General features: G+C 41.3%; 2 protein-coding genes, 1 long non-coding RNA gene and 2 other non-coding genes across 5 annotated transcripts; 2 read left to right on the top strand and 3 right to left on the bottom strand.

Moving 5' to 3' along the window:
* Positions 1–3,911: 3,911 nt before the first annotated feature.
* Positions 3,912–3,983, bottom strand: Trnap-agg (transfer RNA proline (anticodon AGG)). The gene has a single exon. It is a non-coding gene; the product is annotated as a tRNA-Pro (tRNA).
* Positions 3,984–9,457: 5,474 nt separating this feature from the next.
* Positions 9,458–50,258, bottom strand: LOC145447217 (uncharacterized). The gene is made up of 28 exons (XM_080325637.1): positions 50,098–50,258; positions 48,563–48,707; positions 46,540–46,786; positions 44,341–44,517; positions 43,340–43,527; positions 43,090–43,217; positions 42,830–42,966; positions 40,739–40,924; positions 39,845–39,973; positions 38,590–38,791; positions 38,327–38,382; positions 37,832–37,967; positions 36,469–36,620; positions 35,021–35,210; positions 34,020–34,140; positions 33,292–33,504; positions 31,196–31,330; positions 29,098–29,242; positions 27,962–28,143; positions 26,449–26,575; positions 25,285–25,484; positions 23,693–23,853; positions 20,437–20,533; positions 18,809–18,992; positions 12,204–12,377; positions 11,450–11,631; positions 10,972–11,232; positions 9,458–9,938 (listed from the first exon to the last, which is right to left on the bottom strand). Exons 1-28 carry the CDS (start codon positions 50,135–50,137, stop codon positions 9,725–9,727), a joined length of 4,509 nt encoding a protein of 1,502 aa, XP_080181763.1. The 5' UTR covers positions 50,138–50,258; the 3' UTR covers positions 9,458–9,724.
* Trnap-agg (transfer RNA proline (anticodon AGG)) lies at positions 12,674–12,745 on the top strand. Its single transcript has one exon. It is a non-coding gene; the product is annotated as a tRNA-Pro (tRNA).
* Positions 13,716–18,802, bottom strand: LOC145447226 (uncharacterized). Its single transcript, XR_013917497.1, has 2 exons — positions 17,668–18,802; positions 13,716–14,946 (listed from the first exon to the last, which is right to left on the bottom strand). It is a non-coding gene; the product is annotated as an uncharacterized LOC145447226 (long non-coding RNA).
* A 7,109-nt stretch (positions 50,259–57,367) lies between the features above and the next one.
* On the top strand, positions 57,368–63,490 carry LOC145447208 (uncharacterized). The gene is made up of 3 exons (XM_080325628.1): positions 57,368–58,000; positions 59,810–60,036; positions 61,667–63,490. Exons 1-3 carry the CDS (start codon positions 57,892–57,894, stop codon positions 61,769–61,771), a joined length of 441 nt encoding a protein of 146 aa, XP_080181754.1. The 5' UTR covers positions 57,368–57,891; the 3' UTR covers positions 61,772–63,490.
* The last annotated feature ends 3,469 nt before the right edge of the window (positions 63,491–66,959 follow it).

Genomic DNA, 66,959 nt, shown 5'->3' with positions numbered 1-66,959 from the left:
AAGTGTGCCGTGCTACAAGTCGGCGGTTACAGAATGAAAAATAAGAAATATCAGCCTGGTGTAATTGACCATTGTAGTCGACAAACACCATGATTACCACAAACGACATTAGCGTTGAGTACATCGCAAATGCCGATATTGCAAGTCTTCTCGCTTCGACGAACTTTAGCGTAAGCTCCACTCTAGCACGCTGCGCATATACGTATATAATAACATGCAGTCACTAAAATTTGACGTTGTAACCAAGTAGTGGGAATTCTCGGCAGACTAGGGCCGCGGGCCACATTATCATGTAAAACGGAAAACTGTCCGCGGGCCGGGCAAAATCCCTTCGCGGGCCGTATGTTGCCCACCCCTGCCCTAGACCAACGAGTCGATGGATACGGTGAGTCAATTATTTTTTCAACTTTTATTTGGAAATGATTCTCGAATTTATAGATTATCGGGGTTAATAAAAAAAAATATATAATCATGACACGGGCTCGTAGGGATTTAACCCGGGACCTGTCGCACCCTAAGCGAGAAACATACCCCTAGACCAGGGGCGGGTAACATACGGCCCTCGGGCCGGATCCGGCCCGCGGAGAGTTTTCCGTCTTACATGATAATGTGGCCCGCGGCCCCAGTCTGCCGAGCTTTCCCACTACTTGCTTACCAGGGCTGTGGAGTCGGAGTCGGAGTCTGGGTAATTTTCGCTTGATGGAGTCGGAGTCGGAGTCGTGAAAACTATAATAGCTGGAGTCGGAGTCGTGGGGAAAGTACTGACTGGAGTCGGAGTCGGAGTTTGTGGGAATGATCCTGACTTCGACTCCGACTCCGACTCCAACTTCTGTATCATGAAAACATTTGCTTTCAAAGAATTTTCAATAGAATTTTTATGTATCACCAATCACTGTTATTAATAACCATACAGATCAGGTGCGGCCAGCCCGTGGCACGCAGGCCAAATTTGACACACGAGAAGGCTAGGTGTGGCCTGCGAGTTAATTCTCGAAATTATTTATGACATCAGGTAAAATTGCAAGGTCAACCAAAATTTGATTAGCATGACTGCGAAATTAGATGATGACTAAAACAACAGTTCTGACGCATTGACGTATCCAGGGGTCAGCCACATTTATCGCAGATCTTCGTATATGACCATAAAGTAAAATATTTCACAGCGGATTTATTTGGCTTGAAATTTTTCTCGGTACTTCGCATGATTCATTGTCACTAGATTTCTTGCATTCAGTATTTGAGCCGCCTTCTGAAAATTATAAATACATATTATTCACAGTATTGAGTTCAACTATATTCGCAATTAGGAGATAACGTGTCGTCCAACATGCGGCTTCGCTTGTGCACTCGCAGCGAAATCGTCGACAAAGCATTTGCACAAAATGATAGAGGCATCTTCACTGATGCCGTCGATTTTGCTATGTCTAAACGTCGAATAATCCTGTCCTTGCCAAATGAGCACAGTGGTATACAGATGCGATCCCCAGTGTATGTTAGCAACATATTTATTGATATAATTCAGTCATCAGCTTGCAAAAAAATTCGCGCTTCGCGCGAGCAGGGACTCGTTGCCCACCGCACAGCTGCATGACATATTGTTATCAATTTTAGAGCGTATTAACATAAGTCTTGTTTGCAATGTTACCTAATTCGGTTCGCTCCTATCGGACGACTAAAAAAAGGTTATCAACATTCCAGTTGCCCGCGCAGTGGTTCGTAAATCTCATGTGTCCCTTTGGCCGACAAAGTTGCCCACCCCTGATATAGATAAAATTAGACATTATTTGCAAATTACAACTCAGTTGCACAGGGGAAGAAAATCGCAATATGCGTTTTCGCGATGCAGTCAAAATTGATGCAATTTTTGGAATTATACCATGATACTGTTACAGAGCGAATGCACCGGCTGGTTTTGTAAAATTGTAAAAATGATGTATATATGACCAAACGATCCTTTCCACTTGACAAAATTAAAAATATTTGTAGTGTAGCTTAGCTGTTTGGGTCGAACAAATGATTAGGAAAGACTACAAGTCCCAATCCTTGAATACTTGATTAAGTAGGCTACATGTAGACTAGACAAAAGACATAGGCTATGGTCTTTGACTACTTGACTGAATTCCATTTATGACCAATATCTATTTGTAGTAAGAGTGTGTGTGCTTGCAATCAGTGTGCAATGACAAAATTAGTAAGTTCAATCTCTTTATTAGTTGCTGACTCATACACAAGAGCTACACTTGGATTTTTATCTACATTTTTATTGTACAGGATTGGATATCTGCCGTATTTGAATGATTCATACATTTCAGGATATTAGTGGATATTAGTCCATGTTATAAAACCTTGAAAAAGGAAGGATATTTAGCAAATCTTTCTTTCATGTTAATTGCATAGTGGATAAATCGAGCTGTGCCACAATGAAACAATTTAGCATGCCACCTTTAATCATATGTTTGCATATGTTTAATGGTTGTATGATAGTCATTCAATCGACAATGTGGCATATAATTTTCGAAGTAAATTTGTAATAATGCTGGAGTCGGAGTCGGAGTCAGAGTCGGTACGTTTATAGACTCAGGAGTCGGAGTCGGAGTCGGAGTCGTTATATTGAAAATGTGTGGAGTCGGAGTCGGAGCCGGAGTCGGTGGTAAAATTTACCGACTCCACAGCCCTGTTGCTTACTACCTCCAATTTTAGTGACTGTATGTTCTGATATACTTGTATGCGCAGCATGCGAGAGTGGAGGTAACGCGTAAGTTTGCCGAAGCGAGAAGACTTTCATTATCGGCATTTACGATGTACTCAACCATAATGTCGTTTGTCGTAATCGTGGTGTTTGTCGACTACAATGGTAATTTACACCTGGCTGATACTTCTTATTTTTCATTCCGTAACCGCCGACTTTGTAGCACGGCACACTTTTAGGCTTTTGTAAGACGTAGGGTTACCATATTTTGGGAATCTGAAAAGAGGGCACTTTTTAAAAAATTTCAGACTTACAAAACCGGAGGAGAATTCTGAAAAATGGTAAATTTTTCCCACTTCGTGGTCGGTTGACTAAGAAAAGAAAGGTCAACGTTCTCGCTCAGCGCCCAAAATACAGTTTTTCCTTTCACATTATGAGTTGATTAACTAAAAAAAAGGTCAACTTTCCGGCTCATCTCGTGAAATAACCGCTGGAGCGTTACTTCAGTGCTAATTTACTGTATCTCAGTCGATTTTGCCATGTATTTAACCAAAATTCTCAAAGAGGAGGACAAAATCTCCAAAAAGCGGACATTTGGGCGTTCTACGAGGACACTTTCAAAAAAGTCAAAAAAGAGGACAAGAAGAGGACGTATGGTAACCCTAGTAATACACCGCTTATACAAGGGGTCGCCTACTCAAAACGGGTCGCAGGCCACTTTTCAAATTTCGTAGAGGACGCGGACCGCATGAATTCAATATCAAGATTAATCAGGCCACACAGTTGAACAACCTACTCCACCCTAAGGAATTGATATCTTGGTAAATTAGGCGTACCGGGGTTATCGAACGCCTTGAAATCTTAATTAGGGATTGCACCGTGTGTTGATTGATCAGATAGAAGCAGACATGGCGGCGCCTGACAATGCTATTCTCAAATCCACATTGTCTTCGTCATTATCGGCCAGTAATGGCTTTGAAGTGACATTGTTGTCGTTAAAATGCATTCATTTAATACGATTTATTCGTTGTATATGTGGATCCGGCCCGCCAAGTACCTAATTTTCCTATATCCGGCCCGCCGACTGGAGAAGTTGCCGGCCCCTGCCCTAGACCAACGAGCCGACGGGTGGACTGTCTTAACTATTTTTTAAACTTTTATTTGTAAATACCTCCTGAATTCATAGATATCGTGGTTGATTTAAAAAGTATAGTCTTGACATGGGCTCGTCCGGGATTTGAACCCGGGACCTCTCGCACCCTAAGCGAGAATCATACCCCTAGACCAACGAGCCGACGGATTCATCGTCTGAATTATTTTTAAAAGTTTTATTTGTAAATTACTCCTGAATTCATAGATATCGTGGTAGATTAAAAAACCATAAAATCGACTCCGGCTCGTCCGGGATTTAAACCCGGGACCTCTCGCACCCAAATGGTAGAATCATAATTTAAATTGGCTCCGCGGCGGCTTATAATGGTTAGAATTAAACCAAATTTGGTGTGCAGCGTTTTTAAGGGTTACCTGACAATTTAATCAGTGAATGGCCAGAATCCGGAAAAAAAAGTTATTTGTGAACAAACCTTACAGACCTTCATTTTCCATAGCCGCTTGATGTGAATTTAACCAGAGGCGTTCAAAGAAGTTGCCGTTGGTGCTAATGTAGGACTAGAACAGTGGGTTTAACCGGTGCTCCAAGGAATACAAGGGGTTGCGGGAGCCAGTGCCAGGGTTTCCTCGCAGGTCAAGTGACCCACTCCACTAATACAAATGACTTTTGATGATACGCCGGTCTTGGCCGTCATTGGTTGCAGGTGATTAGACCCGATCAGTAGTCGCATTGTGACTGTTGTGGTAGTAAATCGACTGCAGTGTCGTACGCTAAGGAGGTTATAGTTCGAAATCAAATTTCTGAAATGACCATTACATTCCCAATATTTATAGGCTCATTAGTATTTAAATAATTGGTGACACGCTGTTGCGTTTTGACCGAACATTACCTGCAATGACACTTTCCAAGGTGGAACCTCGAATTTCTGAGCTGGTATCCAAAAGGGAACAACAGAAGTCGCACTGATTTCCAATCGTTATGGCAGTTTCACTCATAAACGCGACGGAAACATATCCCCTGAGTCATTTCTACTTTATTCATTATATGCTTTCCTTTGTGTGAAAATTATATTTCAATGGTTTAGTTCTTTTAACGCTCTGTCGGTGCGCAGGTCATTTTGTGGACCAGTAACGTCTAGTAATTATTAGGTGCGTAGTTAGACGTGTATTCTGGTAGATGAGAAAAATTTGGGGTTCTACGAAGACTTGAACATTGGCGCAAGTGTTCCGCCTATTAACGCAGGTTATGAACCACGATCTAGAATTAACGTCGGATGCTTTCGGCAGTTGATCGAATTTTGGCTATTTTCTAAATTGCTGGGTTTATCTTCGCGACTGACGCAAAATGATAAAAGACACTGAAAGCTGTTGCAACTATTTAAAATATATTCAGTTTCTGGAAAACGCGGGATATTTCGCCCAATCGTTATGGCAGTTTCACTCATAAACGCGACGGAAACATATCCCCTAAGTCATTTCTACTTTATGAAACATAGAGTCTACAACGTAACTAGGTTTCACCAAAAACTTAAATGGAAGTATAGAAGAAGTTCATTACATCAAGAATCTAGCCGAGAATTATCAATGTTGCAACGTATTGGCAGCTCTGAACATATTTGCCGCGGTGCACTTTATACCCTTTTCGAAAACCGATATGTTCACAAGCTTGCCCGTGGAGGACGTTACCAAATATATATCGTTAGCGGAGGGCTGCCCAGAAGAAGAAATATGGGTCGCGACACAGCGATGGATCGAGCATGACACGGAGAACCGAGCGAAACACTTTCTAGACTTACTTGAAGCCTTACACCTTGAGAACCTTTCTGCCGACTTTATACACGAAACTGTCGGTAAATATCCTCTGGTGAAAGAATGCAGCGCTTGCACGAATCCGAATATCATTAAATTCAGCAACCTCCGTAGAATGGGTAAACAGATTGAAAAGCTGACACATCGTGTAGACAAGTTAGAGAACCGATAACCCGTCTGACACTCTGACTATAGATTACTAACCTACAGAGGTTGGTCATCTTATACTCTGACAGCCTGGATGTTTCGCTAGAGTAAATGTTGTGGATTGCGATGGTTATATCACAATTGTTGACTGCTTCGAACACTGTCAGAAAGGGCTTGCCATTATCAATATAATAAACTGGACACATCGACTAAGACAGAGGAAACGAAGTCACATGCCACCTCTTTTGTCGCCTGTCTTTTAACTTTCATTCGGTGTGCATTCCTTATTTTACATCGCCTAGGCCAGGTGTATGTCTAATATCTATAGTTTCAAAGACTACTCCAAGTCATTTCGACACCTTCCCATCTTTTCATTGTATCCCAGTCTTGTGGTGTATTGAAATGATGAAATTGTTAATAATAAATTGAATTGAATTGAATTGAACAACATGAACGATTCAATGAATAAGATTTATGCGCAAACCCGTTCCACCCGTAACAGTCTGTAGATTTCATTCGTTACTCCAGCAACCTGCCGTAAGCAGAAAGTCATATTCGCGTTATTCATAGAGGCATGTCTTCAAGTCTCGAATACTTGTAATACCTTTTTATCAGAGACATCATCATCTGGATATGGCACATATTGTATCTTGGCGAGTTGCCTTATGGTCGATTATATCGCTTTCGTCTGTGGGCCCGTTATTTCTTCGCGGCCCAATTGGACTTAGACCAGTGATTCCCAACCGCGGCCCCGAGGGCCGCATGCGGCCCGCAGATAGCTTTCTTGCGGCCCCACAAAATATTAAGAAATCGAGTATTGACAAAAAATAAAATTTTATATTTATAAAATGCACGTACTTGGCTTGGAGTCTGGAGTTTTTAATTAGGATTGCAGGAATGTCGCGAATAGACTGCTAACGTTACGTCGCTGCTGTTTCAATGCAATGTGCCCTAACTTTCCAGTTGAACGAGCAGTAGCTATAGATATAGGTATAGACAAGACCATAACTGCGGCACGCCACACTCTCCAATTGGGGAGGGGGGCGAGCTCGAAGGGGGCTCCAAATTATTTCGTGAATAAGCATAAATTATGGAGTATTTTTTTTTTAATTTGTGCATCTTTTTACACTGGGCGTGATTTCATGCTGCCAAATATCTTGGCTTTTGGGTACTTATCCCCCCAAACAAATATATTTATCGAAATGGGCATATCGGCGTTTGCCATTACCGCGCTACAACGCACCACGACATCTTAAGTTTTACGCCATGTAACATGCGACTCCAAGAAGTGCGTCAGAACGATTGGCAGCGAGAAAAACTTGACCGAAAAGGACTGCCCTTATGCTGACCGAAGCTTCGTTATATATACAAAATACTGTCTTGGCAATCTGAACCTCACAAGACACATATCATATCGCACGGACAAATTATATTTCAGTGAAGAAATACCAATTTGAAATTGCGTGCGTCTCTTAGTTTAGTAGCCAACGTTTGGGCTATTCTATATTTTTTGATATAGCAGACAGGAGGTCACGAAATAACATCATATTACGGGGTCATACCAACGGGTTCTACAATGTCCAAGACACCTTACTTAGCTCTACCGGTAAATATGATTACGTGAGCAGCGAGGAATAGAAATTGATAGCAATATATATGCAATTCCCAATAATATTGACCGATTCTATCATAAATTATCGAAAATTTCGCACTTGGCGCTGGCTCACTTAACGGTACAGCTAATTTCGCGGTAAAAGCGAACAAGGTGATAGGGGTAGGTTTTTCACCCTATGGGAGCCCAAGACCAAAGTTTTTTTTGGGGGGGGGGCTCACGAAGTGCTCTTTCGCTCCTGCCAACGGATATACGCCTGGAGATGTTTAATTAATATTGGGGGGTCCTACCTTTTCAAACACACCTCCCTCGGCTCTACTTGATTACGTGAGAAGAGAGAGGATAAAAATTGATAGCAATATATATGCGATTCCCGATCATATTGACCGATTCAATTATGAATTACAGAAAATTTTCGCGTTTCGCGCGTTTAGGCAATAAAAGCTGACTCACTAAACGGCCCCGAAAGCAGCATAATTGGTAATCCTACAGCTCACGACCCAAGCGTCCGAGTAATTTGAAAGCTACTGTCGCACTGATTCCAAAAATACGAATTGAAATCTCGCCAGGGCAATAAAATTGCTCCGAAATAGCCACCAAAGATTGATTGTTCTGAACAATGGGAGCGCAGCAACACAATAACCATAACGATGGCCAATGGCTTAGAGCGATTGATCGGAACGATGCCAATTTTCACATTTTAATTACTATTTTGGGTCCGTTTCATTGTCCTGGTATTCGTGCGGCCCCGACCATACTCTGAAATTCTAAATTTGGCCCCGACACCGAAAAAGGTTGGGAACCACTGACTTAGACTCTTTCCCCGTACAAAATTCCGCGGGTTTAGGAATTACACTTGATTGATTTTTCATAGCCATGCAACTTCAACCTTCAATTTCAATTTTCCGACATTTAGATTTGCGGTGTGTAATAGTTTTTATATCTCTGCGCAGAGAATTTGCACTGATGAATCTATTTATGCTAATAAATATAAGCATTGTGGCATGTTCGAGCGTTACATATCGGTAACTGCTAAATGTCAAAGGCATTTCAAGTTTCATCTTGTCTGGTAGGAGAATTGAATAATAGCCTATTTTGATACAGAGTCACCATTCAAAAGTATGCAACACTGGGGTTACCATGTCTTGGGAACCTGAAGATATGACACCTTGCCAAAATTTTCATACTTACAATACAATAAAATCCGAAGAAATGGTTAAGTTTTCCCGACTTAGTGCTAGGTTGACTAAAGAAAAAAACATGTCGGACCGTTACTTGGCCGCTGATTTCCTATATCTCATTCCAATTTCCCCGTACATTTACCAAAAACTCAAAAATAAAGAGGACAAATTCTTAAGAAAGAGGACATTTAGGCGTCCTCCGGGGACACTATCAAAAAAAACGACAAATCCTCTCCACACACACGTTATGTGTGCTATAAAAGGAGTTCGGTAGGTGCGCGCAAAGTTTGAATACTTCTGCAAGTCGAGTGGAGGTTCATACTTATAGTGGTCAAAATCACTTATAGAAATTCTTAAACAGCAATCAAGGTATATTCTCTTTGGTTGAAAAATGTGTGAATGACTGAGCGAACGAAGAGCTAAAGTACTAAGGCTGCATTTAAAACAAACGGTGTTTTAACGGTGTTTTAAAAAAGGCCGTCTTAAAAAAATTGTTTTTTTAAGTTGCAGAATTATGCGATAATTGAATAGTATATTCATATTGCAATGAACCCGAATATACCCGACGTCATGGCTTTAGAAGAAAAAAAACATAACAATCAGTAAAAAAAATGTTTTAAATTAGGGCCTTGTTCTAAACATGTTTGTTTTAAATATATTTCCGTTTTAAATGCAACCCTATAAAGGACGTTTCGTCTCTTAATATCCTAATGTTGTCCAAATAGATAGGTAGGTAGATATAGCTTCATTTATTTGTCCGCGATATAGAAAGAAAAGGCCTGGAACAGTTTTTTTAACAGTTACAGTTACCGTCGCCTTCTTGGTTGCCAAAGGCCTCATTCTCCTGATCAGCGCGAGATTGATAGCCTGTATCTTCAAAATTTCATCCCAAAACGATGTACTTCTGAATCGTGACGATAAATTGATTTTATTGCATGCATGCCATATATTCATCGGTACAACGTATATTTAAGTACAATACTGAAATAAAGAAGTTACACACTGCGGTATATCATACATCACACACATATTGCACGTAATAGTAATGAACAGAGAGTCTAGTTTAACTTGAGTACGGGTTTAGACGGATGTAGATATGGACTTGGATATGACATCAACCGAATTCTGGATTTGCTTGGAAAACTGTACACAGCTATACATCTCTGCTTTAAACATCTACATCTCGCACATAAGACCGGAGACGGCGTGGATAGACGAAAACCGCCTGTAAACCCTGGAAAATCCGGTCCAGTCTCCGGAAAAATCAGATCCGGCGACACCGGACGGAATGTAATACGTCGACGTCTGCATGGACTGACTCGCGGGTAGGTTGACTGCCCCGCTGTCCAAAGTGAAGGTCAGGAAATAGTCTCCACGACTCGGGTCGAATCTAAAAACAATTACTATAATATACAGGGGGTCACAGTAGTTATCGTTGGTAATCGAGTATAACTACCAGTAATGAATTTCTATACATGTTGGAAATACTACAAATGAAAGTATAAAATAAAGGTCTGAAATGTATTTAACTCAAGCAAGTAGTTGCAGAAATTTTCATATGTAGCAGTTAATCGCAAATGACTACTTTTTAATGTGCAGTATGCAATTTTACTACCTCGACAAAATGAATACTGACACTACAAATAGGTGCAATTTAAAAAACAAACAAATACAATTGCCTTGCTAATAGTGATATTTTGGCCAGTTGATGTAACCACTACCCAAAACCCCTTTTTACTCTACAAAATCCAAACCCGTGGTTCCCAAACTTTTTCGACTTTTTCGCCTCTTTATCCGAAAAATAGGACACATAAATGGAAAATTTATTCGCGTAACTCTGATTGCCGATGACTTGACTAAAAAATGCTATTCTTTCCGAGTAGGTGCTCTGAAAACCGGTTCCCGCGTCAACTTCCCGTCGAGTTGACCTTTTTTGGCGTCTTATGCAAAATAAACCGTCTTCACGTGCGTTATTTGGCCATGTTAATTAAATATATATATCAATAAACATTCTAACATTTTCGCCCCCTATATCGCCCACTTATTTCTCCAAATCTCAAAATGGGGAGGGGGCGATATCACCTACGTTGGAAACCACTGATATAAAGTGTTCAAGTACAGAGTTTTGACAAAATAAAACTGGTAAGTTTATTCCCTGAGAAATATAAACCTACTGATGATCGTTATATTTTACCGAACAACACACCCTACTTGGAGATAAATGCATGTAACTACGTACAGTGTATATTCAGACTATATTCTGTATACATATCCTTTCCAATCAATGGCTACTATGCGACATTGTATCAAAATTTCCCCCCACCATTGACCAGCTCCACGCGGACCTGCACTGGTTCGCGGATCACAAATTACTAACCACTGTAGTACCACTATAGTATGACAACACTGACTACAACACACACCTATACCGAATAGCGTCGGAATACAATCCACTTTCAGGCACCGCGAACTCGGTGCGTTCACCGGCCAGAACTCTCTCCGACGTGCCCGACACGACGTTGAGTGTGTTGCCGCGGCGCTGCGCGAGGTACGCGTCACGCACAACGTAGGCGCCGCCTCCAGAGCCGCGCCCTTGAAATCGAACGATGATTCTCTGTCCGCGCGGTGGTGCAGCGGCGTCGTTATCGATCAAAACGCGGAAGGTGCCGACCAGGTCGCTCCGTCTATAAGAAAATGAAGGTTGCTATTGTTGGCACTGTCGTTAATTTTGCCGTTCGTTGAGTTTCGACTACTATGGTGATACCGGTTATTGTATATAGTTATACCCCATTACATTTTTACGATTGTAAATTATTTCTTGAGGATTATAAGGGACTTGAGAGAATTTTGAACTTTTGTTACCGGGTCTTTGCTAACAGTAGCTTAGTAGCCCTGTCTCACATGTATTCGGTAGTTCCTCCCCGCGGTTCCCGTCGTAGAGTCCCATCGTTTACGCGCAGTTGCGTGTACGGCCACCAGATGTCCACTGCGTTGACGGTCGGCGCTTCAACCGTGTCGTTCATAATTTTGAAAGACTTGTGTGCGGCGTTTGGTATCATTCCGAACACTTCTGGGATATTCACCTGTAAACCGGCACAGCGGTGCGTTTTCATACATTTAACCACGAGACACGACAGTTAAGCCTGCGACACCAGAGCATGTGACTTTATGATGGTAGATTTACCGTAATAACATCTCTAATCCAATCCTGGTCCATAAATCTGGCCCGAATCTATTCCCAACCCTACCTTTAAACAACATGCCCAAGTGTCGCATACATGATTCGTGCATGTTCAGATCATATGTGTATGGACGACAGAGATCGTCAACCTAGTCGGTTTCGGTACTCAAGTAGACGCTTGAGTAATGACGTCACTGTCTAATACTTGTGAAAGTAGCCGTAGCCTGGACATAGGATATTTAACTTTTTGACTCAAATGCCCTACACAATGTAGGCCTACATAGAATGGATCCAGCGTATTAAAGTGAAGCCGATGGTTTCGATTCGAAGCATGATATTTTATTCCCGGACTGTGCAGGGTAAGCATGTCCACCAGAGACCACTTTTCTGCAGAGGCGTCGCTAAGAGCTAAAATGTTGCCATAAACTACAAGGTTTTTTATATGGTTTTTCAACACCAATTACCATTACTTACCCTTTCACTTCCGAGAGTTATCGGATTACAGAACGGGTAACCCATGTGTCGGGAGTCGGGATACCGCTGCCCTCTTGCGCCGCAGTAACTCATGCTTCCACAAGTGGTGCGGACATCAATACTATCCACACGGTTGTCGGTAGCAATGACGCAAAGCACATAGTCCTCTCCGGCCTGAATAAATATAGCATGCTCCAGATGGCAATTTGCGCAACAGTTGCGTGAGGTCTTGGGTCCGAATCGCGGAAGACCCCAGATGAGTCATGTAGTCCGTTTTGAAAATATGCTTATGGTTTGGATACCCATATGGAGTTTAAATCTGACTCATTGGTCGCTGGCAATGGATAAAGGCGATATATTAAAGACTTAGCGAGCCCGTGTCAAGTCTATAGTTTTTCTTTTTTTTAATTAACCACGATATCTATGAATTGAGGAGTTATTGCGAAAATAATTCCGGCCACGAGTCCGTCGGCTCGTTGGTCTAGGGGTATGATTCTCGCTTAGGGTGCGAGAGGTCCCGGGTTCAAATCCCGGACGAGCCCTTGTCAAGACTATACATTTTTACTTACCCCGTTCCGAGTCGCAAGTCCTTCTCTAATTTTAACGTTTGACTCATCTCGAGTCATTTTTATTTATTCACCCAGTCAATCCCAAATCGAGTAATTTTACGAGTAGGTCGTACCAATCCAAATCACAATTTTCAGTCACGAATCATCAACGGGTCATGTTTTATCATCATGAACTAGAAATGTGACGTCATAGCTGATCTTCTACCGCATGGTAGCTTTTAAAAGTGATGTGTTAGTGTAGTTTGTTGAGATTTCAGTAATTTTTATGGCAGTTTCAGCGTGAACTTCAAGTTCTTAGATCTAAAAAAGATATATGGCACTTGAATATATTGTTGAATACTTGAAATTCCAAAATGCCGTCGTGTGCGGCACAAAATGCTCTCGTGGGACGCTTGTTTGAGACCTCTGGTCTAGAGGTATGATTCTCGCTTTGTGTGCGGGAGGTTCCGGGTTCAAATCCCGGACGAGCCCTTGTCAAGACTATGGCCTCCGTTTTTAGTTAATTGCGATATCTATTAATTCAAGAGATATTTTCAAATAAAACTTGGGAAATAAGTCAGGCCACAAATCCGTCGCCACGTTGGTCCAGCTAGGGATATGATTCATACTTTGACTGCAAGAGGTCCCGGGCTCAAATCCCAGACGAACCCGTGCCAAGACTATAGTTTTTAATTAACCACGATACCTATGAATTCAGGAGTTATTTTCAATTTAAACTTGGAAAAATAATTCAGGCCACTCACACGTCGGCTCGTTGGTCTAGGGCAGGGGTCGCCAACTCAAAATAGGTCGCGGGCCACTTTTCCAAATTCCTGGAGGCCGCGGGCCGCATGACATCAATATCGATATAAAAGTAGGCAACGCAGTTCAATAACCACGTCTGATAACTCTACGTTATTACAACGCTGTGCTTTCTAACATAGGCGACGGTTATAGTCACCACAAAAGAACTAATATTTTATTGAACAAACACAAATACAACAAAAAGTATCATGATCATCAATGTCATTATATTTTGGACTATGAGCTGTACACGATACCTGACAATGACAACACTCTTTAGCCGCTAAAACAGGGGTGGCCAACATTTTTGTAATTCACAGCCGCATTTCGCGTACTCATGTAGCCCGCGGCCGCATACCGGTGGTTAGTCGTGATAAACTAGCTGGGGCCAAATACCCACGTTATCATGTCCATGTCCATTGCCGGTACACTCCGAACTAATCTATATGCACATATCGGCTTACTATGCGCACCAAATCGTTAGTAGTTATGTTGTAAAGAGCCACAGAGAACCAATCTGTAGTCGCGCGAAGGGCGAAAAATTTTTCATGTTCATGAGTGAATTTCGTCAATAAATATTAGTATAGTTTCACATATTACTATAAAATATTTATCCTTTCTCGGCCAATGTGATCAGATTCCCAGATACAGCTGATGCAGGGGGTATCTGTGAAAACTTAGGGTTGTTATTACAAGTGTCGACAGCCGCATAATTTTCCTTCTACTGCTGCAGATTGGCCACCCATGGATTGAAGAACCAATATTGGGGTTAGCTATACACGGTAGGCCTACTTGCTAGACAACTATCTCCTCGTAAAGCATGGTCTTTTGGAGCGCCCGAAGTCGTTTTGCAGGCGTCTCGGTCTTGGCAGTGGTGGGCCATTGCACGTCAAGGCAATATGCCCATTCGTACCAGCAAATTCTTCATCCATGGAATGATATTACCATGCCGAAGCCGTATCAACTAGTGAGTAATAGTGATAGTGGGCACATAGAATGGCTCACTTTGAAAAACAACAACATTATGTTTCAACTGAAATCAATTTTAGCGTTTCAACATGATTTACTAAGCGTTTTTCTGAATTTTTTTCAAATCAGGTCGCGGGCCGCAAAATAGGACCTCGCGGGCCGCGTGTTGGAGACCCCTGGTCTAGGGGTATGATTCTCGTTTTGGGTGCGAGAGGTCCCGGGTTCAAATCCCGGACGAGCCCTCGTCAAGACTATACATTTTTACTTAACGACGATATCTATGAATTCAGATGTTCTTTTCACATAAACCTCCTGAAAATAGTTCAGACAACTCATCCGTCAGCTTGTTGGTCTAGGGGTGTGATTCTTGCTTTAAATGCGACAGGTCCCGGGTCGAAATCTCGAACGAGGCCGTATCAAGACTAGAGCCCGACCGATATTGGATTTCTGAGCCGATACCGATAAGACCGATATCCAGTACCTCCACCGATAACCCCGATATATTCAGCCGATATTCAAAAGATATGAAATCTAGCTCAAGGCCCATATTTAACACCTCAAGAGCATTTCTCTCAACAACTTTACAGCCATTGATATGCTTGAACATGAAATAAATGATCAAGGAACTATAAAAATGTATCAAAAGCACCAATCCAGCAGTTGCAGATTACAGTTCACGAAGCACAATTTATCGGCCCTTTCTCCAAGGAGTGAACTTCTGTGGTCTTCCATCCATAGATGATGTATATAGTACTAAACACAGTGAGCAGTCTTTCACTTGGTAGCATAGTTAGTGGCACAGCAGGAAATCTTTCTTCATTTCGGTTCCACCGCTCCCTTGCAGGGGATCTTTCCTTCAATGGTTTAACCAAATATTGATATTGATAATCTTCTGACAATGCACCTGGAGCCTTCAGCACATCATTAACAAATAGCTGAAGAGAATGTGCAAAAGAACTCAAATTGTCCACGTCTGCAACTGCTCCACCCATCCCCCATGGGCCTTGACCAGCATTTCAACAATCAATTGATCAATATTTTACACTCTTTTGTCAGAATTGGCCAATGTCATCATGGAATCAAAAATTTTCGTATCAATTATTGGCTTTACTCCACGTTTGCTTGATTTTCTTGCCCTCTATGCTCGCATATTTCCTATCATGGTGGCCCCGCAGCCGCAGGCCTCAGTCAGACGACTTCATACATTACCGGTATAATCAGCTCTGTTGGTACCGAACCGGGAAATGTTTCGACGCGACGCTTTTCTCTATCATTACGAGGGTCAGTCCAGCATGATTGAAGTTCTCATTTCTCTTACTGATTGAAATCTTCTGCAGACAACTATCCGTATCCATCCAGCTGCTCTCTGCAGAGATGCCACTGAGATATTTGGAAAAACCCAGATTTGGACGTTAAAAAAAACCAGAAAAACCCAGATCCGCTATTTCACTCAAATTTCTATGATATAACTGTAAAACAGTGACTGAGAGTCATCAATGACAGTTGTACGGACATAGAAGAAGTTTTAGCCCTTGATATTGAAATCCCAACGGTTCATTTCCATACTATAATATGCGTTGCTCAGTTAAATGAGCAAATCCATCGAAATATGATGTTTTCCTCTCGACACATTGCTACCAGGCATTCGGTATGGGGGGTCAATACGTAGTGTATTATATATTCGTAATGTTAGTAACAATGCTAATCCCCATCTATTGTGAGGATGATTGTAAGGTATTCTAGTGACTGCGAGCTGACCAGATAGATTGAAAATAGCTTTCGATTCATTAAACCTGGGACAAACACTTTTATCTGGGCTGTTTTAGTCGAAAAAGAAACTGCCAAATCATGAAATTAAGAGTACATTTTCATTTAACAATAATCATCATCATTGGTTTATTAGCAATTTTATCAGTTCAATACACCACAAAAATGCGATACAATGAAAAGAAAGGAAGATGTCGAAGCGACTAGGAGTTGTTTATGGAATCAGACACCCACCTTGGCCTAGGCGATGTAAAGAGAAGGCATGCACACTGAATGAAAGTAAAGAAGATAGTATAGAAAAAGGAAGCGACAAGAAATAGGGCGGCATGTCATGGGAAGCGAGATCGATAGGTCAGTCGTGGTCCGGTAATCTTGAGGATGGACTGTATTCATTTAGTAGTATTAGTAGTAAATCTCCTTGACAAGATGTCAAGACCGTACCGTATGATTATGTTATGATTGTCTTCGACTTTATACCCACATACATATTTGGCAGAGCACGAGAAAATAACAGTTTAGGACTTCTAAAACGCATGTAGTGTGAAATTATGGTACAGTGCAATCAATCACCAATCACAATCATTAATTTAGGACTTATCCGGACCATTTAGGATTGTAATTATACAACTATTACACGTACCCTTCGACGTAGCTTTTGTCTTGGAGGTACTATTTACTGACACACAACGAATTTGTTGCAGCGCTACCGGACCGGTAGCATTCAAGTCCTAAATCAGAGTTGCCCTGTGAACATGACTTTCGGCGACCTAGTAGTCAGTATTCAATGAAGCTCTATCGCATCACACCAAGACCTCTCATTTTAATAGTAAATGGGTCTCTTTGGACTCTGCCGTTTCAATCACAGTGGAATCCGTCGACATTAGAAGATCTTACTAATCTAATAATCAATTTTGCGCCGTAAAATTGACCTGACAAACATGATGTTGAAAAAAACCCAGATTTCAAGCACAAAAACCCAGAAACCCAGGTGATGCTCGAGAAACCCAGATCTGGGTGGAAAAACCCAGGAGTGGCATCTCTGGCTCTCTGTCTTTGGTGATCGATTACTACAGGGGGATTCCCACGAAGTCAGTGGGGCATAACGGTGGTTAGTTATCTATAATATTTTTCAGATAGACACACCTACTACCCTGTATGCAGTATGCTCTATATGCAGCTTGGCCATTTATTTTTATATTTGGCCGACCTCACGTCTTTTATCGACTTCTCTTGACTCTCTGCCACCATGTTGTGACGTCACGAAAATGGCCGATATTTTTTTTACCTTCAATGGCCGATACCGATATTTCTCTCCAAGCGTGATATCGACTCGATATTATCGGCGAGCCGATAATCGGTCGGGCTCTAATCAAGACAATACATTTTTTAATTAACCACGATAAATATGAATTGAGGAGATATTTTCAAATAAAACTTTTGAAAATAGTTCATACAACGCATCCGTCGGCTCGTTAGTCTAGGGCAGGTGTGGGCAACCTTTTTGCTTTTCACGTCCGTACTTCGATTACTTATGTAGCCTACGGCCGCATTCCAAGAAATAGTCGTAATGAACTTACTGGACACCAAATACTCGTTAAACTGTCCATTGTCCATGTACATTTACGGTCAACTCCGGACTACTCTACTTCTTTATTTCGTCTTACTATACGCGTCGAAATAGCCAGTGGTCACATCATGAATAGTTACTGGGAGTGGTTATGGTTACGCCAAGCGCGAAATTTTTGTCAGATTCACGAATGAATTTCGTCATTAATATTAATAGTTTCATGTATAACTATCGAATATTTACCCTTTATCAGCCCATGTGATCAGAAACACCGGTAGAGTTGATGGAGGTTAATTTTTTTGAAAATTTACGGCAAGTCATAAATGATGATGCATCTTCGGGTGGACCAATTGTTATAAGTCACATTGTTGCATGCTGTTTTTCTTGATCTCACATCAGTATTGTCGGTATAGTGTTAAGGTATTGGAATATCCCGAACGTACCGGAAACAAATATCTTTCTTGATGAGCACACGTTTCCAAGTTGTTATTTCTATTTGGGGTGCATCATTTTCCTCCGCTGTTCGCATCTACACTCTGGGGATCAGATTGCAAACGGCGCTACCAAATTAAAAATTGAATCGCGCGTAGCGCTAATAAAGTTTCAAGATCGAATAAATCTTTTGAATATTACTTAATCTCTCAATAATTCGGGAGTCTATTCCTAAATTAAATTTTGATGTCGACTGCCGCCAACACATACCAATTGAATGACTGGTCCACGCCACCGCCGCAAAAAATTCCTTCTACTGTCGCAGGTTGCCCACCCCTTGTCTTGTGGTAAGATTCTGGCTTAGGGTGAGAAAGCGGTACCGACCGTCCGTGTGAAGAGGATAGCATTATGAATGTCGAATTGCGACTACCGTACATCGATATTGGCATACACCAAATATCGAAATATTTTAAGATGTTCACATTTTTAGTAATTAAGGCGCTCATGACTATACTTACAGCCGTTCCTCTGGGTAGAAGCATATCGTACGGCCACCCGCATTCGCAGAAGCCGCCAAGGGTTCGCACGAATCTCCTTTCCGAATCGGGCTCGCTCCCCTCCAAGTCTCGGCGAAGTCGTTTGATGACCGACGAATGCACGTCGGCCCTGGTCACTTCGATGTGGTCCGTACCAGATTCGATGCTAATGAACAAATTAAAGAGTGTATCAGTATTGTAATAGAACACGAAAGGTGGAAGATGTCCCGAAGTTTGTATTTCATTAGTATAATGTCTACGATGCCTTGACCAAATGTACTTTTCCAAACTATTTACTCGAATACATTTCTGTCCTTTCATTTTGTACTTCCGCTGGAAATAGTTTTACCCGACTTGTAGATTGCTACTTTTTATTTATTTATTGAGTGGAAATTCATAGTATTGCTCTACTTTTACTTGATTTGCAACGATGACTCATTCGACCACGTCTAATTCCACAGAAAACTTTATGTTAGTATTGTATGTTTTACTACAACTTCGAAGATATCCGTCGTATCGCATGTACGCCGAAGGCTATGTTATTGACGTCCGTATTCGACACATCTGTTTAATTTAACAAGTATGCCTACATAGGCTATTTTAGAGTCTTGGAGTGGAGCATGATAAATTTTACACGCTCACGTTTGATTCGAAGCATGCTCAGCGTGTTTGAAATTTCATATCGTTCGGCAAAACTGTTTTTACACATTGAAACGTCTTTTCAGGTATGCACACTCTACCTACAGTGTACTCGTCAACTACAAGAGATCCTCGTCTAAAGGAAATATATACTTACCCCCACCCAATAGCAACCCAACTAAGAGATCTATCAACTACTCGGGACCTATCATCTGAACTGAATTACCACCACCTGTCCGTGAATTGCCTTATAATAGATTCAAAAAAGCCCTACTTGATCACCTCTTATCGTTACACTTACATTGTTGCCCTACCTGTTGCCCTACCTCGCCCAGACATTGCTTCATTGATCATTTGCTACCATCGTTTAATTTTTCTTCTATTTTAATTTTTTAACTACTGTAACCTTTGTTACAGCCAGACTGTTTAGAGTCAAGTGTACCTGTTTGATGCTGGTGTGATCAGACTAGATGACCTTCACGGTCTTATCGATTATTCCTATCTAATACCGAATACTGTGCAATAATATTTTCTGTACCACCACCACTGCCGTGTGTTATGTATTTTGATTGGATGAAAATTAAGACTCTCTCTCTCTCTTTCTCTATACTAATGCAGTTGGGATACAGTTTGCAATTAGACTATACAACATACTGAGCCGTCGTGATTGGTGAAGTTAGGCGTTCGCTGTACGAAATGAGGGTTCTTTTGGAAAACGCGAGTTGTTCTATTTTCAGATACACGTGTGTTTTACCGTACATCGGTCCGAGTCCTTCAGAAAAACACTGAAGCGATCATTATAATTACCCGGGAAATGTGAACAAAATAAATGGTAATCAAATAAAAGAGTAAAACAGCGGCGGTACGTTTCACTGCCAAGATGTCAGATTGGCTATAAGTATGATCTCTTTTTTAGCGAGTGCATTATATTCGGATAACCGATGTTCTTGATCATTTCTCACATCACCCACCTGCAGACAAATTTGTCCATTTCAATCCACATTCTTCTGTCCGATTGTCGTCTTCTTGGACAAATGAAGATACGAATGGTTACCGGAATGTCCTGTCCTGTAGTTATACAAAAAATAATGCTTTCATTGAAGTAATAAAAGGCGTCATGAAAGGCGCTCATTGGACGTAAAAGCGTGCAATGTCGAGACTATTAAATGAAGGTATGAATAGTATTTGCAATAATCAAGTACAATTTACCTTCTTGCGATATTTACTCACGTTACCATGTTCCACCTCTACGCGGCACATTTTTGATAAATTATTTACTTTTTAGTCTTTGGATTTTGTTGAGAAAGAGTAGTCTTCGGATATGTTTGCAATCCTTTTATGAGTGCATTTGTGGTTACAACAATGAAATAGCTGCTGTATCACAGTAACATAATATATTTTCGCAAAAAGTAGCTGTGTGTCGTGTTATTGGTAATTTTGCGGCAGTCGTGAAGATGCCATGTGATTAAGAACGTGGCCACTGCTGAAATTATGCGTACGTATCCTTCCACCGAATGCACATTTTGAAATTATATATGCTCGAGGATTTGCCAGTTAGGGCTGGTCACAGAAAACTTTTTTCCCGAATTCCAGTCATTCACTGATTAAATTGTCAGGTTATCCCTAAAAACGCTACACATAAAATTTGGTTGAATTCGAAACAGTATAAGCCGCCGCAAAGTCAATTTAAAATTTTAATTTATCATGAAAAGTTTTTGAAAAAATTCAAAATTTTCTGTCAACCCCATTAAATTGTTAAGTAGTTTTCAAAAATTATGAAAAACAAATTTGGTTCAATTCTAACCCGTAGAAGCAGAGTTATTGGAGGTTTTAATTTGTAATTCGTGATTATCCACAGTCAATGCTATTTTTGCAAATTCAAAACTTGCAACGGCAATAACTCCGCTTCTACGGGGGAATGGAGTCAAACTTGTTTTGCATTGTTTTAGAAGACAACTCAACAGTTTCATGGAGTTGCAGAAAATGTTTAATTTTCTTTTTAATTTTTCATAATTTAAATTGGCTTTGCGGCGGCTTATACTGGTTAAAAGGTCATAATTGAACCCAATTTGGTGTTCAGCGTTTTTAAGGGTAACCTGACAATTTAATCGGTGGTTGGTCGGACTCCGGGAAAGAAGTTATTTTTGAACAGCCCTACCAGACATTCATTTTCGATTGCCGATTGATGTAAAATAAACCAGAAGTGGTCAAAGTAGTCGCCGTTCGTGCCCATATTGAACTAGAACAGTGGTTCGTGACCGGTGTTTCAAGGAACACTAGGGTTTCAGGGAGCTAGTTCCAGGAACGCGTCAGTCCCCTGAACATGGAGCTGGAAAGGGCCATATTTACCCTACATTTTGAATTGTAAATGCACTGTAACGTTACAATTACATATTCGTGACGTAAAGGCGTGAAAACATGATTAAAACATGTTTGTTTGAAATCAGTGGTGCTCAAACGTTTCTAGACACGCCCCCTTTTTGATAGTGAAGAATTCCCCCCCCCCCCTCTTATCGCGATAACACAAAATATTAAAGATAGAAATCAGAATGTTAGCAATCCCAACGAATAATCTGATGGCATTAAAGTATAATGTTATATTGTTGAGAGTATTCTAGAATATGATTTAGGACAATATATAGAGAAAACACCACGAGCATGCGGTGAATCGCGCGGAGCGCGAAAACTTTCCTGCGAACTGCGGCTTCGCACCTCTCTTTTGTTGCTTTCACGACCCCCAAAGGCGGCACGCTCCCTAGTTTGAGAAACACTGTTTTATATTGATTTTTGTTTTAAATGCAACCCTAGCTGATTCAATAGGAGCGTGAAATGAACTTAAGACCATATTCGACAATTATGACGGAAAAATTACCCTACTCAAAGGCAATGCCATGTTGATTCTATCATATTGGTCCCTGCATTCAGCTATGTAGCAGTTAGAGCGCTTTCAAGCCACATATGCTAGTTTGAATCAGAGGTGGTCACTGGTCAGTAATGAAGTACATCTACTTTTTGAAGTAATTGAAGTAGATTTTGCCTGCTCACACTACTTTTAAGTAGTTATGATATTAGACTACTTCTACTTCTACTTGACAGTTTTCAGTTTTGTAGACAAAAATAAGCGTAGAATACCTACTAACTTACTTGTTAACCACCGCTCCTACTTCTACTTGAGTAGCGACGATGACTACTTTGACCACCTCTGGTTTGAAAGCATATGTATGAAGTTCTTATCCCAAAGTATTTTAAAGAGCTCGCGGCACACCTGAGAAAGTGAGAATCTGTGGCGTCACACAGTTTGGGAATCACTGTTTCAGTTATTTAGTTCTTTTACCACTCTGATGATGCACAGGTCATTTTGAAGACCAGTAATCTGCAAGTAATGTATTAGATGTGTAGTTAGATGTGTATCCCGGTAGATGCGAAAATTTAGGGTTCCGCGAAGGCTGGAAGATTGGCGCAAGTTTTCCGCGGATTACTAAAGGTTGAGAACCTCTGAACTAGAATGAACGTCGCATGCTTTCAGGAGTCCATAGAACATGGGCTATTATCGAAATTGCTGAATGTGTCTTCGCGACTAACGCAAAAGGATGACTGACACTGTTTCACTCATAAACGCGATGGAAACAGACGCCGTAACTTCTTTCTACTTCAGGAAAACGCAAAGTCTACAATGTAACTAGTTTTGCCTATAAAACTGATAAATGCAGGTGGAAGTATAGGCAAAATCTTGATTTGAATAATTAATGCCAGTAGGCGACACATGTTGCGTGATCCATAAAATTAAAAGTTCTTCGTTGCTGATCATATCTGGTTTCAAAACGTTTTGGATATCGTTACTGCTACTTGTTTGTTTGTTTTGGGGTAATCATGGTGTTTGTCGACTACTATGGTCATTTACACCAGGCCGATATTATTCTTATTTTTCCGTAACTGCCGACTTATAGCACGGCCCACCTCTAGGCTTTTGTAAGACACCGCTGTCGCGGATGAGGTGGCGAGGAGGAGCCTAGGTAAACCTCCAACACTTCGGAATTCGGAAGTCGACCGGGACTCGAACCCGCACCCATTGGTGTTGCAGCCGCGGATTATACCACTGCGCTATCTCACCACGCTACTTGTAATTGAGTAGAAATTTATTAATACTTCTACATGAGTAGCAACGCTGACTACTTGTTTTTGTGGGTGGTGTCTTCGTTACTGACCACCTCTGGTATTGAGGTTTACCTGTCGGCGCCTCCGGGCTTCTTCGCAAACGCAAGTGATAATAGAACTTCTCGTGTCCTAGCTTGTTGTCCCATTCGTATTTCTTTTGAGCCGGTCCGAGATACGTCCTCAACACAGCCTCGTCATCGGAAGCGCGACCGCTCCAGCCGTCACCAGTCCAGCTGTTGGGCGAAAGCATTAAGTCACACGCGATCTGATTTTATAATTGACTGTTTCATTACATCACAACTGGGACCTGCCTATTTTCATGTATACACTTATGATTAGAAACGTTCGTAACTAGCATTTAACGTTGTTGAGTAACATGAAGGGACAAGCGGCCCAAGCAGTCAGCTCGGCTGCTCAAGTGGAAGTTGATACCGTAACTTTCGATTCAGCTAGAAGTAGAAGTAGTGATTCTCCAGATATCTCAATATGATTTGAAGTCCAGGTGGAAAAATGAGCGATCTAAGCATGGTACTCAACCAAGTTGCTTCAAAATGAATATTAGGTTGAGGCATCGCAGACTGTTTGTAGTCAACCGGAGGTGATAACTTTCGGAAGTAAGAGACTCATGACCGAATTTTTCGCGGCATATACACCGACTCATGATATACATACACACGATCAGTGCACGCACTGCACATGCATACCATGATTGGATGATATGCATATGCCGCTGAACAAAGAATGTGCAAATATAGCCTCGCAAGGCTTTCTAAGTCTTGCACATCCCTCCACGCCATCCCGGCAATGCTGAGAGCCAAGCGGGGAGGTCATTTATACCAGTGTTAGTAGTTATGTCTTTTGTCTGAGCCGGCCGGGATTGAATCCACGACCTACAGATCGAGACGCCGGACACTTCACCATTACGCTATCTCCGCGAGCATGCGACACTAGCGCATGCGTCAATTGAGCATGTGAGTTTAAGTCATGGTTAGAGTTAATATTTTGCTACCTCAATAACTGAGATCAGGTTTGGGGTGAGGGTTAATTTCGAAGTTAGGGCTGTGGTCAGGGTTAGCTATTTGAAGGTTTGTAATGACTCGAGTCTCAGTCGAGTGGTGATTTTTGGGTGGCCTGACGTGCTGTCGATTCATAGCGCATGACTCGTGGCTAGGACAATACAGGCATTTCATTGCATTATCGAATAATAGTAAGGTTACCACATTATTGGTATTTCGTCTATCAGTACTGTTACTTGAAAAGTAGAGCTAGAAAATGTTGAGGAGTGTGGAAAATTGCTATATTACGTATGCAATACATTCCATGTCATCCAAGCTGAATTGTAGAAAAGAGGGCTCAACAATGTTCAGTGAAGATGGATTGAACTCGAAACTGAACAGTAAACCCAATGACTTGAACTCGGACTCTAGTTTAACCACTATGGCTCGGACTCGTCCCTCTGCTCGCCTAATTGGACTCGGACTTCACTCTGTGGTCCATTGAAAATCATTCGACTTGACTCAAGGCAAAACCATCAAATATGATTGGCTTGTTACTCGGAACCTTTTGACTTGGTTATAAATCCGACTTTCGGTTATAAAGTTCTGAAGTGTCGCATGAGCAACTGTTGTTTCTCATTGTGTAGCAATCCGCATGAATCTACTTACTCCGTAAAACCAACAGGCGGATGCCGATCCGTGCTCAGCATGATATCATCGGGTGTGATGACAACTGGCGGCGGGCCATCGGCAAGGTCGGATCGGTAATAGTCATTGTTCGCTTGCCACATATCGTCGATCCTCTTGTGCCACCGAAAGAATATCGGGTCCCGCACTGCGGTTAAGGGGCTGTTCATGTAACTTCCAACCTTTACAAAGTACAGAATATTTGATTAGGAAAAGGTCCGTCGGATGTATTCCGGCACTTAACGTTCTACTTCTTAATGGATGTTGCTTTAGTAGTCATGGCGTTCTACTATATTGGTGATTTCAGAGATGGTCGGTTACGAAGTGCTTCTAGTTTTTCGTTAATTTCAAGACAGCTTTGCCTACTTACGCCTAATACTCAAGTGGCTATATCTGAACACCACTTCCATTTCTGCATATCACTATTTCGAGCAATACTCCTAACAATTAGTACTTCGGATTTTGGAGAATATTAAAGAGTTTTAAGATGCTTTGCGTACGGTTACCATATTTTGAGAGATCCGAGAAGACATTTACCGGTAAAACTGGTATCTTTTGAAAATTTTCGGCAAATAGTACTGAACTGACTAAAAAAAGGTCATCTTTCCCATTTCTACTCCCGAAATACCCGTCGCGCCTTATTTTACGTTTATTGTGTTGCCAACTGCGACGTTCGGTGCTTCAGAGTGGAGTTTTTGACCGGATTTTAATACTTTTTCTTGAAAAAGGGGTCAAATTCCTCAAAAAAGAGGACGCTTTCAATTTACTGAAAATGAGGGGAAATCATCTTAAAAGAGGACATATGGCAACCCTAGCTTTGCGTCACCTCTACTTGCTAATTGGTAGTATTGTGCGTGTGAAATATCCCCTGCATCGTGGGAACTGAATATATTTTGAAAGATAGCGTTTATTTGTAGTATCATCATGCGATGTAGAAAACTCCGAATAACTGCCAAATGTAGATGGGCCCCTCGACCCAATCTACTTTGTAAAACTTATTTGCTCGAGCACTCTTGGTGCACATTCGTTTTGCTATAAATCAGCTATAGCTTGGCTATATAGTCGGCTATACGTGGGCAGCTCGATAATATTAAAAGGGATTATCGACCTGGCGTCAAATAAACTCTGTACTCGTAATCTGCTTACATTTCGAGGTATCCCGCTAGAGCCAAAAATGCCGTGTCCCGAGTTGTGGTAATCGCCGTAGGTTCGAGTGTAACGTCCAGACGATGCCTCCAAGATATGGCCCGACCAGTTCGGCGTCATTTCGACACTGAGACACAATTTTTCCATATTACGAACGTCATTACTGCATTTCGACGTAAGCTCAACGACGGTGAGTGGGTCTGATTGAATGACAGTATTATCAGCCGACGTGTCTGCCCGAAATATCACATATATTTCATCTCTTCCCACATATATCACTGAGTTTGTTTTGATCGTGATACGGTTCTGTCGACTATTCACGATTATCAGATCGTCTAAAACCAGGTGTTCCTAAAGTATGGGTCGCGAAGCGTATAAATTTGGGTCTGCAACGAACCAGATCGATCTGTTAATACGTATGTAATATTAGATGAATTTCGTGCTAGCAACTACTGAGTTTCTTCGCGCTTCGCGCGACCTGTGGTAACAAACCTTTCCAGGTTAGCTATGACAAGCAGAAAAGTGGTTACGACAATATGGCTTGGTCTTGACAATATGGCGGCCTTTATATTTACGTAATTGGTTCGATATCATGACGGGATTCGTCTGTCATTGGTTTGTCTGGAAAGCTATACCTCGCGGTCTTAATATCCGGGTAGATTATAGACAGTGAAAGAGCAGAGCCCCATATTTTTAGTACGACCAGTCTACTGAAGTGAACGTGACTTTATGCACAATTATCAAAGGACGGTATAGTTCTAGTATTATATCTAACATAGCCGAAGACCGCTGTAATGCTTTTTTTCTAGGTGTGTGCAATGGGATCATACAACTGCTCCTTCGCCGTGTCAGACATACCCGTAAAACTTGGGAAACATTTATTTCGATGTGTGAGGCCTGGGTCGTGAAATGCCAATAAAGCTCAGATTTGAGTCCCGGTCTAAAGGTTTAAGAACCACAGGCCTAAACGGATAAGTTCTCAACTTCCCGCACAACGATTTTCCTTGAGATTCTCCACGAATATCCTTTCTTAGCACAACCCTACACTGAACATGAAAATACTATAAATTTAGCCGACTCAATACACCTTTAGAATATATCTCCATACGAATTGGTGTATATGATTTATTTTCACCCGTTAGAAGGCTTTGAAAGCACCATTTGGTAAAGAACCTAAGTCAAAATTTGATCATCGTTATAAACGCTACGCGCATGCGCGCGCGCATACCTTGCTAAGTTCCTTACGTGCAAGCATCATTAGGATCACAATGTTGTGTTTGATTTACACCATGGTGTAAATCCGAGGCAGGGTCTGGTTTGGTATGCCACGGGTGTACTGTATATTCACATCCGTATAGCACGAGTTGTACGCGGGTGCTTTACGCTACAAGTCTACGTTATGGTGGATATCTATTTTGCACGATGGATGTCTCCAATTCGAATTCCTATACGCTTTCGAAAATGTACCTATCATGTTTATAGTTGCCAGGGTGAGTCACTGCTTACCACTCACCCCGTAGCCACTTGTCCCGAATCCACTGCAGAGTTGTAGGATCGTTGCCATCGCGTGAAAGTTGATACGGTATTCGATGACCATCTCTGCGTAGGCCTTGGAACGAATCCGGCCCATTGGCGGTCGCTGTGAAATTCCAGTCCGGCGTTGAAGCTGGGGGCCACGTCGCCGTACTCGAAAGCCTGCAGGCGAAACACCAAGAAAAACATGCAAGATGATGTAAAAAGTAAAAGTATATATAGACGTGACTATTAAATAAACACGCCACAAGTGTTGTGTATAACACCCTGGACGCACAACTTTAATTCCGATGGACAAATATGTTCATTGAGAGCTAGACGGGGGATTTACTGGTCCCGTAACCCTAACTTAATACCAACCATAAATAACACTCCCAGCCACAGGGGATCAGTAACGAAATTCCTATTTTATCCAAGTAATCAAGAGGATTCTGTGTACTTTCACTCACTGAAATGGTTTTGGAAACAACTTCCATTTCTATTTCAACTGTTTTTAAAGTCAAACTACTTATTTCTACCCATATTTTTAAAAGTGGAATGTGGTATATAAATGAATTCGCACCATACAATTTCATGAGTGAAATTGCCATCATGAAAACTAGGTAAACGACGTTGACAGATTAAAGCTTGGAAGATTATGCCTGATTTACCGATATTTGTCACGTTCCGTTGATCACACTGCTTTGAACAGTGAAATTGCAATCATGACCGTTATACAGTGGTAGGCAAACCAGTCGTTGTGTAACGATAACGGATTATAACACATATCCATCGCAATTTATGACTTTGCGTAAATCATGAGAGTACGAATACATCATCAGTGGTACACAAGTTCCGAACCCACTACGCACTCGGGACATATCATCTCGATTTGAAATAGTGAATTTCGCTCATTTACACTGGCTGGAAAGGATCTATGGGTGGTATTTTATACAGCAAACTACTGACTACTTTATTCAAACCGTGATGCGAGAGGGGCGGGTGAAAATTAGCAGACCAAAGGACGCTATCATCCATATAATTCCCAGATTGATTCGATGATTCAATCAGCGATAATAACGGTTGACTTATATAGGGAACTGTATTTGACAATACAGGCCCACTCAATATACTTACCGATACGGGTGGCAATCCCCACGACTCTCTTTCGGCATCGTATCTTGCGAGCATTTGAGAATGCATGTAACCGAATAATTCGCCTTGTCGCTCCAAATGCGGGTTTCCTGATGCCGCGGTTCTGTTGTACACGACATGCCAGTGCCTGAAAAAACGTATGAGAGTTACACTCTTAGCAAAAACAGAACCTAAGTCAGGATTGCATCACGGTTATAAATCCCACCTACGCGCATACCTTCTTGCGTTCCTACGTGCATGCATAATTTAATTTGGAAATAAATGTTGTAAGCCACATAGCCACGGAGATATATCTTGCAATTTCGGAAATAGCCATCCCAGATTAACCTCTGAAAGTATGCGTCCCCCCCCCCCCCCCCCCGATCAAATCTAGTTTATCAAACTACGTACTAAAGTTCTGTTTCGGTTTTTCATTTTACACGTCCTCTTGTTTTGGAATGTTTTTGAAGTCACTAGTTGCAAATAGGGCTGCATTGAAAACAAGTAACTGTTTGAAACTCTTTGTTTAAAACATGTTTTAAACAGTGTTTAAATAAAGGCCTTTAAAAAAAATTTAAGTTGTATAATTATGCCATAATTGTGTAAATGCTTTTCAAAAACATGTTGTATGAGCCTATGGGATGGTATGGGATGGTTGGGAGACCTCAAAATAGTCGGTTCAACAGCTATAGTGCGTAGATATTGAGCTATGTTTACCCTATATTTTCAATTGTGAATGTGAATCCACTATGACGCCACGATTGAACATTGGTGACGTCATGGCTTGAAACAAAAAAAAACAGGTTTTAAACAAAGGCCTTGTTTTAAACATGTTTGTTTTAAATTGATTTTTGTTTTGAATGCAACCCTAGTTGCAATTGACTGCAAACTTGCGGAATCAGGCTACTTGTAAGCGTCGATTGGAATAGCGACCTTGACTACCATCTTTTAAAGTGTCTTATAGAAAGCCAAACACGAAAGTTTGCTGTGAGATCACTCGTCTTCAAAGGTATGGAATACATCAGCCTGGTGGAAAATGACCATAGATGTCACAACAAAAACAATTATATAATTTGGTGCAGTAGATGAGCCAAATACAAAACATCATATGAGACCATATGAATATGGTGAAGTGAATTTTACTATATATTACTAGATAGATACGCAACTCCCAGTGTTTACGCTTGGGCAAGCAGTGTCTCATGTTGTTGAGCAAGCTAAAAGTAGCGTAATTGGTAGTGCTGTGGCTGTCGACCCGAGCGCTGAAATTTAAAATAACTGGTTTTAATCGAAAGCTAGTGTTGCACTGATCTCCAATTTACAAATTAAAATCTTGTCAGGGCAATGGAGCCACCTCAACATAGCAGTCAAAGTCTGAAAATCGGCATCGTTCCGAACAATTGCTAGGCGAAATTGGTCATCGTTACGTTCATTGTGTTATGGTGCCGCCATAGTTGGAACGATGCCGCTTTACAGATTTTGAGGGCTGTTTCGAGGTGGTTCCATTGGCCTGACAAGATTTTAATTTGTATTTTCGGAATCAGTGCGAAACTAGCATTCGATTAAGACCAATTGCACTAGATTTCAACTGTCGGGTCGCAGCTATAGCACTACCAATTACTCTACTTTTGGATTGCTCAGCAATAAGAGACACTGTTTGCCCAAGCGTAACCACAGGAAGTTGCGTATCTATTCGTGTGTGGTACACGAAGAGAGGACCTACATCAGAATTCATAATACCAGGTCTGAGTTATATTAAATCATGCGAAGAAAAAATTTACGGAAAATAAATCTGCCGTGATATATTATACTCCAAGATACGGAGTTCTACGAAAAAGCGTCTTGTCCCTGGGTACGCAAATATGTCGGAACTGATATTTTAGTCATCAACATCCTAGATTTCGCAGTCAGCCTAATAAAATTATGGCCTGTCCTTGCAAGTTTGCAATAAATAACTTGGGCAATTCGTTTTTTGATATTATAACTAATTTCGAAAGTTACCTCGCGAGCCACTAGTTGGTGACCCCTGGCATAAACGAATACAACACGAACTGTCAATCTACCTCGATACGGGCATAATACACGAACGAAGAGCCCAAACCTGTGGTGGTAATTGAAGTCAGCGTCATTCCTCCAGTAGTTCATCCAATCCTCCGCGGGCTGACCTTGGCGTCTTGTACTGACCATCGCCGCATCACTGGCCATGGAGCGGTCGATCACTTCCGGTTCAGGGTACCTGTTACAAAGTGTCAGGTAAACCAGTTTAGGTTTAGGAGTGAGGTAGTAATATACTTGTGCCAAGTATATACAGCACACTGTAAATGCGTGGGCGGAACATAAGTGTATATTTATATTTACCAGATTTACATCGTAGTGTAGTATGCACACAAGATCACCAGTGCTTTCAGCCAACATATTGTGATTTCACAGCCATTACTATGGGTCAGAACGAGTTTAAAGCACGGTAAATACAATAATTCGTATTTATAGTAAAGTGTTCAACGGGTGTAGTGGGTTCTGTTCACGTGCGCTACTTTTTGCAGCTTTTAGGGTGATGCGCGAGAGCAGAACCCACTACATTTCTGGGATATATCTGTGTATAAGAATTGTGGTATTTGACTTGTGCACACCCACAATGAACGCAGAATTCGAACTGACAAGTGCCGTTTATCTTATTTCCACTCTGCGCCATGGTATAAGTCGATGAAATACGTGATTATTTGATAACGGACACTGTGAATGACATTGTTCGTTGATAAGTGCGTCCACTATATTTTCACTATGGGAGCTCGAGCAAATCAACTTCGTGTCGTTTTCTGGTACGTAATTCAGCCTTTATACCAATACCAAATGGTGCGAATTAGTTTATTATGCCAATTCACATGATAATATATACAGTCCTGCCCTTTCATGGGGCGATACGCGGAAACAGAAACCACTTGACCGATACGTTCTATTTCGGGGATATAATCCACGCATTTCTTCCGGGGATATAATCCACGCATTTCGTCCGGGTGATGAAAACAGTCGACTTGCTTTCCAATGACTTCTCAAAACTACTTCAACCGGAATTATGAAATGAAAGGTTTGAAACCTACTCAAGTAAGACTAATGCCACTACAAATAGGTACAATATTCAGAAATATATTCAGTTGCCGCAATACAGGGGCTATTTCACATGGCTGTAATTAGAGCGCAGTGCCGCGTTACGCTACATCGATTTCCTCAGCCCGTTGACCTGTCCTTCATAACTCAATGATATGTGACTACAGCAAACTTATGCTCAACAATACAAATATCCAGCGGTAACCTACTAGAGCAGGCGTTCTCAAAGGGTGGGCCATGGCCCACTGGTGGGCCACAGGAGTAATTTAGGTGGGCCACAGAGCTATTTGGAAAATTGTAGAATTGGTGAAAGTTTAGTTATATTTGTTATGTTCATATATTCGAAAATATATTCATATAATCGAATTGTACGTATGCTACATGAAGCTTTTCATCCGACTCTGATGAGACTTACTGGCACGTATGGAGTCACAATGTATGTAGAAGTCGCAAATGGTAGGGGAAACGGCAGCTTTTGTCCCCCGGCTATGACAACTGATCAGCCAACAGCAACGAAAATAATTCCGATTATATAATAACTGGAAGTTAATGCTGACATGACATGTGACATAAGTGGAACAGCGGATGTACACAAGAGTTATACGATCTTCCAGGGCCACGACTTTCGATCCCCTAACCCCCAATTGGGGGAGATCGAAGTTGACCAAAATTATTTCGTTGGTTGTTTGTTGGAGATTTATTTATCTTGAAAATTTACGTCTCGCTTAACGCGATTTCATGTTCACACCGGCCTACATTTAAATATGATTAGTATAAGAGAAAAATGCGCATATTTTAGAGAAATAGCCATATCAGCAGTGACGATTACCACTCATTGAACGGGACTATGACTTTAGTCTAGGATAAGAGGTGGGCCACAGAACATTTTCAAACCGGAAAATGGGCCAGAGCCAAAAAATGGCTGAGAACCCCTGTATTAGTGAGTGTTTCTAAATGGATTTACTTTTCATTAAATAGGAGATTGCTCTGTCAAGACCCCACAGAGCACCCAAAACTTGAGGGTGCGAATATTTCTGCAATTGAGTGACTTCACTATTTGCAAATTCCGATACAATACGAACGCCAACCCACCGAATCCCAGCTCTTTTCGCGTCATTGGAGTGCACAATAAAGACCTCCAACGCCCATCTCAACACCATATTGTTCACTTCCCGACCTTCTTGCAGCTTGTTAGCGTAGCTGATGGTGGCGATCAAGTCCTGGGTCTCTTCGTATTTCGTAAATAGCATATCGATGATCCGTGATGCTTTCTGGACTTGGTTCATGTCAAAGCTACTGAAAGGCCTGCACACAACGTACGAAATTCTGTTACTACGGAAACATGCTCTTCTCCATCCAAATTCAGGAATAACAAATATAAGTCTAGTTTTGGCTGGATAGCGTTGATGAGTTTAATGCCGTGTTGTAAATATACTCAAAATGCATACTGTCATTTTCCATCTAATATGATGGTCCACATTAGGGCTACACAACTGGAGGGACGCGGCCAATTCTCTCTCTTGTGACTAGCAGTACAATTAATACGTAGATTGCGTATTGCTTTTGCTAATACCACAATAACGGATTACATATAGTTATACCGCATTACATTTCTGTGAATGTAAATTATTTCATTAGACGTATAACGGACCTAAGCATAATACAAATTCTAGTAACTGGACCTTTGCGGAAAGCAGTTGAGTAACCCTGCATACTTTATCGTTACGATGTCATAGTCTTGGAAACTGGCAAGTTGATTATTCGTGCGACCAGCTGTAACGAACCGCAATATATGACATTTAACAAAAGATGTTACTCACATCCCAAGACCAACTCCACTCAGGTCCGGCTCGCCGTCTCCGTAAGTAGTCGGGAACCAAGCAAGGACTTTCGCTACCCTGGCCTGCAAACTGTCTGCGGTTTCTTTCTTTTCCCTAGATGCTGTCGAATATTGAAAGTTGCGTTACCGTGCTATTACGAGTTTTCATAGAGTGAGATAGACCTGACTTTAAAGCAATTATGGAAGGTATAGTGGAGGCAGTTAAAGTAAGTCACATGAGGCAAGTATAATTTGTACTGCGTATGTGGAGATAAGAGATAATGTTTGTCAAGGAAGGATTTCTTCGAAAGTGAAGGTGAAGTATAGTTACCATACGTCCTCTTTAAAGAGAATTTGTCCACTTTTTTAAATAAATTGAAAGTGTCCTCGGGGGACGCCTAAATGTCCTATCTTTAGGAATTTGTCCTCTTTTTCTCTTAAAAGGAATAAAATGACATGACAAATGCGAATCCGACATGTTTGCGTCAGACTTTCGTAGAAATTCGGTGAAATCAGGAGTCAACTCTAAGCAATGGAGCTTTCAGAATTTATGAAAAGTGTCATCGTTTCAGGATCTCAAAATATGATAACCCTATGCAAAGCGCAGTTTCATGAGTCTCCAATCCTTACGCGAGTCAGCTTTATAGGACCAACACAAAATCGACAAACTAAATCTCCTGGATGCATAATTGCGATACAAATAATGCATTGAATCGCAATATCGCAGTGTTACAATCGTCCCATCATATATGAGCGAGAAAATACATTTTACAATATACCTTCTACTCTGAGAATTATAAAGTATAGCACTTGGGCCCGGAATGCTTTTAAAATACAAATTAGGAACTAATTCAGTATATCAATAAGCTGTCAACTAGTCTCTAAATTCCAGAATAAAGTCCAGCGAAGTCAGGACTGGACAATATGATCAATCCGTGCCGTATATTAATTATTGTTTGGGGCGTCGTTAATTCACGAAAAGCAAAACAAAGCGTATCTTACTAGGATTCTTGATTTTCTTCCATCTTCGTGAAAGCTTCGCTACGTAGTCTTGCTTGGCTCCGCGTGCCACAAGGTCGCTCAACATGCGGTTGAATTCTGCGTCCCCGTCTGATGCCTTCCCAGCGCTGACGTAGACTTTACCTCGCGACAACACGAGATTGGCGTATTCCGGATTGTCGGATACGTCGCCCTGGTCGTATTCAAAAAGTTGATATGCGGTAGGAACATTACAATACATTTTTAATGGAATAAAGTGCGTAAAGAGCCGCTCCGTTGTCCATGATCGAACTTCAAATATACGTTGAAACCGGACTCTTCGGTAGTATTTACGATTTTTGGGTATGATGTTCTGATTTGCAGCGTTTTACAAGGTGAATATTTATATAATTATTACCTCAATGCAACCAAATACTCCAAACTATATCTGGATGACCGGTGTAAGCTCGGGGTAGGTTCACGTCGCGTATAGTGGTGTGGTCTCTAGCGAGCGTCTGAGTACTGAACAATGCCTCCTTATTGGAACGTGTCTGCTTTTCAATATATTTGGAGCTAATCACAAAGTATGCACTACGTTAAAGAAAAGTAGGCTCATAGCTATCGACTGATATGAGTCTGTAAATGGACACGTTTTGGAGGGTTTAATTATGAGGCGATCTCGCGAAATCAAACAGGCATATACATATTATTTCATTGGGAGTGCTGAGATCTACAATCGCGGCGACCTTACCGTCGGGTCTCAGCTGACAGACATCATAGTGATCTACGTTCCACTTCGTAAATTTATTGGATTGAGTCGACACTAAAGTCTCTCAAACATACACAATGCGAAGTCATTTAGTGGTGATCAGCTCATCTCGTTTGGTTGTTTGTATTGATATTCATGGTGTTTCGACTATTGGTTATTTTCCACCAGGCCGATAAACGTTATTTTTGATTCTGTATTTACCGACTTCTAGGCTTTTTATGATACACCACTTTTGCGGATCACGTGGCGAGGAGGAGCCTAGATAAAACTCCAACACTTCGAGAGGAATTCTGGAGTCGGACTTGAACATGCAGCCCATTGGTGCTGCGGCTGCGGATTACACCACTATTCTATCTCGCCACAGCTCAGCTCGTTATTCAAATCACGAATTTAAAACGAGATCACCGTTGCGAAAGCACGAAAATCGAATTGGTATTTAGCGACGAGTAGATTTGTCGTGGTCAGGTCGATGTACGTACTGATCTCACCGCGACTCCACGACGTACGTGGCTGGATTAGTGTATACTATACCATCACGTCAGTTTAACACAGAAAATATGGCGCACACGAAGCACCCCATGTCGTGACCTTCGATTTCCTGCCCATGACTCCATAAGTATAAAATTAACTATGGCTTGAATGTTGTGACCAATTGTTGTTACTCAGGGATAGGGTAAAGTGGATAAAACATGAAAATGCCTACCTCTTCGTGGTAGTGCTGCACTATTCCGCTGGTGTCTTTCAAGACTTGGTGTTTATCGATCGCAGCCATGGTTTCGACAAATGAGGTTTTAGCGCGCTTTGATGAAGTATCGGTCGATTCGACGGCCTCACGTCTGCTATCCTTTGATAAACCTAAAGTGTTTGTGAACAGAGTCTCATGAATGACACATTTTGACATTTCGTAATGATTTGATTTCGAGTGAAGACTTGTGAGTAAGAACCCATCAATCCCAATTCCTATATGATTCTATACTCAGACTCTGACTCTACTCAGAGGAGGTCAGTGGTTAGTAAAGAAGTACTCTCACTTTTTCCATAATACTCATGTACGAGTTACCTAAGACTCACTCAGGCCAAGCGTTTTTTTTTTCAGACTACTTTCACTTATACTCGAACAGTAACTTAGGCTAAACTATACTGACTTTTGGCACTTTTGAATTTTAGGAGTTTACATCACTTTCACGGGAGAAATTGTCATCAACCGCATAAAATAGCCACCGATTCACGCTATCTGAATATATATTCGGACATCCCACCTATTTGTAATACAATCACATCTGTCGAAAATCTCTGAAAACTGCTTCTAAGTATTAGGTCGTAGTATGGACCGGAGCCAGACTGGATATCCGGCCGGATTTTCTCATTGTGTTCCGGAGCCGGTTCGCAGCCGAATCAGTACTTTTTATTTAGAATATGACAGTCTTACCCTTTTCCACCATCGCATTAATAGGGAAAGTGAAACGTTCATGGAAATAAACCACATCCCAAGTCCAAGTTAGCATAATTACTTTAGATAAGGATTGTGTATGATCTTTGAGTTTTTAATTTCCTGTTTACATGGTTTCAATCAATATTCAATACTATCGAGTGAGTAGATAATTATTTTTTTCGGGCCGGATCACGGTCATTTCTAGAATCCGGCCGTCGGTCCGCAGTCGGACCAGAGTTTTAAAAAACAGGATCGGAGTAGGACCAGAGAATTTGTCGTTCCGCTCCGCACTGATAAGTGTAGGCTATGCTGTATCATGATCTAATCTGCTCTGCTCTTTACAATTTAACTTGAATACTCTTCGAACCTTTCACTATGGACTTATACTTGAAGTAGTTTGGACATGTCTCGGAAATCGCAACTCCTACTTGTAATTGATTAGAATTTTACTACGTTATGTCTACTTCTAATTTAGTACCAACGCTGACTACTTTGACCAGTGCAAACTCCGCCGATCACTGACGATATAATGCTGGTTCAAGTCCGGGTCTCCCCAGTCTACAATAGTAGTTCCAGTATGCATATTGCATATCAAGCCAAATGTGAGGCCAATATGCTAAGCAGAGTTACGTACCTTCCAACAGCGCAATCAACGTCGCCGTTTTTCCGCGCTTTTGCTTCGTGGATTCTCCCTCCAACTTCTTGAAGTAATCCAGCGGCTTTTCGAATCGGGTGTAATTCGAAGAGTGCAAGGTCGCGGCCGTTAAGACCTTGCGTAATAATGAACTGCGTTAGTCACCATCTAAAGCAGCGTAGGCCTATCTCAAATTTTTATCCGATCGTGTATCACCAATTTGTTTATAGCCTACTACATTGAGTGCCACCTGGCTCCCGAATGAATAAAGTGTATTGGTATGCGGTATTTATTAGTTACCATTAATGAAGAGCAAGAGAGCCTAATTTCATGTTAGGGGGATAGTTGAGGACCCACTGGATCAAGGGAATGAACATTCCATGATATCGACACAAATATGCATGCTTGACAATGAGAATAACGATAGGTTCGGCAATATTTGAAGACGAGTTTAGTGCGGCATGCACAGTATATTCCACAAAGGCCGGATCTCACCTCGTCAGCTATTCCCATATCATCGTCATTGTCAACGACCTCGAAGGCGTAAGTTGCTGTTAAAACAGAATTATCAAGTTTGAGGCAACCCACTTTGGAATTTATATGTTGTTTTTTTCGCAGTATAAATATGGGGATTGAAAAGACGTTTGCGGGTTCAACGAAATCTCCATCGACCTCTAGGAATCTCGAGATGTTACGATGCTGATAGATATAGGTGAATATTTGTTTATGCATGTGCAATGTTCATCACTCAAACTCACCTGAGCTGACAGTGTACCGCCCACCGCTGTACACGACCCTGATGCCATATTTCCCAGGTTCGCTGATCTGGTATCCGTTGGATCCGCGACCAACGGTCACTATTTCGCTGTATGAATCCCCGCCTTCTTCGTCGGCACTCGTGTAAAGGACCACCGGCCTGTTGTAACCGGAATGAACTGGCCTGACGAACGGCTCGATAACCTGAAACGCATGATGTAATGTTTCAGTTGTTCTAACATGCGTGGCATCTGTACAAATAACTCTGGTTCGTGATATGTATGCGGGACAGCCAACTAAACGGAAACTATCGGTAACATAATGCCTGTTTTACAGCGACGTGACAACACCACCTTGACAGATACGAACAAAGAATATCGCCGAATTCTTTCTACTCGGTCTGACACGTCAAAATGCGCTATTGACGTGCCATTTATCCGAATTCGTAAATGTCACATCACCCCACACATGACTGTAATCGGCCTAACCCTCTCATGGCGCCATAAAGTATTTTTATATTGAACAATGAACATTTAATGTTCAGATGACATTAAGTTCACTGTTTTAGGTACGTAACCTCACAGTTCACAGATAGCGAAATGTACCCATATACGGTGGAAAATAGGACCTATGCGATCAACAAAAAGAAATTTATTTTCATTTTATTAAAAACAACCCGAGTGCACTTTCAATGACAATGTTTTACCAAGACTGCATATTTTCTTCCGGATAAACTAGACATGAGATATGAACTCGAATAATTTTGTGCCTGATATGGTCGGGAGAGCTTGAGGGAGTTTCCCAGACGCGCGTTTTACGGAAGTACGTTAAGTGCATATCAAGTCCTACACTGTTTATGCACGTAAGCTCTCCGTTCATTTACGTATGAAATGCATGGATTAGGGGAGCATGTATCTTTACGCTCAGCAATAAACCGGCATTCAATTGTTATATAAATGATTATAGAGTTCATTTTTAATCACAATATTTTGGTGAGGTATCGAATTTTCGCCAGATGAACATGACATCAGATATAATTTTTAGAAACAATTGTCTCCAATACTGGGAAACGCAGTATTTTTGAACACACGGGTTTTGCGGAATAACTGCAATGAACTCACACAAACTCAGCAGGCATATTACGAAAACACGAACGAAAACTTAGCTATGTGAGTTCCAGGTTAACTGTGCCTGCATACATATATGTTGTGGTAAAACTTATCGATATTGATGAGAAATGCGTAGAAAATGTATTACATCTGATGTTCCATCTGGTTTCGTGACGTAGACTTGTAGATTCCCGGAATCCAAAGACAAATTCCCTTCGATCAAAGCAGGCAACTTTCCTTTGTTGTTAACCGTCGCCTCAAAACTCAGCAATTGACCCTGAAAGATATAAAAACATTATGTTACAGGATATTTGATGGATTCAACATACCAAACACCATAAGAACAACGATATTAAACAATATATTGTTAGAAAATATTTCACTTTTTAACCGACTCGAATTTATGGTTGTTATTCGTGTCTTACTTGTGTATCATTCTGTATGTTTCATGTTATTGTTCTCAGATATAGTAGTGTAGTGGTGTTAATCATTTATGTTAATCACAAGGATGCATCTTGTGTGTTCAAAAATAGCCCCCCTCATCCCTTGATTAGCAGATTGCTTTCCGCTACCTCCCGACCATATCTCATTCTTGAAACGACTTGGTGTAAGAGAGTACTTTTCATATCTTCATTTCTTAGTTCTTCTTGACACAGTTTTATCACGATTTGAAAATTCCTACTGATACTGGTTCTCGGTATTACTTCTACTTCAGTATAATTCCTGTCTACTTTAACTACCACCCAACGATCTTCCAAAAGGAATTATAAATTTTCGTAGGGAGTGGTATTTCGATGGTTACGGTTTTATGCTCAGATGATGCCCCTGGTGGGGCTGTGTTCTTGAAATCTTCGTATTTGCCGTTTCATTTTGAACCCTGCCCATCGAGGCACCGACAGCACAATCTTGTGTCAAGGCAATTTTGGCAATAATTGTCTACAGACATTAAACTACACCTATATTCCTTGACAAAACAAACATAATAGTCACTACTGTCAGAGCTAGTCTAAAATTTCAAGTGATAGTACACCAATCATTTCACCTTCAAGTATTCGTTCCGCAGCTTCAATTCCAGGCCAACTTGTCTCGACTTCGTTTTCTTGTCGCCTTTCTCGTCAATCACGTCATCCTCGTCATCCATATGATGGTCAGGGGCTTCAGTACGCGCGTTATACCCCATACCCATGATCTCAGCGAGGTAAGATGGGTCGCATTCCATGCGAAAGGTCTGCAATTGACGATGTTGTATTTATCATGAGACCATGTCTATATCGTCCCGTGTATGCTTATGTGTTAAGGTCAGTCCGCATTGATGCATACTCATAGCACGTTTCAAGTTTGTTTAATGCCTTATCTGTGATCCAGCTCACATAGCTTCCATGCATAGGCGACAAACTTGCCTCCATTATCAGTAATCCATTTCGAACGGCGAAGGCGCGTCCTGCTACAGGAAATGCCTCATATGCACCAATGAGGTTATAACGTTGTACAAAGCAATATCAAAAATCTCTCCGATGGAAAGATATCGTTACTATCGATTCAACAACTTTGTTACTTGCTAAGACTGAGAAATGAATAAAGATTGAGTGATTTATTGTAATCGAAATACACGTTTAGTACATGATGACCTTTTATCAGTGCAGAAGATGCACGACCAATACATTGATAAGTGAAACTTTTAAGTAATGGTCATTCTAATGCCAATCCCAAGCTAAAACTCCTACATTTACGAAATGTTGGTCTACGTTCATTGCTGGAGTGTCACTGGATGTCTGGCTGACGAATACATGTATAGTTGTATACTCATCATCATCATGAAGCATTAGATGCCTATGGACACACTGATTACCAGTCCCTCGTCTCATGTTATATGTTTGGTATTTCATACGTTTAAAACATAATCCGGTAGATGTTGTGGTTGGTAATCTCATAGAGAACCGGATAAGCAGTACAATGCTCTGGTGATTAAAGGATTTCTTCTGGGAAGTGCTTTCGCGATTGAATTGTATAGCAGATAGGCCTACGCGATGATGCCAATTTATCTAAATATCAAAACATGTTACTTTGCCCCTCATTTAGTATGATAAGTTTACCCAGTTCCAGATTTTCCTTAGAACGCAATGGGATAGCGGTGTCGCATTAATGTGTATTATATCAATCATTTATGAGTCACAGTCATGAATCAATCTCAGCGAATAGAAAAACGCCTGCATTGAAACTGATTCATGAAACTGAACGGCACGCATTAGCAAAACAATCAAAAGATTCGCGCAGCACGGATATGACACTAGGCGTTTCTACGAATATCGCTTGCTTGTCCGATTTGAACCATCACACTCTGGAGGTTTAGTCACTATATTTTGGCGAATACCGGCACTTAGCTAATCCTACTTCATCCGATGGATATAAAAGTGATAGTTCAAAGATACGCCGCTTCATGAAGGCTCACATGAATTGGCGAACTCCCGTTTGCCATGGACTATTTATTGCCTAAAGTTACATAATTCGCTGTTAGGTCGAATCAGTGTTTAACAAAGTAAAGGAATTGGATACATCAGATATTTGAATCCAATTCAAATCCCAAACTTTTTTACTGATTTCAATTATGTTCATGTCATTTAGTAATTTATGTTATGTCAAATTATGTATGTGGCAACGGTGTAGTTCTGTCGACCAACGGTATGAAGTTCGAAATTATATATTCAAATAGGAATACGAATTATGCACTGAAAAAATCACTAGTTATCAGGTAATCAAGTGACGAAAATATGATAATGTCTTGTATGAAAATGTGTCTTGACGCTCAAATCTATACTCACATCCAGTATATATTGCTCTCGGAGAAGATCATGGATTTTGATTTAAATTTAAAAACATGGTTTGAAGGCTTTCGTCGTGAGTGTATTTCGAATATTTTAACTGGATATGGACGCGAACATGGAAGTTCTGGGAATTCCCAATTCTCATTCGTGTTTCGAATGATTATTATTACATATGGACTTCGGCTATGATACGATATTACCTCAGCAATTGTAACGGAACCAAATTGGAATTCATATTCGAAAACTTTGAATCCACTTTTCTGATGATGTAATGTAATGATGTAATAAAAAGCCAGGCCGCTTGATCTTACTTTTTCCGGACTGTGCCGCAGAATCAGCAGCTCCTGATCGCTGAAGGTGAAGCGAAAATCTCGGTAGAAGCTGCCTGCGTCACGACTGACGTCATACCGCCAAGCGTAATTCATCCATGACAAAGAGTTAGGCGCTCCTGTAATATATATAAGACACAGGGTTATGATGTCCCGCTTTGTTGGATTCGAAATTTGCTCCTTGCAATGAAGCTTCCCGAATTCAACATGTATATTGTATATATAGTGTCGAACGAACTTACCGATTTCAAAGGGGTGCTTCAGACCCAAGCAATGGCCACACTCGTGGATCAAATAGTGGAGGAATCGTCGGGAGGCTTCTGTATGTTTTTTTGGGTCGGGAGATTCTAGCCCGGAAAAGCTGCGATGCCTAAAAACATATGCGTGATATTTAAACTAAAATTATGTATTTCGTCATAGCTTAAAGTTTAATTCAGATAATCGGCACTCTATGACACAAACTTTTGCTTTCACGCCAACTCCATTACATACCCGGTGAACAGACCGAACCCCCGTCGGCCATCTTTGTCAAAAGAGAAGCCCATGTAACGCTTGTCAGGAGGGGTTGTTCCCATCATGCACCAAATGTTTTCATTCTCTCCAACCTCGTCGTAGTACGACATCATTGCGTCGTACAAGTCGGATTTGGTCCAAGGGTTTTGCGGGGTAGGGTCTTCGAGCTGAAAATGAACAGAAAAGCATATGCCAAAGATATTATATGTTGAATAGAATGACGGATGGGTGAAATAGCCGTATATGAATATAGTGACTATATCAAGGTATGACCGTTTTAAACAATGGGGTCATGGGTTCATTGCGACAATTGTAGGTCAAAGTAGTAAGCGTTGTTATAGGCCCTACTAATGGAAAAAGTATAATGCCGTATTTATCAACTTCTTGGCAAGAAGTAGTGATTTTCAAGACACGACAAAACTAGTTCAAGCCGCAGAAGAAAATGAAATACATTCGGTCGATGGGTTTCATACTGCTGGCAGTTAATCGACGGCGCATAACTTCGAAAATGCAAGATTTCGTTTCGCGAATAACGCAAAACTGGATTATGAGACTACAACGAGGTGCGAACTTCGACAATATATTCAGTTACTTTGATAAAAGGGGTATTTGACTAGGTTCTGATGACAAGATCACTCGGAAAGGTGATGCTAACTCAACCCTAATCTACTTTCTACTTTTGAAAATCTGAATTGTAGAAAGTAAGTAGTTTTTTTTTCTGAGAAAACGTTTTGTAGAAGTAGAACTAGTATAAAAACATAGCCAAATGACATAGCAAATTCGGTAAGTAGTAAAAGTTGTCAAAACATACGTGATTACTCAAAAAACGTAGAAGATCTTCGTTACTGACTACCTCTGAATCTGATTGCGACAATTGAAAATTGAAAAAGGCAAAGGCGGGTTTCCCCTCCCCTTAACTATGTCCGAGGTTAGAGATTTGATGCAGGAGTGTACGTGAGAGGTTTTAAGATGCGTAGTACCTTTTCACTGTGAGAGTCGTCGTACACCAGTTTGATCCCGGCGTCTTCAAAAGCCTGAAACGCGTCGATCTTGCGGTCCAGCATGCCGGCAGGTGGATCGTTGAGGTTTTTCACAACGACAACCGGCCACGTCACCTTCTCCGTGTAATCAATGTCCAGGCCAACATTACGAAAGAACTAGAAGATAAAAGGGCATTGAATACGCGTGTGCAAATTGTCCCGTAAATCCATGGGTAAAAATAGGCGTATTTATTCACGCGTGAGCGCACGCGACAACAAAATTATGAGGACGATTCACGTCAATTGATAACAATTATAGGTTTACGATAATATTGCTTCATTTGTTTCGTCATCTATACTGTCTTTTTACAAAACACAAACATACACGAATCCATCCGATACCAATCTGTAATTTTAATAAAATAGGTGTTTACGGTATTGATTTGATATGTACGCATTATGCATATCTGGTAGTACCAATGATATTAAAAATGATCTTAAAATATACAACAAAGAGTGACCAGCGTTCAGCATTCAGGAACAAGCGTATTCTAAGCACGGGTACTTTCCGTTGTCTTGCATCGACACGATCACATGTTTAAGTCACCGAGACCGAAGATTGTGTCATCACTCATCAGATATCTATGCAAAAATCCCCGTAACAGATAATCGGATATTGTAATGGCATATAGTCTCCGATAACGGAGTTACACCAAAATAACCATTTTCCCTGGTCAATATAAAGGATATTTTAGTTATGGAAACTGGAATATATTCACCATATCAAAGTCACGGCACGTAGCTCACATCAAAATATCGAAATACTCATGATAGTGTCGCTGATAGATGTACAGTCATTTCGTAAATGAATACTGTTGCGAAACTTTACGCAGGAAAATCATAAGTATTGTTCATTTCAAGGCAAAGTGAAACTGCACGTCAGGTATATGTGGGACTGCTTGCGTTTCGAAAAGTCAAGTCTACGATTCTTTAATATAAACTGAAACGATGACTGCAAGACTTATTGGTTGTTTTGTTTGTAGAATGCATGACCTTCGGTATAGCGGAAAAACAATAGGCGATATTTGGTATTGGCTGAAGTAGTGAATGATCGCAGATGTACTTTCACAGCCAAGTAAATACCATTTGATGCCCCCAATAGTGCATTTATCTAATTCTGGTTGAGAAAGTTTTAAAGTTAATAAACTTACAAACATACTCATACTTATCCTTGCGAAGTACAACAATATGACCCGTGAACATATAAGCACGGGACATAATAGCATTTGACATTTAAGCACAGTTAGGGTTGGGTTAGAACAGGCGTCGGCAAGCCCTGACACGCGTGTCACTTGTGGCAAGCGAGATGATTTTTCATGACATGCCATATGAATTGACAAAGACATCTTATAATCATGTTTGTTGTAAAAAGTGAAACGGAAGTTTTCTAAATGGAAAAAGCTCGAAGGTGAATAAAATTTATTTCGTAAATCAACATAAAGTAGAGTCTTTTGGGGCAGATTCAATTTATTTTGAAAATTTACTCCACGCTTCGCGCGATTTAATGGAACTGGATTTCTTCGTATTACTGTGCATACCCCCAATAATTATCGGAAAAATACTAAATATACTTGATATACAGAAATGAATCCAACCGTATTAGCAATTATGAGAGAATGGAATGCTAATATCGTATGCGGCAGTTGGGTTGTTTTAATCTAGGGGTGCGTACACTGCAGCCTGTGGAAGAACGACTATATTAGGAACCAGCATTTCGGTCATGAGGATTTCCAACCTAGGAGACACCAAGACATACGACGTTTCCGGCCACATGCGATTCCGTGAAGTGCGCTGCTAAAATGAACGGAGGCGATAAAACCTTGAAATTAAATAACCGCGACATGTTGGCCAATATACGTTCGATACTGGTATGTCCATGCTCCGAAATTACCGTCGCCGCATAGCCCTGTGACCGCAGCCTGTGCCGCACGGTGCAAATGAGACCCGCAGAGCACAATAAGGAGACCCTTGACGAATTGCGAGTTTGAAATAGTGACGACAGGAGATTTGATTTCAGTTTCGTCGTCCGTGCAAGCGATTGCAATACACATGTTTCTATGGTCAAGCCATATCGTCGTAACAACTTTGATGCGTGTGTCACTAATTGGCCATGTTACGGATCATCCTAACGATCTTCACCTTGCTTTTTCGCTCCAAGTTTTCGAAAGACAATTTGTGCCGGTCCCGCGTTTCCAATTCCAAATCTGCCTTCCAATTTCCGGAGTCGCCATCGAAACGGATATTGGCGGTGATAGATCCGCCGCACCGGGTGCCGTCGTTGTAGAAGGTTTTGGTGCTGGCTTCGACTTGGTATACGTTTCCAGAGCCAGATATCACCACCGTAGTCGGAATGATCTTGAAGTATAGCGAAGATGCATCTGCCGGCCTAAATTGGTAATGATTGTCATGGAAACTGGTAAGGTCAATGGTCATGGTTTCTTTGACACCAGGAAATTATCAAAAAGTTGTCATGGTTTGCGGGTTGTGTTTGTGTAAAAGTTTGGAAACAGGGATATCTGGCATATGTAGTTAAGTGTTAAGTCTAATTGTCAAAAGATATATTATCTTGATATTTCTCAACTACAGAAGGTCGTTTTTAACTGCAAACTCTACTAAAGGTACTATCATCATCGCAGAGCACTGCTTTGCAATATGAGCTTGGTAAAGTCTGGGGAATCCCCAATAAGTAGGAGAATTGGCGCCTGACTTTGGGGGCTTTGAGGGGAAGCAAGATCTCGATGAAGATGACCAAAATTGCTCATAAAAGTGTTTTTGTGTACCGAACCATCATTTGGATCACAATAGCAGAAGATTCCTGACAATTTTTCAAATCTGAACAACCCTAAATGCACATACATATTTCCAGCATTCGAGTGATCGAATCCGAATGGGTTATTAATTGTAATGATTCGAAACGAGGACGTAAACTACATCTCGGAGTACAGAAACTCATTGGCCATTGGCACGAAGACTGTGTGGTTCGTAACTGGGGTTCACACGATCTCAAGGATTCCCTGAGTCAGTCTCAGGGGTTCGCTAGCTTTCCACACACTCTCACGCACACACATACACACACAAATACACACACACACAACTCATAAAGCCAAGGTCTCGCTGATTTGCAGTAAATATTCATTGTTAGCATTCTGTTTTGTTTGAAAATCACATTTTACTGGTCTTGATGTTAATTCAGCTCATTTCGTGTAACAGTATTCTATGGTATCGTATTAGATGTGTAATGTGGTTGATTCTCGTTGTTGTGACTCGGAAAAATTTTGCGGTTCGTCACAGGCTTGTAGATTTGCGTAAGGATTTCTCAGGGTGGCAAAGGCTCATAGCAATACTGCACCAAGTGTTACATCAAAGGTGGGCAGAATAGAATATCTGATGATTCCGGATGGACTGCAGGAGTTCTCAAACTTCTTAGACACCCCCCACTGTATCAGAGTCATATCACAAAATGCACCTAGAATGCTAGCAATCCCAACGGAAAGTTTGATGGCATGAAAGGTTATAACTTTTGATGGGAGAATTCACAACTATGAAATCTGGATTATATACAGAGCAAGAACGATGATTCGGAGGTAAATCGCACAGCGAGCGAATTTATTTTTAGTTGACCGCGGTGTCGTGCCCCTTTTCAGATGCTTTTGCCTTCCCCCCATAATTTGAGAACCACTGTGATAGAGTTTTAAGCAATTTGAGGCAAGTATTCGACTGCAATTCATTATCTCGTCACACACAAAAATAATATATTTCAACGTTCATAGTCGTACATTTTCCAACTTTCAGATTGAACATAAGGCAACTTCAACTTAACAAAATATTTTGTATTTGTTAAACAAAACCATGACTACAGCGCTTCCTTCCAATGTCGCTACACAATGAGGTCATAAACATGTAGCGTCATGAGCCACGCTTGCTATTTTTGATACAATTATAAAGCCCATTAAGGTTTCAGGACTTTCATGCTTGGATGTAAGTGTCATACGAAAATTCCCGTTGATAAAATAGCTATAGTTTTTCTTCTTCCGGGTAGCACAGTTAGTATTCGAAAAATCAGACTCTCATCATACTGCTCGACTCGGATCCTCGCGATCAATAAATAATCCCTCTAATTCAAGTACCGCATGTTCGATCATGGATGAAAATTTCAGCTCACCATGACGAATCTTGGTCCGGTTTGGCGATGGTACCGCTTACGAAACCCAGGGACTTCGCATATTCGCTTGTTTGATCAATGTCGACCATGAGGATAACGCTTCCATCGCCACCCTCGTACCGGCCACTACATGGGTTCGCAGCAGCTAAAAAACAGTCGGATTGAGTGATATTGTCGAACAGTGAAGTTACGCCGACATAGGTATAATTGAAATCCATTCGTTTCCCAATACTAGCGTTCGTGATATTTGAGCAATGTGTATAGGTATTTTGTGATTCCACGAATTTCTGCATTGTGAAAGGAGATTTATTCATCAGTGATGAATCGCTACAGAATTTCCCGGATCTATGTCATAACCAGAAATTAGACCTAGAATCTAAACCACTATTGGGTCGGAACTAGGGATGGTGTGAACGCGAGGTTCACGTTCGCGTTCTGTGCGTGAACCTCAGAAATTTAGAGGTTCACGTTCACAAACGAACCTTGGTAGGTTCTGCACTGTGAACCTTTTTCATATATTGCAATTTTCCACGTTATTGGTTAACATTTTTGGTTAAAATTCATTACATTTGAACTGAGGGCCACTCTATGCACGGCACTGACAGCATAAAAAATCAAAACTAAACGAGCATGCAACATTGACAATCTCAAAAATTTTAGTTGATTTGTTACAAAAGTTTGCTCGAAACATCCAGTTTTCCGTTTTTAAATATTTAATGACTCTCTACTGTGAGCTTGACCCGCAATCACACAATATCAAGAGCGAAATACGCTACATATAGGTAGGCCTATAGTCGGCGACTGATGCTTATTCAACCAATCAATGAAATTCATATCAGAATACATCGTTGTCAAATGTAAAAAATCTAGCAGGCGTATACGGAGACCATCTTGATTTGATATGTGTATTGTATCATAAAAAAACAAATAGGTGTGGTTGGGGTGTTGGAAACTCATGTATAACTTGTTATTGGGATGATATAGGTAACAAGTATAAAAACCATTTTTACATTCTATTCAATATCAATGTAGCAGTACTAAGACGCCGAATACATAGTCCGGTCTGGCCTATAGACCGTTTAAGGCGTAAGCTTATATTCCCTTGCAAGTCTTCGTCGAAATTGTTGGCAAAGCGACGGAAGATATTGATTTTATGGGATAATTATATCATTTTATTGCCCCAGTTGATATATTTGGCGACCTTTAAAAAGTCAGTATGTACTTCAGCATTGTGGCATAATGAGGCCCGCGTCGTCACTAGATATCGTATTGTACGTTAATATATCACTTCACTGAAATGCAGGGTTAGAATTACCAATATGACGTCACGTGGGGTCATGAGGTTCACGTTCGTGTTCACACTGAACCTTTCAAAAAGGTTCGCGTTCACTCGAACCTGAACCATTCAGAGGTTCACACCATCCCTAGTCGGAACAGCATTCACTAAACTCCTAAAAAGTAACTTACCGCCACTAAATGAGGCACTATCAAATTATCAATCAGTCACATTGCTGTATAATGTATATTATACCAACCTGCAACTGGTTTCTCTCGTTTCTGTGTCAAGGCAGGCATAGCCTCAGATTTGCAGAAATGTCGAATATTTCTAGCAACGCATACGATACAGAAATATACTAATACTGAGCGTAAAGATGAGCACTATCCTTTATATGGAAAGTTCTATATTCCTAACGAGGAAGTCCTGGCGTGGTAAACTGGTAATTCCCGTGGAATCACAAGTGCAAAGATCGGCAATTCCGCTGACACGTGAATTATCTTGGTCGCATGCAGCACGTCAGTTCTGCGTGATAAATATCGCAACCTATGTCATGTGTTTTTGCGACTGGAAAAGACCGGATATACACAAGTAATCAGACGTTCTTCGACTTTTGTTTATTTAAACGTCCATAGGTCCGATGGGCATGCAAGACTTTACTCTGATTGGAATAGGCTCAGTTTAAAGCATCATTGCAAAGTCTGAAATGTAATCTCGACCGCTAAATGTATGCAGCGGCGCTTATAGAAACAAGTTATCTATTAGTCGTGAATTTGAATGCGTCATTGAACCTTGGATATCAATATATACCAAGCATCGGCGTTAAATATTATTCGATTTCGTAACTTCTAATATCTTCACACGATTGCAAGCCGGGCAACAGGACTACAGCTTCTTGGAGTCAAGTGCTACATAGTCACGCCGTGGCGCAATGATGCGAGTGTTCGGTGCGAGAATATAGCAAAAGCCGCTTATATCGAGTAGCAAAATTACACAATCTCAAACCACGAATAGCGTAGCATCGAAACCTCGTATCAGAAGGCAACACAATGCTTGTGGAAACAGCATTTCCGTGCTACGCGATGGTTAAGTGATTTACCCCACTGTAGGAAATATGACTTAATAAGTTCGATCAAAGGCAACGGGCATGGTCTTTTGTGTTTTCGCAAAAATGGTGTAGTTTACAACGGTTAATTCGTACTGAAATACGAAGCGTTGCTAAGCCTTCATTACCAAGATTAAATCCGTTTTATACACATCAATTTTCGCCTGATTACCGATTCTATGCACTGTCTCAGAACTTAACCTTTAGCGTAGTGTTTGTTAACCTTCACTAACCCGGCGAACTTACACTTTAGTCTGCAGCCCTTCGGCAGCCGTAAATTTTAGCTTATACACAATACCGTCTACTACTCTGAACATCGAATTACACACATAATGCAGATGGTTATGGAGTCGGGTTACCATATTTTGAAAAAGATGACAAATTCCCAAAAAAGAGGACATTTAAGCATCCACTTTTATGGAACAAAGAGGACAAATACTCTTTAAAGAGGACGTATGGTAACCAGTGATGGCTTTTGGGGCGGGCGAAGTGGGCGGTTACCCAGGGGCCCCCTTTGGTTTAAGCGCCTTTTTTCAAGGAATATAGCGAATAAACGTGGAAATCCGTGTACCAATCAAGAAGATGATTCCGCACTGTTGGGTCAATCATCAAATTTCTGCATTTGTTAGAAAAGTCCCATATATCCCGCTAATCATCAAGTCTCTGCATGCGGCAGAGGTAAACTGCGTAGTTTTAATGCAGTATGAACTTGCAACCGTGCAATAATATAGATATGGCGTAATCCAGCGACTGGCTCAAACCTTGGCGTGATGTGCTGGCATATTACTAATGTCAGCCGATAGCTTTCCAGATTAGTGTGGTCTATTTAGCCTGCAACTGTAGTATCGCTAATCTGTTATTCCACGCTACATACCGTACATCTTCCACATGCAGGCATGAGCTACAGTTAACCGGGTTGCTTCTTTCATAATTTGACAATGTATGATAAAAGAAGGCCCAGGAGCTGGAGCAGTTCAACATTTAAGCCTGCTTCAAAGCCGTCTTATAGTGTCATGTACACATCATGTAATTCCTTTCCATATCGCGCACTAATATTAGTTGGTAATAGAAGATGCACAAGGGGGGTCTGGGTGGCGGAGCCCCCAGAATCTACGATTGCATACTTATAGGGGCACCCTGGAAGTTTCGTCCAGGGCCTCCAAATCGTGGGCCACCACTGATGGTAACCTAGGGTTACCATATTTCTCTGACCCGAATTCCGGACACTTTTTAGCGCCCACCAGTGGATTTCAAAATGAGCTATGAGCACATTGTCTGTCAATATGACGTCACACTAACAAAGCTTTGCTTATAAACAAAAGTTGGTCACGATCCGGTTCAGGAGTATTTGGCTGTGTATTGTGTAACCGGGACCGAAATCAAATTTTTTCACCCCCTTCCCGCCCAAATAAACAATCATTTTGCCCCCACCATAGGGTATAATCGATGCAACTTCTGAAGTGGCTTGCTATATATGCATCTGGATTCTATATTCATCTGGTCGTTCAATATTTTGAACGAATTCTGTCAATAATATTGGTTCTTCCATATTACTATATATAGTTTGATCCTCTCTCCTCCCACATGATCAGAGTTAGCGGTAGAGCTGGTGGAGGATAATCACTTCGAAAATACAGGTAGCGTACAATTGCACATCATTAAGTCGTGTTCATGTCACACCGATAACATTGTTTATCAGCCTTATGCCGGTGGGCACCACGGAACTTTATAAATAGGCCTACCCCACATCCAGTGGTTTTTCCAACCTTTTATGGTCGCGACTCCATCTCCCATTTGAAAATGTTCCGTGGCCCAGATCAAATTTGACGAGCTGATTACTAAAAGAAGTCAGGACCTTTGCCCAGACATACTCGCGGGCTATTTTGGAAGCTGATTACGTTCAACATCTTCGCGAACCCCAGAATGAAGGCAAACGATCCCCCATGTTTGGAACCGCTATCTTTCAATAAAGCATTTACGGCCTTAGCCATCTCTAGCTATATACCGTTCTCCTATAATTGCGATAACAAGGTTTATTTCAGTAAATGAAGGCTTTTTTTTATATTTTATTGCATTTGCGAGGGTTATAGTCCCCATATTAAAATCAATAAATGTGATAGTAAATCGCGCGCAGTGCGACGAAAAATATCATGCAGCATGTATTCCCAAAAATAATGTTATCATGTTGATTTACGAAAAAATTATTAGCCTACGTCAAGCCTCCAAAATTCCGGACATTTAGGCATATTTCAGAATTCCTCCCGGACGCAAGTTTGAACAGTGGAATTCCGGACATGTCCGGGAAATTCCGGACTCATGGCAACCCTATGGTAACCCTACTATGGAGACTACTGATGCAGAATATTACCAGAGCTTCAACGATCGACAGTGTTAAAAGAATAACAGCATTAAACCCTGATTTTCACACCAAACGAATGGATGGATAATAATGGATATTCATTGCAAATCCGCGTGACTTCAGCCGTTTTCTTTAGGAGAGAATAACAGTTCGTAAATACAAGGCTTCACCTTGGACAAAATCAAACCTAGTTCCCTGAAGCCAATGATGGCCGAGACGGGCCTGTCATCACCAAATATATCAGTCGGGTGTGTGTCTCGACCTCAGCCGAACCCCTGAGAATGGATCAGCCATCTCCTGGGATTAGTATAAACATCGGCCAAGAACCGCATGTTTATGGATTATACCAAATTACGTGACTGGCAATATCTAAATGTGGCCGGTAACGTGTTTCTACTTGTATTTGAGTAAAATGTTACTACGTTACTTCTTCTACTTGAGGACTACTTCGACCACCTCTTCCAAAATCAAGTCCATCTGCATGTTGCTCATTCTGCAAAAACGTGACACGGCCAAGCAAACGTAAAGAATTGCAATGCAATGCACAGCATGCAATCAGACAGCCTCCGAAAACTGCTAACCATGCACGCAGTAGTAGGCGGATTTTAGACTCGCTATTGTTGCTACGTGACTATAATTCTGATTTCGGAGCCACATCTACGCTTGCAAACCATCAAAACAGACCGGAAGGTAAAGTAATACCGTTGTTCGATAGCAGTTTCGCTATCGTGAAATTGCAAGTAGGCTACATACGTCCTTGGCCATCACGTAGCTCAACTGCTCGTCTGAATCACGCCGGTGGGAAGCGTGAAATTGCGTTGAAGTTATGCGTATTGAGAAGAACAGCTGATCAGTAACGGATAAATCACCGCATGTGCCGTCATGGTAGGAAGGAACAACTCTCCGGCTGCGTCATTCATAATAATGTGCATTCACGCCGTGTCCAACATAATAAGCTATATGCAGTATACGCTATCATCACTCAGCATCTAATAACCCGAGCAAGCATCATACAAAAGTGAACAATGATATCAGATGCTACATTTATAGCTAATAAGCTCCGTATCCATTCGTATAGCCACCCCATTTGTCCGAGGTTAGCTCTCGGCCTCAAATATGAACCATAGATTGAAACATTATTTTAGAACAGGATTGGTCATTTGGTCAACCTTTTTGCCATTCAGGCCGCGTTTCGATTACTTATGTAGCCTATGGCAGCACTCGAGGACATAGTCGCAATAAACTAACTGGACACCAAATATATACCTATGGTAAACTGTCCAATCTGTCCATGTCCATTTCCGGTAAAGTCAGGACTAATCTGTTTTTTCATATCGTCTTACTATTACTATACTCAACGAAATCGTTAGTGGTCAATCTGGTCATGTAATGAATAGTTGCCGGGAACGGTCATGGTGTGAAGTGTCTCAATGTTGCCAAAGATCTGCCTGGGTTATTGGGTACTCTCCCCGAAAGAAAAATAGGCATGATTTCTACAAATGGGCATTTCGGCGTCGGCACCACGACGCACCGTGACATATACAGTTTTAGGCCATGTAACATGTGACTCCAAGAATAGCGCCAAAACGATCGGCGGCGAGAAAACCTGGGCTGAAAAGGACTGCCCTTATGCCGACAGAAACCTCGATAGATACGTAGGCCTATGTGTTTAATTGTCCATAGGCGCCTAAAGGTCTGGCGCTGAATGTCCCTGTCCTGACAATCTGAACCCGACAAGACAAATGCCTACCCGCAAGGCAAATTCAATCGCCAGTGAAGAAACACCAATTTGGAATCCTTTCCCTGTTTTATTTTAGTACGTTTGGGCGATTTCAATATCGTTTGACATAGCAGACAGGAGGTCACGAAACAATATCATGTAATGAAGTCATTATACAACCCGAATATGTTTATTGTTTGATTATTATTCACGGGCTCTACAGTTCCCAAGACACCTCATTCAGATCTACCGGGAAATCTGATTACGTGAGCAGGGAGGATAAAAAAATTGATAGCAACGTATATTTTATGCAATTCCCGATCATATTGAAAGCTTTAATCACGAACTGTTTAAATTTTTCGCGCTAGGCGCAGTTAGGCCAAGTAACGCGTGTCACTAAACAGTACAATACCTGACGACGATAAGTCGCGGCAAACACGACCAATCGGTTCGGTTTATCACCCTATGGGGGCCCAAGACCAACGTTTTTTGGGGGGGGGGCTGACGAGGTGCTGTTACGGTCCTGGTTTTAATAACGAATCATCCCAGTGACAAGTGAACGTACATGATATATTGGAAGTAAGATCTTCGCTGGAAATGTGCTTAATACAATTTTCTCTGACCTTGACTTACCCACGGCGAGTTGAAATCGTTATCCCAAATTCATGTTCCGTGCGCCAGGTGTGAGTTGAAGATCACGAAAGAACGCGAGTCAAAATCCAAGGAGTCGTGGGAATCTCTGCTTCCTATTGATGTAGAAAAAGGCTACGGGCATAATGTCATGGGGTTACCCTATTTTAGGGTCCGTAATATAGAACACTTTTCCGAGTTACAATAACAGAAATAAGTGTGGAAAATTTCTACAGATAATGCTGCTCGCCCGGTAGGTTCTTACGGCAACGGTACCTTAAATCCGCGTTTCCGTTCGGTTGATCTTTTTTAGTCAGCCGACGCGGCAGTTGCGAAAAAGGCCGATTTCTATGTGTACTTTGTGGCGAAAGGACGGATTGCGAAAAAAGAAGACATTCGAGAGTATTCGGGGACATTTCAGTTTTATTGGAAAAAGTGGATAAATCCTCTCAAAAGACGACACATGATATCCCTGATCAGCTCCAACCTGATCGGTTTTCATTTATTGAAAAAAGTGGATAAATCCTCTTGAAATAGGACATATGATATTCTTGTAGAACAGTGGTCGGGAGCCTTATTTGTCCGAAGAGCCATATCGGCCCTATTTTTTCCATCTGAACTCCCAAAAAGCCATACATGTCAATCAACTGTTGCGTCACAATTGAAAATTAGTGACGTCATGGTAGCACTTATTCGAACTCACTACATGGGATTACTGGTGTTCGCCATATTTTCTCACACGGGCCAAGCTTCACCATTGATAACACAATTCATTATAAGTAGCTTAGAATTTATTAACTGATATTAATCGAATGTGACTGTCACACTGATTTCGAAAATCTAAATACTTGTCGACTTCTCAATTCTCAAAGTATTCAGCGGTAACTTAACGTTGCGCTATACTTGCATACATTTTATCGCCGGTACCACACGTAGCTATACTTACCAATCAAGAACGTGGATATGGATAGCTATAGTGTTGTTTGTAATTCGAGTTTGTAACTGTGAATATCACCTCCACAGCAGTTTATTTCGCGCCGTACATCAGGAAGACAGTGTGTATTTGAAAAATGCGTTTTGATATGGGCGGCGCGAGTGATATTGGCCGCTGGCGTGACAGTAACTTAAAGTTGATGATTTTAAAAAGATGGGGTAAGAGCCCCTAAATCTGAAGATGGCATTGTCTTTACCTTTCAAAGACAGACATGTTTATACTGCCACGAGAATAATTATTCTGGCCGTGATGAAAATTTACCAAAAAGTCGCTGCAATTTCAGTATAAAAATAAATGTTTGGCAAAGAGCGATATCATATACTCAAAAGAGCCATAGGTTTCCGACCACTCCTATAGAATTATCTCTCACCTAATCGGTTTTCAAGTATGCGATTATATGGCTAAAGTATGTAGAGGCGACAATATGAAAAAATCTGAAAAAAATGAATTGATGGAGATCTGGCATGATAATTGTGGTGGATGGAATTTTCATTTGAAACTTCCCCAATATGGGCAGATATGTAACCATCCTTTAACATGTGTAATAAATTTAACATGGGGAATGCCCATGTAACGTAATAGGATATTTTTGGGAGGAATTATGGGTACATTTTAGGGTCGTTCGTCATATTGCATAGTTTCGTAATGAGATATTGTAAATATCATGTATTGAGACATTATAAAGCTAGTAACAGACACGATCCTGTCAGCCATTTCACGACTAGTCTATGATATTGTTGGTGGTGATGGTTGTTGATTATTACCGGCCACAGAGGGGCTGGCTGCGCAGTGCGCATGCATGGAAAGATTTCTGAAGGTTCAATGCAAACGAAGGTTTTTGGGCGTGGGTTTACAAATGCAATGTCATACGTGAATAGTGTACCTATTATGTATACCTGATAAGAAAAATTGATGAAGGGAGCGAAAAATAGCGTTATCGGACTTAGTAATTAGCCTTTAAAATAAAAACTGCAGGATTGAGCTCAACTCAAACTATTTATGGACACCACGTTTGTCTGCACCTTACTCACTTTGTAAATTCCGGCCTCCGGTATTTGTATTTTTAGACGTTGCATGACCGGTTTAAACAGATGTCGAGATCTTGATGTGATGTCAGTATTCATCATTTCATTTGACTGGAGCGACTCTACTTTTCCCATTTCTGCTCTTTCTATAGTGATATCTTAGCTGCAGATAATTATAAACCGTCTTGGCACTCAAAAAAATAGTGCCATTCGTTATTGGATGGCATTTTATAAAGGCGTTTTCTTATTCCTATTGACAACGGTTTTGACAAGCTACACCCCTGCCGTCGCCAGAAGAAGTGTCACAATAAACTGGACCGAGAAGACATGTGAGTAATAACGACATGTTATCTTGCGCCAATGCAACTACAGCGATAGCCCTCTGAACTCACTAGTTTAGTACAGGCGTATAACTTTCCGCTTCCCTCTTAGTTGTAACCGACGAGAGGAATGCAGGATATCTATAGTGTTGATGGTAACGCGGGGACCGAGGCCCATAGCAAGGATTAAATCGCTTATACCCCTACATTCGGCAGATCAAAACATTAGCTCCGCATGAAATAATTCGGTTAAATCGCCAGCATGTAGTGTAGTTACATCAATATTTCTCTTCCTTTGTACCCAACCGTGTCGATCGGTGCTTCCCAAAAGGGAGGTCGCAACCCGCGATGCAGTATGGATATGGAGGGTCACAGAGAGTATATCAAGTTAACGTCAAATACGCTACACATTATACCATGAAACTATTGAACTTACAAATTGGATACTTTACATTTGTACTGATAAGCAGTAATAATAATAACAATATGCAATGCAATATCAAGTGTTGAAATAACAAAAAATATTTATTGTACGCAACAATTTTTCCCTGATCCGTTAGTAATAACGTCAGCATGCACCTGTTATAGAGTAGTCTATCATTGAACCTGATCATCGAATCAATTAAATGTGAGCCGTTGTTGCGTTACCGTAGACTCGTTGGTCTGGGGCAGGGGTCGGGAACCTATGGATCGCGAGCCATGTATGGCTGTTTTGGGTGTAAGATGTGGCTATTTGACAAATTTTTAATTCTAAACCTAATGTATCAATATTGCAGCAACTTGTTGCCTAATTGTCATAACGGTCAGAATAATTATTCTCATAGGAGCATAGACATGCCTTTGAGAGGTCAAGACAGTGGCGTATCCAAAGTTACGGGCCCGCATCCGCTTTACAGAATCCTCAAATTTAAGTTGCAATGGCGCTAGCAAGCAACCAATATCTCTGGTGACTTCGATACACCGGCATAACGCGTCGCGAAATCTTGGATTGGAACATACCTTAATTGATCAAAGAGAATAGCGGACATGGGACGCCTGTATGGCAATGCAGTTTACAAATACACATTGTCTTACTGATCTACGGGAAGAAATGAACTGCCTTGAAAGTTTAGTTTACATTTATAAACTCAAAATAACCACAACGCCACAGCTATCTGCTATCCACGTTGTTAAGTGGTAGTTTTCTGGTACTGCCGTTAAAATGTCGGCGTGCAGCGTAACGTTATGTTACCGCCGAATAATTTGAGAATTGAGAAGTAGATCAATATTGAGATTTTCGTAATCTGTTCGACAACCTCATTGGATAAAACCAGTTATTATGGATTCTAAGCCATTTACGATGGATTGCACTATCGCAAGCGAGGCTTGGTCTTGGTCCATATGCATCTCACTGAGCCTTACCACTCTTTTCGCGTTTTATTTTGGGTTTAGTGCCACCAGCATGACGTCGCGTATTTCCCACAGTTGATAGACGTGTACGGCTCTTTGGAATTTCCAGTAAAAAATATAGGGTCAATATGGCTCATCAGACGAAAAAGGTTCCCGACCTCTGTTCTATAGGGGTATGATTCTCGCTTTAGGTCTGACAGGTCCCAGGTTTAAATCCCGGACGAGACCGTGTAAACTCAAACTCTTTTTTAAATTTTGCATCTGCATCTTTGAATTCAGGAAATCTTGACAGTAGAAACGACATCATGGCTATAAGGGTATTTATTGGTTTAACCAGCATTTAAAATACTCCGTTTATCACAATAGTAGTGATAGATCGCGAGTAAAAGCTTGGAAAACCCTGCTGCAACTTGGCACTGATTTATGCAGGTCATATCCTCAACACTCGGGATTACCTGCGCGGGCGTAGCAGGACACCAATCGGAATCTACACGACGATATTCACTCAGTTTATTGCTACCCTGGGACCTGATTCCTTCAAGAGAAGCAATGGCTTAATAGAAATCAACGAATATTCCGGGCTGATAAGACCGGTTGGAGTGCTGGATCGGCATAAATTGTGCGGTACGCCACGAGAGTGCAGGGTGATCCTGTTGGTACGTATTAACCATGACACATAAGTCGAAGAGCGGTTCGCTTTTCGAATCATATCGTTGTAACGTTATTATATTTGCTTCGTATCCCCGCCAAAGCAAATCATAATCACGTATTAACACCGCGACGAAAATAAGCTTAAGTCTATCAGTTTGCTTGTGTTATAATTAGGACTGGGCATAATGATTCGAGCAGTAAGAGGTGACTTTTTTCCAGTGTTGAAATTATACGCACCGTACCTCAAATAGTTAATTTATCAACGAAAATTATAGTTTTGATAGTATTTTCAGCCGTGGAATCCTTGAAAACATCCATTTGCCGTATACTGCGGCATAAGAATCATTTGGTACAAAGGCTACACATGTTCGTGGAAATGACACATCTGTGAAGTTGTGCCGAATCCACAGCATTGTGCCTTGACGAGATCGCGTATTGTGGTATACTCCACAGCTGCAACATCAATGGGTTGCGGATTCGACTTTGACCGAGGTTGACTCCAAAATTCCTACCAAAGCGATGAAGGTTTATCTAGGCTCGTTCTGGTCATATCATCCGCGGAAGCGTTTTCTTATATAAAGCCTAGAAGTGGAACGTGATACAAGTCGGCGGCTACGGAATATCAGCGAAATTTGTTGTAGGCCTTCTGTTTAGTCAGGAAGCTCATTTCGCCTAAACAGGCGAAGCGCGAAAGTTTTCCGTAACTCCTGATAGAATCAGTCAATGTGATCGGGAATTGCATATATAGGCCTGTTGCTATCATTTTTTTATACTCTCTGTACTCAGGTAACCAGATTTACCTGTAGAGCTGAGTGAGGTTTCTTCGAAAATCAAGGGCAGATAAATAAAAATAATCAAACATCTTCGGGCTAACGCGTTGGTATAATGACTTCGTTACTTGATGTTATTTCGTGACCACCTGTCTGCTATGTCAAAAGGTATTGAAATTGCCCAAACGTACTAATCTAAAAGACGCACACCATTTCAAATTGGTATTTCTTCACTGCGGGATGGCATTTTACTTGAGGGGTTCACATTGACAGGCCAGGAGGAGGTTTTCTCGCTGCCGATCGGTCTGGCAAACTTCTCAGAGTCGCATGCGAAATTGCCTAAAATTTCTTAATACGTCGTGGTGCGTCGTGATGCGGTAATGGCCGATGCCGAAATGTCCATTTTGATAAATCATTGGAAAATTTGCATAAACCTACAAAAATAATACTCCATAATTTATGTTAATTCACGAAATAATTTTGGGACGCCTTCGAGCTCACCCCCCTCCCAAATTTGGGGGTTTGGGTTGCGGCAGACATACTGAGTGGTAGTGGAATACTCGACTCAACTTGAAGCTTGATACCCCTCTGCGGAATGGAATCACTCATGTACTGGATTTTCCCCTGGCCTATAGTTAGTATGTGTCACGGTACCGGCAGCGCTAAATTGTTAGCATCCGTTCAATCACATTTAGTCTCTTGCAAAAGGTAATAAGGTACAAGAAATTTGATACCTGTCCGATGAGTTAAGATTTTGTAAATTTAATCACGTACAATTTCCAGATGGCGAAAGAATATATCATAAGCAACTAACTCGGCCGTTTACTTTGTCAACCCCCACTTACAACATCATAATGTATTTCAGATCGGAAATTTATTTCGCGGTCGTTGGATTTCCATATGGATGACATTGAAGATTAGGCCCAAGAATTCCCGACATCGAAATCGCCGGCGAATGAATATATGTTGAACGCTCCAAAGTAGGCTACAACACATACTCGTCCTCTTTTTCCAAATGCCAAGTGATCAGCATAGATAATTTCATTACTTACATGCTCGTTTAGTGTTAATTCTTTATGCTGCCAATGCCATGTATAGAGTGCACCGAATTTGATATGTGAATAATTTCAAACAAAGATGCGATAGTGACGTGAAAAATTGTAATATATGAAAAGGTTCACAGCTCAGAAACCTATCAAGATTCGTTTGCGAACGCGGCCCGCGGAGAGTTTCCGGTCGTACGTGATAATGTGGCCCGCGACCACAGTCTTCCGCGACCCCACACTACTTGCTTATTACGTCCAATGACACGGGCTGTAGGTTACTCTTTAGCGTGTGTGCAGAGTGCGAGTGCGAGACTGGAGCTTACGCGTGAGTTCGTCAACACGGAAAGGCTTGCATTACCTGCATTTACGCATGTTCCCAACCGTAATGAATTAGGGAAGCGAGTGGCGCAGTGTGCCAAGCGACACGATCGCGACAAATGGTTCTTGGTTCGAGTCTCGGCTCTGCCATGATCCTATTTGTCGGAGGATATCTGGGTTCCTCATCGCCGATCCCGCTGTGTGTTGAAAAGCCCCGCAACAGCGTAAGCCGCGCTCTCATAATGTTGGCAGCCAAGACCCGAAGACGGACGCATGCAAGAGACAGAGTGAATGCGTGAATGCGCGCGTGGATGGAAGTCCTCCAATGATAAAGCCAGAAAAATACCGCCCTGCATGAAGTTGAAGATACTTGACCGCCAGACAATGAATTTGAACTCTACATATATCTGTGTCGTGACGTACAAGACCTGTGTACTAATAACCGTAATGAATTTGATATCTTGATAAATTCGGAAAATAATCCCAACCCCTCGTTAGTATACAATACCATGCTGGGCGACCAATATACCGCCCGCCTCAATTCTCCGCCACCTGCTCACTATATGTCAAATTAAAGTGACTACAGGTTGTTCATTCTTTTTGTCGGACACAAATAATAGTGATTTTTAGTTATCTTTAGTCATAATTGTTTTCTATGTGCGCAACATGCAGCCAGAATTCAAAGAACCTGTTCACAACTTTGATCGACCACAGATGTGTCATTGACTTCAACAGATATTGAAATACATTGCATTCATTAATTCATTGAATCGTGTTTTGGTTTATATGCCTCCAACTTAAAATTTACATTACATACGAATATTCCTTGCATATAGGTGGATGAATACGCGTTTAAAGTATCGATTCAGGCATCTGGTCCGCCGAGTACTTCATTTACACATATCTGGCCCGCCGTCTGGAGAAGTTGCCCGACCCTTAGCTAATGTATTACTGAAAAAATCCATCTCTTGACACTATAACACACAGCCCTATAAGCCGATACAAATCTATGAATAAGTCCTGCGTTCGCGTGTTACCTATTCCGGCTCGTTCGCGAATCGAGTAATGCCTGACTTGGTTAGTTTCAGAAAAATGAGTGTGTGTCTGTGAATGTGACTGATTAAAGGACAGTGCTGAAATTTTCCTATATTGAGGTGGTTGGATGAGCATTGGGCATCAAGACGAGCGTTTGGATCCAAGATCAGCGTTTTGCAGTGCTAACAAAGTGCGGTTTTGAACCTGGATAATGCTCACGGTTGCCCAAAATTTGAATGAACATTGGTTATTACGTGCCCACATGCTCGTGCATATACTTTCCTTATACTCCCTACCAGGGCTGTGGAGTCGGAGTCGGAGTCGGTGGAGTCGGAGTCGGAGTCTGGGTAATTTTCGCTTGATGGAGTCGGAGTCGGAGTCGGAGTCGTGAAAACTATAATAGCTGGAGTCGGAGTCGGAGTCGGAGTCGTGGGGAAAATACTTACTGATGTCGGAGTCGGAGTTTGGGAGAATTACCCTGACTTCGACTCCGACTCCGACTCCAACTTCTCTATCATGAAGACATTTGCTTTCAAAGAATTTTCAATAGAATTTTCATGTACCACCATTCCACCAATCACTGTTATTAATAACCATACAGATCAGGTGCGGCCAGCCCGTGGGACGCAGGCCAAATATGGAACACGAGAAGGTTAAGTGTGGCCTGCGAGTTCATTCTCGAAATTATTTATGACATCAGGTACAATTGCAAGGCCAACCAATATTTGATTAGCATGACCGCGAAATTTGATGATGACTAAAACAACAGTTCCGACGCATTGACGTATCCAGGGGCCAGCCACATTTATCCCAGATCTTCGTATATGACCATAAAGTAGAATATTTCATAGCAGATTTATTTGACTTGAAATTTTTCTCGGTACTTCGCATGATTCATCGTCACTTGATTTTTTGCATTCAGTATTTGAGCCCCCTTCTGAAAATTATAAATACATATTATTCACAGAATTGAGTCTAGCTATATTCGCAATTAGGAGATAACGTGTCGTCCAACATGCGGCTTCGCTTGTGCACTCGCAGCGAGATCGTCGACAAAACATTTGCACAAAATGATAGGGGGATGTTCACCGATACCGTCGATTTTGCTATGTCTCAAGATCGAATAATCCTGTCCTTGCCAAATGAGCCCAGTGGTATACAGATGCGACCCCCAATGTATGTTAGCAACATATTTATTGATATAATTCAGTCATTATCTTGCAAAAAATTGCGCGCTTCGCGCGACCAGGGCCTGATTGCGCACTGCACAGTTGCATGACATATTGTTATCAATTTTAGAGCGTTATAATATAAGTCTTGTTTGCAATGTTACCTAATTCGGTTGGCTCCTATCGGACAACTAAAAAAAGGTTATCAACATTCCAGTAGCCCGCGCAATGGTTCGTAAATCTCATTTGTCCCTTTGACCGAAAAAGTTGCCCACCCCTGATATAGATAAAATTATACATTACTTGCAAATTACAACTCAGTTGCACAGGGGAAGAAAATCGCAATATGCGTTTTCGCGATGCAGTCAAAATTGATGCAATTTTTGGAATTATACCATGATACTGTGACAAAGCAAATGCATCGGCTGGTTTTGTAAAATTGTAAAAATGATGTAAATTAACCAAACGATGCTTCCCACTTGACAAAATTAAAAATACTTGTAGTGTAGCTTAGCTTTTTGGGTCGAACAAATGATTAAGAAAGACTGGAAGTCCCAATCATTGAATACTTGATTAAGTACATGTAGACTAGACATAGGCTATGGTCTTTGACTACTTAAACTAAATTTCATTTATTACTAATGTTTATTAGTAGTAAGAGTGTGTGTGCTTGTAATCAGTATAGTGTGCATTGACAAAATTAGTAGGTTCAGTCTTTTTATTAGTTGCCGATTCATACACAAGAGCTACACTTGAATTTTGTGTCTACATTTTTATTATACAGGATTGGATATCTGCCATATTTGAATGATTCATACATTTCAGGATATTTGAGAGTCCATGTTATAAAAACTTGAAAAAGGAAGGATATTTAGCAAATCTTTCTTTCATGTTAATTGCATAGTGGATAATTCGAGCTGTGCCACAATGAAACAATTTAGCATGCCACCGTTAATCATATGTTTGCATATGTTTAATGGTTGTATGATAGTCATTCAACCGACAATGCGGCATATAACTTTCGAATTAAATTGGTAATAATGCTGGAGTCGGAGTCGGGAGTCGGAGTCGGAGTCGGTACGTTTAAAGACCCAGGAGTCGGAGTCGGAGTCGGAGTCGGTACGTTTAAAGACTCAGGAGTCGGAGTCGGAGTCGGAGTCGGTATATTGAAAATGTGTGGAGTCGGAGTCGGAGCCGGAGTCGGTGGTAAAATTTACCGACTCCACAGCCCTGCTCCCTACGCGCAAGCAGTGGCGGCTCGTGACAATATCGGGTGGTGGGGAAAGGGCTGCGAGCGACTTTTATCAACATGACGTCACAATGGCGTTTCCAACGTGAAAAAGTAACTTTATGTTGGTCACATGAATTTCCCGACAACAGTGATTTTAACGTAGGTGCCGCGAGAGGTTTGCCGGTGAGCCGTGACTTGAAGTGTGGTAACAAATGTTTTATTCATTTTTGTTAATCAAAGGATTATTTTACATAATGTACGTGAACTAAGAATCGTCCCTATGCCACGAATCAATTATCAGGTCATCCTTAGTAGCATGCGTTATGATTTCATGGTAGAGTTTACGCAAATCGATAGGCCCTAATTTTTCTAAGCCCGTCCGAAAGTGTTTCGTACACGATCCTGGTGTGTTACGACCACTGAGCTGGTGGTTACGACTTACGAGTTACGACCAGGTGATAGGCAACCAAAGCGGAGGTACCCGGCGTACGATAGGATCAATGGACTGGACAATTTCTAGACCTCTAATTTTCGCTCTAAAGGCAACTGCGTAAACTAGCCTACGTACGGAGCAAAGATTCAATACGATTCATGTTCGCACTTGACTTGACGAGACTAATTCCAATGACTAGAACTCGAAAGATTGCGTAAGCCTAACTGCAAAGGTCAACGACTTCGGACACTTACGCAATTGTTATCTCATAGATTGGGCCTGTCATATTGAATCCAGAACATCAATTTCAATGGTCTTTGAAGAACTAAGGACAGCAGCCTCGGAACTTCGGTCTCGGAACAACATAGTACATTTGGGCCTTGAAATTGGAGATTGTGACGCAACACATACGGCTTACTGTCTATAAGTCTGCTGCGAAATCGCCGTTGGAAGATAAATTAATCAATAAATACATGAATGAAAGCCGTAAACTTAGCATACTGTTACATGAAATCATCGAGAAGTAGCATTCGCAATCTCATAACCCATTCCGGCATGGTACACTGTCAAAATCAATACAAACAGACGAACACCGAACTTTGAGTAAAATAGATCGAGGAATAGGCTGATCGAATGATCAGCTGTTAGCCGACATCGAAAATGAAATAGCTATCGCATTTGACAGGGGATTGTAAGCAAATAGTTTGAAGGCCACAATTTCACAGTGAAATGCACATTGGCGAACATAAAATTATGTGAATATTTGAATGCAAACCGAGAATCTTAGTTAGCTGTTTCATACGATCATCGAGATATACCATTGGAAATATCATCACCGATCTCGTTATGGAACGCAGACTAGATTAGCACAGACAGACACCGGCTTTTGCGTGAGATCCGCAATGATATAGGTAGGCTAAGTATCA

The sequence above is a fragment of the Botryllus schlosseri genome, chromosome 1 (assembly GCF_051294905.1).
Source record: "Botryllus schlosseri isolate E-star chromosome 1, Bs_hap1, whole genome shotgun sequence".
Taxonomy (NCBI): domain Eukaryota; kingdom Metazoa; phylum Chordata; class Ascidiacea; order Stolidobranchia; family Styelidae; genus Botryllus; species Botryllus schlosseri.
This window is presented reverse-complemented; position numbering and strand designations above follow the sequence as displayed.

What these genes read in the sequence shown, in the direction of transcription:
- LOC145447217 (XM_080325637.1), bottom strand. Translation starts at nt 50,137, where the DNA reads ATGCCTGCCTTGACACAGAAACGAGAGAAACCAGTTGCAG. An exon ending in TGCAGCACTACCACGAAGAG is followed by an intron (nt 35,211 to 36,468) that starts GTAGGCATTTTC and finishes GAATACGACCAG; the next exon opens with GGCGACGTATCCGACAATCC. An exon ending in ATGGACAAATTTGTCTGCAG is followed by an intron (nt 18,993 to 20,436) that starts GTGGGTGATGTG and finishes TTTGTTCATTAG; the next exon opens with CATCGAATCTGGTACGGACC.
- LOC145447208 (XM_080325628.1), top strand. Translation starts at nt 57,892, where the DNA reads ATGGCATTTTATAAAGGCGTTTTCTTATTCCTATTGACAACGGTTTTG. An exon ending in AAACTGGACCGAGAAGACAT is followed by an intron (nt 58,001 to 59,809) that starts GTGAGTAATAAC and finishes TGATTTATGCAG; the next exon opens with GTCATATCCTCAACACTCGG. An exon ending in AGTGCAGGGTGATCCTGTTG is followed by an intron (nt 60,037 to 61,666) that starts GTACGTATTAAC and finishes AATGTATTTCAG; the next exon opens with ATCGGAAATTTATTTCGCGG.